This window comes from Castor canadensis, chromosome 6 (assembly GCF_047511655.1).
Source record: "Castor canadensis chromosome 6, mCasCan1.hap1v2, whole genome shotgun sequence".
Taxonomy (NCBI): Eukaryota; Metazoa; Chordata; class Mammalia; order Rodentia; family Castoridae; genus Castor; species Castor canadensis.
This window is the reverse complement of record NC_133391.1, coordinates 171,371,292-171,442,804: the sequence shown is the minus strand read 5'-3', so window position 1 is coordinate 171,442,804 and position 71,513 is coordinate 171,371,292. Positions and strand designations below refer to the sequence as shown.

General features: G+C 40.0%; 3 protein-coding genes and 1 pseudogene across 6 annotated transcripts in view; 1 reads left to right on the top strand and 3 right to left on the bottom strand.

Annotated features, from left to right (window-relative positions):
- The window catches only part of Cfap90 (cilia and flagella associated protein 90), a 19,588-nt gene extending 18,272 nt beyond the window's left edge, over positions 1-1,316 (bottom strand). For both annotated transcript variants that reach the window (XM_074077752.1, XM_074077751.1), the window contains exon 1: positions 841-1,316. In XM_074077752.1, coding sequence (XP_073933853.1) covers positions 841-1,179 — 339 coding nt within the window. In that variant the 5' untranslated portion in view covers positions 1,180-1,316. The remainder of the gene's footprint in view (positions 1-840) is intronic.
- Positions 1,317-11,893: 10,577 nt separating this feature from the next.
- Positions 11,894-20,847, bottom strand: Fastkd3 (FAST kinase domains 3). Of its 2 annotated transcripts, none has more exons than XM_020166488.2 (7): positions 20,754-20,847; positions 18,473-19,934; positions 17,726-17,811; positions 15,636-15,810; positions 14,472-14,541; positions 14,058-14,172; positions 11,894-12,419 (listed from the first exon to the last, which is right to left on the bottom strand). In XM_020166488.2, exons 2-7 carry the CDS (start codon positions 19,908-19,910, stop codon positions 12,321-12,323), a joined length of 1,983 nt encoding a protein of 660 aa, XP_020022077.2. In that variant the 5' UTR covers positions 19,911-19,934; positions 20,754-20,847; the 3' UTR covers positions 11,894-12,320. The 2 variants fall into 2 exon arrangements, with proteins under 2 accessions (XP_020022077.2, XP_020022079.2); XM_020166490.2 differs by having other exon boundaries at positions 18,473-19,931; positions 20,754-20,818.
- A 77-nt stretch (positions 20,848-20,924) lies between these two features.
- On the top strand, positions 20,925-47,427 carry Mtrr (5-methyltetrahydrofolate-homocysteine methyltransferase reductase). 2 transcript variants are annotated; one of them, XR_012449247.1, is made up of 16 exons: positions 20,925-21,005; positions 22,289-22,453; positions 24,776-24,929; positions 26,725-26,842; positions 29,411-29,789; positions 31,681-31,803; positions 33,965-34,118; positions 34,685-34,773; positions 35,873-36,053; positions 37,724-37,766; positions 38,667-38,853; positions 41,649-41,767; positions 43,082-43,174; positions 43,290-43,472; positions 44,262-44,809; positions 45,426-45,564. XR_012449247.1 is itself a non-coding variant. In XM_074077750.1 (15 exons), exons 2-15 carry the CDS (start codon positions 22,325-22,327, stop codon positions 45,568-45,570), a joined length of 2,097 nt encoding a protein of 698 aa, XP_073933851.1. In that variant the 5' UTR covers positions 20,925-21,005; positions 22,289-22,324; the 3' UTR covers positions 45,571-47,427. The 2 variants fall into 2 exon arrangements, 1 of the variants encoding a protein (XP_073933851.1); XM_074077750.1 differs by lacking the exon at positions 44,262-44,809 and having other exon boundaries at positions 45,426-47,427.
- A 6,474-nt stretch (positions 47,428-53,901) lies between these two features.
- Positions 53,902-54,802, bottom strand: LOC109674523 (high mobility group protein B1 pseudogene; annotated as a pseudogene).
- Between the last annotated feature and the right edge of the window lie 16,711 nt (positions 54,803-71,513).

Below are 71,513 nucleotides of genomic sequence, written 5' to 3'. Positions count from 1 at the left end.
TCTCTCTGCAGGGTCACAAAGTCCTCATTGTTTGCTTTGTTTTGCTGTCAGGCAGGGAGTTTCCCCTGCCCTGGACCATCAAAGACACTGGGTGAGGGCGTATTTCCACTGCAACCCCTGGGCCTGCAGCAGGCAAATCCCAAAGGGAACTTCGCCCTGCCGACAGGGCAACCCAGGCACTCCAGAACCCTCCACCAGATCCTATGCAGAAGGGCTCCTAGTGGGTACTGTGCTTCTTTCGGTGCAAATGCCTTGGGGTTCCACCTCCCTTTCCGGAAGATCACCCCTCCTAATTCACCCGGAATGGCTCAGAACGCCAGATGCCATTTCCCCATTCTCCAGCACCCTGCCCCATAGATCCTGACCCTGCTGAGCTAAAACCCACAAGCACCAGGCTCAGCCCCGCCCATCCCCTTCACGAGGGCCTTCACTTGAGATGGTAGTCATAGTAGCCATATTTAGGGGGTTCACGCTGCCGAGAAGACCACCCCACTTCGTCTACCAGCGGACCCCATAGCCTCACCCCTCCCGTGCAGCCCCGCCTCTCGGACTCCAACCCCACTACTGCTGATCCCCAACACCACCACCCCACCACCACCCCCAGGGCCTCAGGGCCAGCTGTGAGCCCCTCTCCATTCCTCTCCTGCAAACCCACCAGACCCAGTCCTCAGCGCGGTGCTGTTTGACCCCAACACCACCCCAAAGCCGCGCAGCCTCAACCCTCGCCTCGCCGTGCGACACTGCACCCAGGGCCATCTCCGCGGCGGTGACCCTGTCCCTAAGGACCCTCCCCTGCAGTGGCGCCCCGCCCCGCCCCGCCCCGCCCCTCGTGCTGCTCACCTTGCTGGCGCGGTAGTAGTAGCTGTGCTCCTTGGGGTCTTGTCGCCGCGGAGGGATGTAGCTGAAGGCGGATTGCGCCGAGATGGGCAGCGGCCGGGGCTTGCCCCTCAGCATGGCGGCGGTTATCTCCTCTTCCTCCAAGTCGCTCTGGTCCATCGCCCGCGCCGCAGCCATGGTGGGTCTCGCCCACCCAGGGGCCCAGTCCCAGTCCTCTGTTGCCTGGCGTCCGCGTTCGCTGTTGCCAGGAAACTGCGGCTTGGCAACACAGCGAGCGGGTGGGCCGCTCGAGGGGTGGAGTGACCCTTCCCACCTCCCCCCGGCTCCTCTGGCCACACCCATCTGTCCCTGGTCCCTGAGTGGGAGACTTGGGACCTACCCTCTAGCCTTTTCCAACCTGCTTCCCTTTTCCCCTTGTCTAACTCACAAGTCATTTGTCCTGTGGCAGGTAATGGCCAAGCATTGCTATTATGGGCACCTGGAGCTGCAGAGACAGCCCCTATTCACAGGGAGCTTACGGTCTGGAGATGGACACAGATGAAAAAAGTGACAGCGCTTGCACAAGTCTAGGGCAGAGCGTCCAATAGAAACATGAGAGCTGTCCATGTACCTCAACATTTGCTAAATAACTATACTGAAAGGTATAAAGGCACAAATAAAAGCAGCTGCCCATTTATTTAAGTCCGTGTGTCCTAGCATTGTCATTTCAGCAAGTGGCACTAGCCACATTTCGAGTGTGGCCGAGTGGCCAGTGTTAGTCTTTGCAGATGTACAGTTTGGTGAATTGAATCACTGAAACTCAGAATCTGGCAAAACTTTGCTGTGCTGGGTGGGACTCCAGCCGCCCTCTGCCAATGAGGTTATATCGGCTCAGAATTCATTGTGCTGAAAATTTACGATTTCTGTGTGGTTTTTTTTTTCCTTTTCTTTTTTAAGACAACATGATAACCAGTGCTTGAGAAGTGTTGCTCTAACACTGGTTCAGAAAAGATTGGCCTCTCTGAGAAGACCCAGAAACGAAAAATGAGGAGCCAGACTTGTGAGAGCCTAGAAAGGGAAATCTCTTTCCAAGCAGAGAGTGACAGTGGACACATGAGGCAGCGCAGGCGGTGAGGTGTTGGAAGGAAGCAGGAAGGGGTCCCAAGCTGCAGGAGACTGCACTGCGAGTGCAGGCAGACAGGTGGGCAGGGACAGACTGAGAGGTCTGGACACTAGAAAGAGCAGAATCCTGCTTCTCTACCTGGGAAGGAACCCCAGCAGCAATTCCTTGTTGCAGGCTGTGGCTTAATATGTCCCTTTCTGCCCAAAGCACTTGGTGGTATCTCCTTGCCCGGACTCCTGGGCAGGATTTAAGACAGCCTTGTGCCATTCCTCACCCTCCAGGTTTATGGGCTCCTGAAGGACCCCACTGGCTCCTTTGTCCTAACACATCTCTGCTCCACTGGCAGAACTCCTGAGTTGAAGGTCAGAGACTTGCCCACCATGTCCCCAAGCCTTGTGAGTGTGTGGGGGGCACATCAGCTTCCTTGGGAAGCTCAAAGACATGGTGATATCCCTGGTGTCTGGAGACAGAATACCTTTCTTGTAGGTGAAAGAAAAGGGGGTTCTCATGCTTCTCCCATGGGCAGAAGATATGAAAGCATGGCTCGTGATTTTTTTGCCTCATCAAAACATTTTATAATTAAAAAAGGCACACTTTGTGTATAAATATTTTTAATAAAAATATTTTAAAAGTATAAAAAAATTAGCAAATACAAAACAAAAACAAATACCAGACAAAACAAATCTCTTCTCTCAACCTCTCCAACTTCTCTCATCCTTTCCAAAGATGGCACATGAGAGTTCAGCAAAGCCTTGCCTAGGTGATCTGATATCATGCTTTGGAAAGTGGAAGTAGTTGATACCAATTATTTTGAGACCTCAGCTAAAATTTAGCTAGAGATCATGTCACTGTAAAATCCTTATACATAGCTGTACAGATGTGACTGTTAGCTTCATTCTCAGTAGGTGACGTTTTGTTTTACCAAAGAACTTATTCAATGACACTTGTTAAGCACAGTAAGGGAGAATTCATTCACAGCTGTCACTACGGGTATAAGAACCACTGTAATGGGGTCTTTCAGTGGGGGAGAGATAAACTTCAAATACAACACCAGCAAGTGAGAAATTACAGTCAAGGAACAGAGCCGGCAGGGGCAGGGGCAGGGGCAGGGATTGTGGAAAAGAAGAGGAAACATCAGGGATCAAGGGAATTCTGTCTAAGCTTACAGAATAAGATTTCTGTTGAAGGCAGACCAGGGTGATAAGATATCTTATCAGAAGAATCTGGTAAGATACAAAGTGTGATCAGATATGTTGGATGAGGGGTTGCTAAACTGATTTTATCATGGGTATTTTGCTAAAACTCAGTTTTATAAGGACATGCACAAATGGGCCTATGAGAAGATTAAAAAGCTCGACTTGGCCAAGCAGAGTCTTTGTCATTGTCCACTAGCCTGAGAGCTCTTTGGGGAACACTACTTAAATCTTTCAGATCTTGGATGGCTCAGCAGGTACTCAGCAAATATTTGGTGATGAATGTGCATAGTTGGTACAGCTTGGGTTTCCTATAAAAGATGAAACTAGATAACAGCTTGGATGCTGTTTATTTGGGAGGTGATTCCAGTGAGTGGGAGTGAGAACTCAGTAGAAGTGAGAAGTCTTCAGGATGCCCCACCCTGGTCACTCCTGAAGACAAACAGAGCTCAATAATATCCAGAACTTCTGAGACACCCAGAGGACATCTGTTTCCCTAGACTGACCCTGAAGCATGTTTTCTCTTTCACTCCCATCTTCCTTGGTTGAGGCTTACCCTTTGTTCACTCCTGAAATTGACCTCTGCTCCAGTACCTCACTAGCTCCCCTGGGTCTCCATCTCCTTGGTGTTAGAGAAGCCCTGGAGCTTACAAAGAAAAACAGAGAGAATTTAACCAAGGTGAGACACTGTTTTCTCAAGGTGTGTCACTGCCTCATGAAATGGTCCAGAGCACCGGAGGTAGAAATCCCATGGGAGGCTGAGAGGATGCAAGGCAGAGTACCAGCAATGTATGGAACAATGGGTAAGACAAACTTTGGCAGTTCCTTCTCTAAAAAAATTTCCAAAGTGATCCTATTATGTATTCAAGTATGTGACTGAATATAAGATTAAAAAAAATAATGTGTTTAGTTTCTCACATCTGTAATTTGTACTTGCAAACTTCCATTTGGGAAGGGAAGAATAAAAGAAGGAAACACTCCTTCTGTATTAAAATAATACAGAAAGTTAATATGATTAAATTATGACATACAAGTGTGTGAACACCAAGCTGAATCTACCTCATCAATATACACTTAAAAAAATCAAAAGACAGGAAGGCAAAACAGGTCCTATGTAGGGGTGGGTGACAGTGGGAGGGGGTAAGGTAAATGGAGAGAGTGAAAATGGTCGATGAACTTTGTATACTTGTATGAAAATAGAACAATGAAACCTGAGGGAACTGTTCTAAGAAGAGAAGGGAGGGAGCATGAGGGAGAATGATGGATGGGGTGAATTTAAGATACAGTGTAAGCATATGTGTAAATGTCACAATGAAACCCTCCTCTGCAACTAATATATGTAGTAACATTTGTACTGAAAGAAAGGAAAGAGAGAGAGAGGAGAGAGAGAGGGGGAGGGAGAGAGAGGGGGAGGGAGAGAGAGAGAGAGAGAGAGAGACAGAGAGACAAAGACAGAGAAAAGAAAAGAAAAGGAAGAAAAGAAAAGCAAATTATAGGCAAGGGAAGAAAAGAAAAGCAAATTATAGGCAAGGGATGAACTAGGTATGTGTAAGTATTGTGCAAGTCTGCAGGGGATCAGGTCAGCCACAGTGTTTCAAATGGCCTGGGTACTATGGACGCACAACTTCCAGATCCCATTCCAGCCTCATGGACTTCACACTCAGAGCTGTGAGCTGTGTCTCCTTTTGCTTGCTCAGGGCTGGCCTTTTGTGCCTCCTTTCACATTGCTCTGGCCCAGGCAGACCAAGTGCTCACTAATGGCTGTTTGTGTAGAGCTGAGCTGCTCATTGACCAAAACCACTGTGTCCACATGTCCCCAAAGGGAGATGTGAGCCAGTAAGTTGCAAGGGTGTCATGAGTTCAAGGAAATGGGCATTCAGGAGGTACAGAGTCCACGCTGCAGCTGGAAGCCTGTGCTATTTTTCCTGACATCTGAACAAAGTGGAAGCTCTTGAGAGACTTAGCTAGAAACATTTCTTTTAATTTGAGGCAAGGAAAGAGAAACCAAAGGTGGCAGCTGTCAAGCCACATTAGCTGTGGCTTCAACACATTTTGTGTGGCATATATGCTATGTCTATCCTGAGTTCTTATGTCAAGCTAGGAAGACCCATCTAGTCCACTCAGATGTGGGGAGGCTGAATGACTTGGCACAAGCAACTTGCCTAATGGCTGCTGCCCTGGAAGATGTACAGAAACACCTGGAGAGAGATGGCTGGTAAGGGGATGCGGTTTTCTTCTCAAGGCTGTCAGACCACCCAGAGGCAGGCTGTGGTCCAGACAGCATGCTTCACTCAGCAATTCTCAATTTTCAGAAGCACTTGTGGGCAGCTGGGAAACCCACCAGCCTCTTCACTCCACCATGTAAAATGGTTAATTGAGGTGGAGAAAGAAGGGAAGTAGCTGGTACATTAGTTAAAACAATTCTCCCTTTCTTCTCACTCTTTCAATAATCTATTGGAAATGCTAAGGCTTTAAAACAAGGTTAACATCTACATTTTAAATTTAAAAGCTTTTGCAATTATTGCTATTAAACTCTACTATAAACTCATTTGAATGGCCCAAATATAACTGGACTGTCATTCGCAGGTCTTTACATTAACTGGAGTAAGTACTCTCTACACTTGGTACATTTTCTGATGGTCCAGTGTAAGAGGTATGGACCTACAAACATTCATTCTTCTTCTGGTTAGATAGGAGGCTGCCTAGAAAAATTTAAAGGACCTCATTAACTTAAGGGCACAGGCCCAAGTCACTTGCACACACTGATTTCCAAATCTGTGTCAGTGCTATTGAATGAAGCCATTGTCCATCCTCCTAGACCATCTTAACTGGATTGTGGACGTAGGCAGTGGTCTGTGGTGGGGTTGAACAGCTTACCTTATTTTCTGCCCTCTCCCTGGTAAGAAAACATAAATATTGTCAATAATGTAAAAAGCATGATTACCATCAGTTCATCAGCTTCCAGGAAGCTGACTCACCCAACTGATGAAATCTTTATGGTTAGTAACTTTAAGACTCAAACATAAGAATTAAAACTTTTAAATGAAAATTTAATTTTGGTTTGTTTACCTTATTGATTTCAAAATAAAAATAGATGGATTTTATATGATACCTAAAATGAAAAACTCAAACTGATGACATCTTTAGCAATAAGTACATTTCCTACCATCCTGCAGGGACCAGGGTTCCACAGAGAGAGGTTTCACCCCAGGTCTGAGATGGAAAATGGTAAAGCAGCTAGGGATATCCCTTTCTGCAAAGGAAATTTAAAAAACTAACAGGACAAGGTCAAAAGGACAAAGGGACCAACCAGAAGGACACCAGACTGGTTCAAATTGGGATAATTTAAGCATTAAAAAAAGAAAGGAAATGCAAAGGATGGAATACATCAAATAAATAACAGATCATGAACTTATAAACACCCTAAAACAACCAACTCACTGGTCCACTAACCCTTATTATTGACAAAAGGAAAGAAAAATTTTTTTCTGTATAAACTTTGAGGTACAGAGTAGTTTATGGGAGGAATTTCTTCTCTGTAAATGAGTACACGCTAATTAAAAGTAGATGGAATGACAGGGTTAGGAAATCGTTTTGGATTGAGCTTTTCTTTGCAGCACCTAGTGCAATGATGAATCCACAATCAGCAGGTACTGTAGTCCTAGGGAAAGGCTGATGAGTAATCCACCGTAGATGGATGAGGACTATGATAGGAGAACTTGCTTATCAGTCTTAATGAGTATCACTAAAAAGGAGACAATCTAGGTATGAAAAGGACATATATAGCACACCTCGGAAGCCTTTTTGCCTAACAGATTCAAGCTAAGCCAGGCACGGCAGTGCACACCTGGAATCTCAGCCCTTAGGAGGCTGAGGCAGGAGCCTGTCTCAAAGGAAAAAAAAAAAAAAAAAAAGAAAAGCAAGGTGAAGGTGAATTTAAGCAAGCTCTCTGGATGGAACTTTCAGCTCCACAGGAAATATAGCAGATACAAAAACAAGTTAGACAAACAGCAAATCAACAATGTGGGACACGCTACAGAGCAACTAATGTAATTTCCCCTATAGTTTAGTGACATGAAAACTAGGTGAGGAACAGTGGTTTAATAGCTAAAAGTAATATATGAACTGTGCATCCTGATTGAGAACACAAAGGAAACTTAGAATAGAGGCTACATATTAAATGGCAAGTAATACTTATTAATTTTGTTAGCAGCAATAATGACTGGTTAGAAAAAAATTTACTGGTTATAAATGCACACTGAAGTATCTAGGATAAAATGATACAGTAGCATAGGTTTCTTTAGAAACATTTCAGAATAATAAAAGAAAAAGGGAGAGAATAGATGAAACATGATTGGGAAATTATAGTAACTTTTCATGTCAAATAGAAGGACCCAAGGAGATCCATCATATAGTTTTTTCAACTCTGTGTGCTCAAAATTTTCCATAATAAAAGTTAAAAACAGTAGGATTATTAAGAGATACTGTTTTTTGCAAACATCAGAGCCCAAAATATCAGTGCAACCCACAAATAGCGTTATATGCCAGAACTGTGGGAATCATTAGGGAGATGGAATTTTTTTTTGAGATGTGATAAGTATATAAAAGCCAAGTGTCTTTTGATGCAGCCCAACAGCCAAAGAACATCAATGTAACTTTAGGTTTTCGGGTGGCACAGCAGGAGAGACTGAACACCAGAGGAGCCCAGTTAGCAGGCAAAAGAAAGGGACAGCCAGAGTATTTGTAGGATTTGGGGAAGGGCGGAGGTAAAGTACTCTGAAGCGCAGCAAGCCTCCTTGTGCTGAGCTGTGAACCGAGGCTCCTGGAAGGCACCGTCAGCGTGAAATGTTTGTCCTACCTCCCTGTGTGAACTTGTTATCAAGCTGGCAACTGAGGCTACTTCTCTGTATGCAAACGTCCCTGTGGCTCAGATCCTGTTAAGCAATAGAGGGCTGTCCCATTTTACTGATTTGATTTCAAACAGCACAGGTTTCCTGGCAATGTCCTTGACGTTAATCATGGAGGCAGCTGTGAGGCAGCCCACAGTGGTACCCCTGGATGTGCTAAGCAGCAAGTGAGCTGTTTCTCCTCACAGCCCACTCCTGTTTGTGAACTTTCCCATGAGTTGTATAAAGCTTAATTGAGAATGAAAGATGACACATGTACCAGTAACAGTAACTGCACCCAACGTTCAGTGTGTATTTACCGCTTTCCAGGTACTGAGATGAACAGCTTACAAGTTGTATCTCATCTCACTATCTCACAGTAGGTATTTTGACCTAATGGATCTTGTATTTTCAGTTTGGGGAAATCTCAGCCTTTGGAGGCTACTTTGCCTAGTTCACTGCATTTGTGCTTCTTTCTATTTTTTCTTCTATCTGAGGGGTATTTACCAAGTTTTCACAGCCCCCCAAGTGAACCAAGGTTTGGAAGAATCTATGTCTTCAAAGAACTCCCATCTAGCAGGCATCTCTTCATCCCAGGATAGCATTCCCTCTCCTGTCTAGGCTGGCTCAAGCAAAAGGAATGTAAGGGAAATTACCTGTTTCATCACTGTACCCTTCCACAGCTCCTGCCCCTATGCAACACACACACACACTGCCATGCATGCACGCCAGTGCACACACAGGATCCACTATCCTACAGCAGTCAAGTGTGTAAACTGCAGCAGCCTAATCAATGCTGTAAACTTTGCTGCCCCCTGGTGACAGACCCGAAGAATAACATTGTTGCTTCAAGGGTTATGCTACCAGAATGGATGTGTCTAGCACAAGCACAGATGTTAAATTTAGAGACATGAAGATTCACTGTATAAAGACTTGGCTTTCTAATTGGACAGTGTCAAATTCACTTCTATTGTTGAAACCAGCAACCCTGAATCTGTTAGCCTAAATTATTTTCGTAACACACATATGTACATTTTAAGGATTAAAATTAATTTTAGACAGTGCCAGAGTTAGGTCTAGCTATGACCACTGTGCCCAGAGACACTCCTCTTCCTTCTAAAACCCAGTTTACAGATCACTCCAAGCTTTCTCTGACTGTCTCTGCACCCTGTCTTACATGTGCTTTAAGGATGCTGACTGGCCCGCCCCCCTCATCACCTGCTCACTGACCTATTTATACCACTGACTCCTTGTCCCTCCAGGAAGGGGCTCTTTCCTATATGGCCCTGGAACCCCTAGCACTGAGTTCAGTGCCTACTCAGAGTCACCAGCGCTCTCTATAGTGTGTAGTCACTGAGTAAGTGAAGTGGGTGGGGAAGTCAGACGAGACAAAGGCTCAACAGAGATTGTAATTATAAATGCCTATAATCCCAGCTACTCAGAAGGAGATCAGGAAGATCATGGTTACAGGCAAGTCCAGGTGAAAAGTTAGCAAGACCCCATCTCAATCAATAAGCTGGTTATGGTGGCATGTGCCTGCCATTCCAGCTACACTGGAGGCATAAATAGGAGGGTCATGGTCTAGACCAGTCCAGGCAAAAAGGAGAAATGCTATCAGAAAAATAACTAAAAGCAAAATGGACGGGGTATGAGTCAAGTGGGAGAGGACCACGCTAGAAAGCAAAAAGCCCTGAGTTCAAATCCCAGACTCACAAAACAAATGCAGAGGTGAGATATTTGATTCTGTTGAAAACAACCAGGAAAAAGGATCACAAATGATGAGCACTACGTAAACAGAATATGTACATAAAAAGCATTCCAGGAAGCATCTTTTCTTCACAGCATTTGTAACAGATTGTCATTACTTGCTGGGTTAGTCTCTTTCTCTACCATGGGCTGTTAAACTCCACCAGGCTTCAGGGCTGAGTGTCACGCCAAGGATGAGCTGACCAAGGGAGGGTTAAGTAATGCAATGAGGGCAGACCAAGGGCTTGGGCCCAGGGACCTGGAAAGAGAATCAGCTCACAGAAGACAGAAAATGGCATGGGGTTTCATCAGCAAGGAAGTATGAAAGGGTTTTCTGAGGCTTGATGTGATCCAGAGAATCTTTGGCTCAAAGTCACAAAAATCTAATTGCTGTGAAAAAGTACAAACCAGCTAAGTAAAATGTGAGAATCAAGCCAGACCCTGAGTGAACTTGGGAACATGGTGACCACCTTTCCTTTTTCAGTGTCCATTTACTTCCAAGACCTCTTTCATTCTCTGCAATCAAGGTATACTGTTACAAGTGATCTCAGAGCTTGTCTAGTCTCCATTCCCCAAAGATAAAGAATCAGAGCCAAAGTTAAAGTGATGCACTGCACTATGGGATGGAATTTCAAATGCTAGCTAACATGTACTGTGCTCATCCTATGCAAGGTACTTTTCTCTCTTCCAAAAGGAGATACGTTAAAGTCCTAGGTCCTGATATGGGTGGATGTGATTTGACTTGGTCACTTGGTCTTTGCAATTTAATCAACTTGAGTTTCTGAGAGTGAAACTTAATCCAACATAGTGTCTTTGAAGAAGAAAATGCAGGCACAGCTACATAAGAACAGCATGTGAAGAAGAAGTGACACACCAACACCAAGGGATAAAGGCCACGGGAAGATGGAGGCAAGTCAGTTATGCTGCCACAAACTAAAGCACCTGGAGCCACCAGAAATGGAAAGCAGCAGGAAAGGGAGATGTTCAAGAGCCTTTACAGGGAGCACAACCCTGCAGCCACCTTGACTGTGGCCTTTTAGCCTCCCACCTATGAAAAAATAAACTTCTTCTGTAAGCCACCCTCTCTGTGCTACTTTGTTACAGCAGCTCTAGGGTCCTGAGACACAGCCCACACTACCATGTGATCTCTCCAGGACACTGAGACACAAGGACATAGGTCACAAGTGCCAAAGCTGAGACAAACCCAGGCTTCGAGATTCCTGAGTACAGACTCTTGGCTACGGTGCCGCTGCTTCTCAGATTCAAATTACACACTCATCACTAGTGATGAGGTAAACACGGGCAGGATATGCATCCTCTCTGAGCCAGCCCACTAATCTGTAAATGGATCAATACCTAAATCAGAAAGCAGGGGAGACACACACAAACATTAAGACAAAGACCTCTGCGAGGGCTCACCACAGCACAACTGAAAGGTCAACAGCAACTTGTCCTTAACCAAAGTCACAGCACCAGCTGGTGGTAGACCTGGGTTTCCAGCTCCAAAGCTCTTTCTACTACACCCTCTGTTTCAAGTTCTTGTCCCTGAAACTTTAACCTGACAAAATGGAAAAAGATGCATCTACAATGCACTAATTCAGTCTTGACTTCAAATACAGGAGATTCTCTCTCCAAACACTTTCTAAAACTTCAAAACCCCAATCTAAATTAACTTGTTTTTTCACTTTTTATACCTTTATTTAAAAAAAATACTTAGTATCTTATCAACTAAAGGGGTATTTCTACATAACTCTAGAAATGTAGATGTTCACATGCAAAGTGCTATAGAATCTAGTTTTCATTACTCCTCCTTATAAGTCACTTCCACCAACAAAATTTAATAGAATGAAAAGGAAGATGAACTTTTTCCTTACATTAGTTGGAAGACAAAATGCAGGTCACTAGAGAGCATTGTATTTACAGTTAGAAAATACTATTACAAACAAAAGGCTTAAAAATTAGCATTTACTCATTATATTCTTTAACTGTACTTGATCATTTTTATATGTAAAAAAGTATATATGACACTTGTATTAAATTAATTTAAAATTTACCTCCAGTAAATGTATACATGATATAAGAAAAACCACAGACCCTTTTCAGGTCACCAATGTCTAAACAGAATTCTGAAAAAAAAAAAAAAAGCAAAAATGGCTAAATCACAAATTAAATTATGTCATTTAAAAACACAGGTTCTTAAGGCTGGGCACAAGAGCTCATGCCTGTAATCCCACCTACTTGGGAGGAGAGAGGTAGAGATAAGAGGACTGTGGTTCAAAGCCAGCCCCAACAAAAAGTTGGTGTGACATTATTCCAAATAAGCTGGTGTGGCGTCATACACCTATAACTGGGAGGCAGAGGTAAGAGGATCACTGTCCAAGACTGGCCCTGGGCAAAAAAGGACTGGAGACCTGGCTTAAGTTATACAGTACTTGTTTAGCAAGTGCCAGACCATGAGTTCAAAGCCTAGTACCACAAAAACAAACAAGAAAATGAAACCTTCCCCACCCACACGTTCTTTCATCATCTGAGTCCTGAAACCATAATTCCTTCTTTTTACCAATGAACAGCAGAGTTTTGAGGAAATAGCTTTCTTTGTAAATATTCCACCAATTCGAGTCTGGATTTTAGCATCTCAATCTCATGATAGGGGACCTATGAAGGGAGGAAAATAAAACCATCACAACCATCCACAATTTCAGGTGATTCTGGTATCCTTTTACCTTGTTTCTCATACCCTCCCCAACAGCAGAAGGTGACCTAAAGAGTGCAGAGGACACACCTGGTCTCTGAATCCCAAGTCCTATTTCCTACAGCAGGAGCCCAGTAAATATTTGCCAGCAAATATCTAAGTAAGGACCAACAGGTGCCTCCTTTTCCAGATCAGACATCAGGTGGGAAGTCACAACACAATAAATATAAAGTCAGTAGTAGACTAGTGATCTCCCACTGAGTGGGGTCAGCATTTAGAAGGGGGCAAGAGAACTATGTGAAGAATCTTTACATGCCAGAGAACAACCTGGGGTCAGAAGCAGCAAGGGCAGGGACTGGAGAGAATGGGAAGGGGGAGAGTGGAGAGGGATGAGGAGGGGAAGAATGGAGAGGGATGGGGAGAGGGAGAGTGGAGAAGGAAGGGAAGGAGAGGGAACTGAGGGAATGAGAAGGAGATGAAGCAGAGGGGCTGGCCAACTGGCCATGTGCCTGGAGGGTCTGCCTGCATGCAGACTATAAACTGTGCGCGCTAAGACTTTGAGGAGTTTTTGCTTTATGCTGTAAGCAGTAAAGAAACAATGGTTTTTGCACACACATTGGCACAATTCATTATATGAAAATTAATCTGAAGATGAGCAAGGTTCCATGACTGAATGTCAGTAGACAGGAAACCAGAGAGCAGCTAGTATAAATAGCTTAGAGAATTAGGGAACTATCATTTATATTAACTGCTGTCCCCTTCCATAAGACCTTATGTAATATACAAGGAAAGCACAAACAAGGCCTTAAGCATTAAGGGTGGATGAAGGTCCTGGACTTAATGGGTCACCTAGTCCATTTTTATTCATTTGATCAAAGGGAAATTAAAGTAAAAAAATTCTAATAACTTAATAATCCCAAAAGCAGAGTTAAACATGTTTGTAAAGAATTTAGGCATTTTGAAAAGCTCAAGCTTTGAAAAATTTTGTATTTCAAGATATAACTCAAGATTTAAGCCTAATTTACAAACTTGTAAGATTTAAACTAGAGATAAATTCTTGGTCCATTGTACTATCAGAGCAGTGGCTGCTGCAAAATAATTTAAAATGGACATTGGGCCTGAAAACATGCCTGAAAATACCAGTTAAAAAGCAGGAATACCAGTTATGGCTCCAAAAATAACCTTAATCTTGCTTAAATTGCAAATGTAAGCCACATCTAACTTGGGCCTTTTCATGTTGTCCATGTAACAAAGAAAACAGAATTTAAACTCAACCAATTGGCAACACTTCACAAATTTATAACTGTGTAACTAGGGCCTGCTCAACCAGACAGATCAATTAAGGCAACTGTACACTGTATCGAGTCAAGTATTTTCTTTGTTTCATTGTGTTCCCTCTACAAAAGCCCCTCATTTGTATTCACTTGGGGACCTTCAAACCTCTTCAGGTTTGGCATTGTCTGATTCATGAATCACTAGTTAAGTAAACTCTTTAAATTTTTATTGTACTTTAGAGTACTTACTGATACCCTAGAAAAGCAAATTTGAACTAAGAACTGCTTTTGGGGAGAAAAAAAAAAGAAAGGTGACAGCATACATACCTGAACAACTTGGTAACCGAGTAATCGAAGGTGTCTTTGTTTAATAGATTCTTTTCCTAGTAAGTGTTTGCTATCAGAACAAAATCTTTCTGGACCATCAATGCACAATGCTACCCTAAGAAAAATCAAAACCGAGAAACTATATATTTTTAGTTGCTAGAATTTTAGATTTGACTATTCCTATGTCCCAATATTATTTTAAAACAACGATTTAATAGGTTGTCCTTTAATCTGTTAAAAAAAAGCATTTAATTCTATTGTTTATAAAATATTACAAGGGCTTTTCAAAACTGATATGCTGAGAAGTAGTATTCTAATTTCCAGAATCACATCTATTTTCTCACCTTCTTAAGAAAAGTATCAATTTATTAACCTTGACAAGTCTTACAACATTACAAACCACATCTTCTTTACCTTTTATGGACATCTTCTTGCACTGTAAATGGCAATACAAGTCCTTCTTCATCTAGTTTAATTTCAACATCTGGTGAGAGAAGAAAGAAAAAATTCCTGGTGTGCTACCCTCATAAACACTACCTCTCTGCATTCCTTTGTCCTATTTTGGTTTCTTCTACACTGCATATATCAGTGGGCTGAAGGCTGCAAAGTAACCACCACAACTAAACACTGCTAAGGATCTTAGTTAATTGGTTCCATGAGCCACCAAATCAGCCTTAAAGTAAGAAGTCTCAACTGAAACAAGGAGTGGGGTCTCTAGCAAGAAGAGCCCGAGACCCTTTAATTCAGAGTGAACCAAATCTTGTACGTTAAACACTTAGGGAACTGTAAACTCTCAGCTTGAGCTTGCAGTCCCCCCACAGTGAGTAAAGCATCCTGAGCTGAATATGTGGTCCATAAGCAAGGACATACTCCCCCTTCCTGGCTCTCTCATATACTGCGACTCCTTTTGTAGTCTGGTAAAGGAGAGGAGTGAGATGTGACATTTGGAGCCTATAAACTGCTGCCCTCTATGAAATGAGTTTCTTTTACTCAATCATTTAAAAGAACAGTAAGGGCAGAAGGACTTGGGACTCCCCAGTCACCACTGACCAAAAGAACTTTTTAGAGTAGGGAAATGTTTATTCCAGTGCTGTCTGATCTGGCAGCCATGAGCCACTATGACGAGTAAACACTTGAAATGTGGCTAGTGTGGCCAAGTAACCAGATTGTGATTTTTAACTTCACATTTAAGTAGCCACATAAACTAATGGCTGCTGTACTTGGGACAACACAGGCCTAAATTGCGATAGGAGCTAACTGCTGAGCACTCACTGGGTTTCATTTAGTTATTTAGCAAGTCTCTGAGGTCACTGTTTCTCTCATTTTACAGATGAGGAAGCAAGGAGGACAAGGTTTAATACTTTGCCCAGGACAGCCTCTGCAATGTGGCTCATGAGTGAGACTCAAACCCAGAGTCTAGCCTCTCCAACCCTGTGGTTAATCTTACTGCTTGCACTTGTCTTTAGGAAAGAGAAGATTCCATTTTGTACTTCCAGGGAACTATGGCTTCTAACTGCTACCTCTCTAAGAAAAGACAGGAACTGCTGATCAAAACAACAAAACTCCCTACACACTTACCTATGGTATAACAATAGGGCGTCAACACTTTGGAAGCAAAATACGATCTTGCTCCTAAAAGGTCAATCAGTCCAGTCATTACAGATTTATAAAGATGGTAATCCATAGGGGTCTCCAGGGAGCAGCAGGGCGTAAAAAATGATTTCACTTGATATTTAGGAAGAAGTTTTGGACCCTAAAATTCATACATGCAAACATTAGAAGGAAAAATATGATAAAAACAGAGAATAAATTAAAGGTTACCTGGGTAAAGTCTGATATAGAATTATTTCATGATATTTTCCCGGGATTTAGGGCACATATCTTTCTCAAAAGACAATGCATGAGATTATTGTTATGGTTCAAAAATTCCTTTTAAATGTGTTTAAAAAGGAGCCATTGGTCGCTATAAACAGAAAGGGAAGAAACTTAACAACGATCACAGTCGAAAATATCTTTAGAACTCTTAGAATGGCTACAAGGCCCTAATTGTTGTCAACTATTTTTAACAGTAGAAAATGTGATAAAGATGACAATTCAACTTGGAAAGAAAAGGATAGTGATGTAATGTATCATACTAGCAAACTGGTTACCCATCTGGCAGGCACCCAGTTAATTTCAGGTAGTATATGATGATGCATCCTATTCTTGAAAATTGGTCAAGAGTAGATTTTAAGTGTATTCACCATAACAAAGGAAAAAAACTGTGAGGTATGTTAATATGATAACACACACTATAGAAATATATATATATGTATATTTAGTTAATTAAAATACATATATAAAAATACATAGAAATAACAAAAATAAATTCCAGATAGACATGCAAGTATGTTTCGATAGCATTGCTGAGACAAAAGTTTGAAAAACCTGAAAATGCTTTAATATTGGAACGGCAGAATAAATACCATGCCTTTCTTGAAGAACACATTTGATCGGTCGATCTATACCTATCTATCTATCTGACTCTAGGAATGTCCATGATATGCTGGATATAAAAGCAAATTGTACTTTGTTTAGCTAGTCACGTCTCATTAAAAGAGAAAAACTAGACAGTTTTTATATGTATTTGTGTGCATAGAATCTGCTGTTAATACTGTTCCTTCAAAGATGGAAAGAGGTTACTTATCTCTATGTATAGTAGGCTGTCTAAGCCGTTTTAAAGAAAACAGTAATGTTTCCTATTCTTCTAAGACCCTATTCCAAAAATCAGATACTCCTTTTCTTTTTTTTGGTGGCACTAGGAGGTTTGAACTCAGGGCTTCTTGGTTGCCAGGCAGGTGCTCTACCTTTTGAGTCATGCCCCCACGCCTTTTTGCTCTGGTTATTTTATATATAGGGGTCTTGCTTGATCCTGTTTATGTCTCTCACTTAGCTGGGATGAGGTACACGTCACCACATCCAACTTTTTATTTGTGGAGATGTGGTCTCACACAGACTTTTTGCACAGGCTGGCCTAGAACTGTGATCCTCCTCGTTGCCACCTCCCAAGAAGTTAGGATTACAGTTTGAGTCACCATGCCCGCCAAACAATCAGATAACTATGTTGAGAGTATAGAAGACCAGGCTGCGGATGGCCAAACCTGGTGATGCTATTTCTGACCCACACACCTTGGGTAAAAGGTGTGTGGTGGTTGTGAGGATGGGCCTTTATGGTACTATACAGGAAGAGCACACTCCCTGTAAACGAAGCTCACCAAGATATGAGTGAAATTTCTGGCTTGGCTTAAAAATATACCCAGAAATAATTTAGGATTTGTTCAGTCTAGAGATTTCCACTTTGATAAACACCAACAGAAAGTGCTAAACCCCTTTGAAACCCTCAGAGAGAATCTGGGAGCACCCTAAGTCACAAGCGTGCAGTACAAGATGAAATCTTCTAAGGAATCATACACAGCAGGAAATTGGTGTTTCCAGGGCAAGAACACAGAATCAGGACCAATTTATTAAACAAAGGTTATATGGTGGCAACTAACTCCAAGTAAGTGAAAGCTCTGCTTTCTAATGAGATTACAAGATAGACCAAAGTATAGGAAATTAAATATTTCAAAGAGGATAAAAGAGAACTGGCCTCATGGGGAATAAAGCCACACGATTCATGTTCATGTTACCTTATAGAAAGGGCATTCTAGGATTGAAGTTAGGAAGAGTTGGGTCAGTTGTGCCAGACTCAATCTGTCCAAATCTGACTCTTCACCTGAAATAAAAAACACTTGTCATGGTTCAGCTTGAATTTAGTATGCAAAAGGAAAGAGGGAGCGTCATGACTGAACAATTTATTCACTGCAGAAATATGCACTTTTAAATGGCATTAGGAAATGAACCCACTAGAACTATGGGATCTGTTGCCACCAGTGAAACTGACTTCCAAGAACCCAAGCTCCTAGCAACAGAATATATTAAAAGAGGTAAAATGTGTGGAGAACTAGTGGAAATTTAACGAGAATGCAGAAGTTTGCCGCATTTGGGAGGCTTTGAATTGAATGAACCATACCATTCTCTTAAAAAAAAAAAAAAAAAAAAAAAAAAGGTACAGTTGCTCATGTTCAAAAGCTCTCCAATTTTACAGGAGCTCCTACCACCACCTCCATCACCTCATCCCACAGGAAGGCTACCTATCTCAGTTAGGGATCCCGTCTGTTTTTCTAAGTTTTTCTCCCTCTACACAATATCTTACCATTCTGAGCTCTGTTTATACTAGCACCTGTAACTTTTGATTTCATCTTCAAATCATCACAGAGGAAAAACTAAATGCAGAGCATTGCCTTTGAATAGTATCTAAAATATCATTAGATAGTGTCTAAAAATATCAGAGTTCAAAGGTTTTTTTCAACTGTCAAAAGTCATAACCAACTCACCTTGTAGCTTTTGAAGAAAAAAAGGGCTGAATATTTTGGTCATAAAGTTGACTGGGTGGCATTCTATAAGTGAACATGAATGGAGAAGTCTCAATAGTGTTTTGGGTGGAAAAGAATTGAAATGAGTAAAGAGCACATTTTCTAGTTTCCTAAATAAAACAGGGGCATTTGGTGGCAAATAATTAAGTTTTCCAAGTGGTTCAATTATTTCAGAAATCTGACAAGGTGAAAATTTTTCTGGTTGGCAAACAAAAGTTTCTGCTGCTGCATTGAGAATGGGTTCTGAAAGAATCTGTTTTCTACTGCAGTACTCCATCATTTTGCTGATAACTTCAGGATCCAAGGTGAGACAGAGCGGAGCTATGTGTTGCTCTAGGGCTTTTGTAAAAAACCTGTCATTGTGTCCAAAATACATGAATGCCTCCAAGACTCTCTTGAGCTCTTCATTAGTGAAGTGAGGAATGTATTTCACAGCATATTTGCCCAATTTTATAACCAGAGGAAGTGCATGAGTTTGATCAAGAATCACTAGAGCAGCGAGCACCTGGCTAATCAATTTAGGGCTCAGGTAGGAAACTAATGAAAGGGAAATGTTGTTTATTCTGTTTAAAAAGGTTTGGTATTGGTCTACTTTTTCAGGACATGCCTGCAGTATTCTATAAATGGCCACAATATCATCTGGGGTAAATGTTTCCAGCTTTTGACCTTGCAGTTGCTCTAGAATCAAGTCTAGCATCACAGGAGCTGCACTGTGCAGTCGAATCAGACATTCCCCAACAATACAAAGATTATGGACTTCCAGGCTGCCTCTTTTGAGGCGATTCTGGCATTCTGCTACGAGGCTCGGTATCAGGCTACTTTGAGGATCCACATGTGATAGAGTAAGAGCCTGCAGAATAGTCACAAAACCAGTGTTTGACAGATGTGAGAGTTCTTGCTCAAACCTAAAGCATAAAGCTTGGAAGACATCGTTCTCTAGTATTTCTTCTGGCAGCCCTTTATTGCCATCTCTTTTACTCACTTCACAAATCCGCTGCAAAGCTCCTGCTGCCAGAGAGACAGGCAGAGTTTCCAGAGTGCTTATAAAACTTAGCAGTTCTTCTGAGGAGGTGAAGTTGTTCAGTCTCCTGTAAAATACCTTCTCATTCTCTTTTTGAAGATTTTGCTCAAGTCTGTCCCAGTCATGTGCTTGAGACACCACAGGCTCACCAACTGGATGCAGGTCATTTCTATTTTCTGAATGGAACTTTTTACAACAGGCATGATGGAACCTGACCCTGAAAGGCTCAGGTTGTAGGGGACAGAACCAAAGGTGCAGAGGCTCCTTGACTATCCTGTGAACATGATTTGTGGGGTGATTTTTCAAAGCAGCTACAGCTCCAGGTATCCAAAGTTCAGACAAATGGCAGAAGTTCCGTCTCAAGGTGATTAAAGCCATGCCATCATCAGATTCTCAATGCTTCTTGATACATAAATAAAAGAGTAAGAAAAGGTCAGATACACTGAGAACATGCCTCACTCAACCTCAAGTTCGCAAACATCAGTTTATGAACTGAGGACATATACCCCAAAACAGGGATTAATAAAAATCTCCACACTAAAATATAGCATCAGAAAAGCAGGGTTTCTATATCCTAAAGTTCAGAAAAATGGCTTGCGGCTAATGGCTATTACTTACCAGGCATTGTCCTATGTGCCTTATGTGCATTAACGAACACAAAATAAGCACTTCTGTGGTCATTCTGCAGTTGAGGAAGGAGCAGGAGCACAGAGGTGACCCCGCGCAGTTCAGGCAGAGCCCGATTCAAACTCCGCCATCCAGCTCTCAACCCCGCCTCTCCCGTGTGGATGGAAGGAAGGAACTGAGCTCGGTTAAAAGCAAATGTATTTTTTAAAATAAGTGATGGGCAAAATTCGGACACATAGGGAAGGCCGATTAGGGGAGAGTAAGGAAAACCTCACCTTTAAAAAAAAAAAGTAACCCGGGAAGGTCAATGACGCGGGAGGTAGGGCCGCCGGTCCAGAGCTACACAGCTCCTGGGACTTGGGAACATGCGTGTGCAGGACAGAGGGGCCGCGCCTTCCCACGAATGAAAAAACCCCACGGGCCCAGAGCTCCGGCCCCGGGGACCTGCGCTCACACGCCGCAGGGTCCCGCACGAGAAGGCCGGCAGGTGCGGGTGTAGGAGCGGGTGCAGGGGCGTGTGCAGGGGCGGGTACAGATATAGGTACGGGAGAGGGTCCCAGCGCGTGCCGGCGGGAAGCCCCCGTGAGCACTTACCGAGCCGCAACCGCACGGCGTGCCGACCTCCGGGGCCCCGGTGAGAACCCAGGGGCGGGGCCCGTCCAACCAGACGCATGCGCGGTGCGGAGACCCTCCCAGGTACCGCCCACAACCGGAGCTCTGTGATTGGCCTGCGGCCCTCTGGAGCTTCTTATTGGTCGTGAGTACCGAGCATGCGCGCTCGCCGTGCTCGTGGGTGGGGCTGTCCGCGTTCCGGTGGATCCCGAGTCCCCGGCCTGCGTCACGGTGGTAAGGGCTGGGCGGCAGCGGGTTCCCGGGGTTGAGACTTTGCCCATCACAGGTCGGGAGTCGTGGGGGTAGCGGCCTCACGCACGTGGTCCCTTCGCCCCTTGAGCGCCGGCGGCGGGGTGACCCGGGAGCGCGGTCCGGGTCCTCGGAATTGGCCGAGGCCCGCGGGGCGGTTCTAGGCTCTTTCGAGAAAAGCAGCTGGGTCCGCCGGCCCGATCCGCCCGCCCGATCCGCCCGCCCCGGGCCCGGGTGCGCGGAACCCGCTGAGAGCCCGAGGCGAGCCTGCTTCGCCCGGTGGCCAGGGCGAGGGTTTTGGGGTCATGCTCCGTGGCACGGGTGGCGGTGGGATGTGAGGGGGACAGTCCTGGCAGGTGACAGCATCACCAGGTTTCCACAGTTCTAAGCCGGTCCTAAATGGATATTCACTTATCCATTCCTTCGGCTGAGCTACTGAGCACCTTGTATGCCAGGTGTTGACGTGCTCCCTAAGAGTACTTCAGGATTAACGTGTAGTTAGACCAGAAGAGCCTATAACTGTAGGTGATTCGATCGCCAGAAGTCAACATTTTAGTTTGGATTGCGATTTAAATTTGTCTCTAAAAATTGAAAATCTTCCGGGGTTATCTACTGGATGAATATGAAAAAAAAAAAAGTGCCCTTTATTTTATTCTTGGTTATCTCTTCAGGAAAACAAAACGTTTGCCTTGGAAATTATTTCCCTGTGCACATATTTGCACATTTGGTGCTAATTTGTGCAACAATGTGCACTGTGATTTATTTTAGTACTGTGATTAGTTTTTTTATTAGCATTGGGATATAATAGAAACAAATAAACCCTACAACTTAGCGGGACTTTTTACCGTTTTTAAAAAGAGGAAACAAAAGGCTGTCTAAGACTTACAAGTGATATTGTCATAAGCTTTACTCAGGTGCTTTTCATTTGTCACATTCTTTGTCAGGAAGGTATTCTGATCCTAACTTTAAAGACAAGGGAGCTGAGATACAGATTAGGGGAGTGTTTTCCATTGTCAAGCCTCAGAAGTAGTTTGAAATCATAATTGGATTTCCAGACAATGGAATTAGAGTTTCATTCTTTTACACTTCCCAACTTGATGAATTCTCTCTTACTTAGGTTCATTTAAAATTAGTGCTATGAAACAAAGTTAGAGTAGGCTATTTCACATCATGTGTGGTTGTGGTTATCACTGTATTCTTTTTTTAAAAATTGTGGTAGAATTGATAACTTGTAGGTTGTTATTCCTTTTTCTATTTCTGGCTTTCAGTGTCACTGTTAGAGGTACAGCACATGTCTGGAGGTGATGAGGAGGTTTTTGTTATTGTATGCTACACAGAAAGGACAAGCAAAGGCCATAGCAGAAGAAATATGTGAACAAGCTGTGACTCATGGGTTTTCTGCCGATCTTCACTGTATCAGTGAGTCAGATAAGGTAAGAGCTGTCACTCCTGTAGATTTTACTGTGCTTTACACTTTGAAATAATTTGGTTGGAAAGTGGTGTTTCATAACAAAGTAAGACGTGAAATAAAATACTCAGAAGTTTATTTTATCAACTGTATTGTAAGATTTTACCAGTTTTTTTTAAGTAGAAATACACATTTGAATTAGACTAAAGTGTCTCAGAGACTGAAATAAGCAATCCTACAATTTTAGTGCAATTGTAGTAGTGTAGGCCTCATTTATCTTGCAGATTGACTGTGAGAACAAATGAGATGTGTGCATTTGTGTGGATGTTTATCATGAATCTCAGCATCCCATTTGGATTCCCTAAAAGAAAGGCCCAGCCATTCACGTTCAAGTTCTTCCAAATAAAAGACCACTTAGATTCTGTTATAAAATGGAGATTTAGGTAGTGGTGTGAGGATCTGGAGAAGACTCGCTGCTTAAGGTCGGGGACTACTTATTTGTATATTCAGCATTTCTGTGCAGAAATTCCTACCTTTAAGGGATTATAAGACCTTGTTTTTCTTTTAGTTAGTCTGAGACCTCCAGATTATACTGTTTTAGATAGTTACGTGATAACTGTTAGCAGGGGCTTTATACAACCCAATGATGTGCTAGCCACTGAGCAGTCAAACTCTCGTCAGTGAATTTCACTAGTGCCCCTTCACTCATGTTCAGTCTCCCCTGGCCCGTCACAAACTCAAATTCAAAAAAAGACTAGGCTGTCAGCTGTACAGGTGAATTAGAAACCTAGCTTACAGAGGGAAACTGACTTGGTTCCTTTATGCAGCACTGCCAGTGTGACTACAGATGTAGTCCTAGAAAGCACACTCTTCCATAACACCACCAATTGGAAGGCCCTGTCATTCAATAGTAACTTAAAATAAGCTTACACTGCAATGCCACATGGTGGACTAAACCTGAATCTTACTGCAAATAAATAGTATTATGAAACTAGCTCTGAGGTTTCATGATATTAGGTTGACCTCACTAGTGGGTCAGCAGCCATTTGACAGAAAAATGAATGGTAAATTTGCTTAACACCATTTTGGTCATGCTGGTTGCTGTACTTGGCTGAATGGTTTCTCTAGTTGGATAGCTCTCTGCTTCTTAGTTCACAATAGTCCTTTTCTGCATAAGAGTTTGACACACTGTGTTGCAAGTATTCAGTGGCCTGTTAAAAAATTGCCTCCAGTTCTTCATGTAGGCATGAAAAATAAAGTGAGGATTGGGAATGCAGCACAGTGATGGTGAGTACAGCTTGTTTAAGTGTGCTCAAGACCCTGGATTCAATCCCCGGCATCACAGAAAGTAAAATAAAAGTGAATTGTTTGGACCCAAATTAAGTCATGTCAATGAGCAGTGGTGTTCATAGAGTCATAAGAAGAGACAGTGACCTGTTGTATTAAAAGTGTTTAAATTTACATGAGAATTTAAAGAAAGATACTTGACTTATAAGAATTGGGAACATGGATGATCTCAGTTTACTTCTGATAGATTTTTCAGCTTCCTGGAACCTTGAGGAAAAGTTCTTGATAGCAGCTGATACCTGAGGCAGCACTTTTAATTTCTCACTTTAAAATGCCCTGCGTGCCCCTTCTCTGCCTTTTTAAGTAGTATGGATGACTGTGTTTAAAGTTGCTGAAGATTTCAGAGCTGTTGTGTTTTCATGGCTGTTCTGTGCTCACAGGAGTATTCTATTTGTTCTGTCATTTAATCCTAGGTACTTACATCTCTGCTTTTTATTTCTGAATCTTACCCTCCTCTTTTAAAAGCCCTTTTACTTCCTTTTTTTTTTTTTCTTTCATTTAACTGCCATTTTACTGCATTTCTTCTTGGCATCTCATCAGGGTACCTTGGGTTGTCACCTTGATTCTTAGCTGGGCCTATTTGCCTTGCAGATCAGATCTCATCTATAACACTGGGCACGAGGCACAGTGGCACAGAGTCCCTTACCCTCTGACTTTCCTAAAATGAAAAATTGGACTAGGTAGACACCTGGGATGACAGGTCACATCTGTGGTGAACCACATGTAGGGAAGAACATGTTAATCTCTCCTAACCTCTTTATGAGCATCAGCAAAACAAATGTGTTTAGACTGAGTTATATCCTACATTGCATAGCTTGACAGGGGGCACCTTGTTACTGGCCTGGCCACCCTGGTATACAGCTCTTATAACTTGGCAAGGAGGAAAACTGAAAGGAAATATAAGGCAGAGGAAACTAAACTGATCGCCTTGCCACACTGATATGTTAAATCACTAACATGTGTAGTATTAAGTCCATGATTTGTTACCATTGTTTCGTAGTATGATCTAAAAACCGAAACCGCTCCTCTGGTGGTTGTTGTTTCTACCACTGGCACTGGAGACCCCCCTGACACAGCCCGCAAGTTTGTTAAAGAAATACATGACAAGACGCTGCCAGCTGATGTCTTTGGTCACCTGCGGTATGGATTATTGGGTAATGATCTATATTTCCTGCTCTTACTATGTGCTGTTATTACTGCTGATCACTTTGTTATCTGAATACATCTTTCAAAACCACAAAATGCAATTATATGGGACATTTGGTTTTTTACATAGACATTACATACATGCAAAACATAAAAATGTAAATGCTTCCTCAGTCTTTACCCCACAACACACTCTGCAAAAACACTTACCCTCCCCCCAGAGTTGGAATGCAGGAGCTTGTTAGGCAAGTGCTCTACCACTGAGATATGTCCCTAGTCCTCTATAGAACCTCTTGAGTAGCTTTACTAGTCAGGTAGGCACAACAGAGTCAGTTGTGAAACATTTTTAGAATATTGATGACTGGGCCTCATCTTAAACCTATTAACCAGAGTCTTTGAAGGAGCAGCCTCTCATGCTGCTTTATCATTTAAAACAACAGCAAACCATAAAAATTCCCAAGTGATTCTGTATGTCTATAGATTGGTTTGCACATTTAGGGTAGCTTGGGGTGTTCTAATAATTCTGTTACTTGGGCCTACCACCAGTATTTCTGACATTCAGAAGTAGGGCTCTGACATGGATATTTTTCAAAGCTCTTAGGTGATTCTAGTGTGCATCCCTAATTAGCAAAACTGGTATAGGGCTGTGAAGCATAGTTTAAATAGACAGAGGGTCAGAAGGACCAGCATAGCAAAATATGACACTAGAGACAGGGAGCAGAGGATGCGTATTTCTCTCATGATCTGTATTGTTTATCTTTGGAGGTTTTTTGCAAGAGAGTGGGGGAGAGTATCTAGCAAGGATGGGTTGTGCTTTAATAAACATTTGCTTGGAAATTGAGAGTGTAACCCTGGCCATGACTTGGTACATATCACATGTTCAAGAGAGTGTTGTATTGTGTTTATAGTTTTCTTAAACTGAAGTTTTTCCACCTTCTGTGTTTTCAAGAGTGAATGTCTATTGCTTTGAAAAACCCTCAAAAAGTGTTATAAAGAAAAACCTGAAGCCTATCCAGCTTTTCTAGTCAATTCTGGGTACATACATGAACCCATCTTATTTTTACTCAGTTTTTGGGAGAGAACATGAGGATAAATAAACTGAAAAAAATTTAAGCTTTCAATTTTAAAATTTCAAACAAGTGTGAAATATTAGTGAGTTTTCTTACCATGAAAAGTAGACGCAATTCTTTAAAACTTATCCAAGACTAGTATCAGCTGGTTATGCTGCTGACATGCCTCTGTGCTGTGTGTCAGGAGTTGTAAGTACTATAATAGACTAGATAGTAGGTATTTTAGGTTTTGCAGGCCGTGTGGTCTCTATCACACTGCTAGACTTGGCTGGTGTAGTTTCAAAGTCACCATAAACAATATGTGAACAATATGTTCCAATGAAACTTTATTTACAAAAATTATGTGTGTAGGATTTGGCTCAGAGACCGTGGTTGACAGACTGTTATTCGGGATCAGAAAAGTGCACCAATACATATATCTTGATTTTTTTTTTAACCTGTCTGATCCTTAATTTAAAATTTCTTATGTTTTTATACAGATTCTTGAAAACAAAAATGTGAGATATGTATATTTCTTGCCAATAAGTATTTGTTTTGTTGGTAGTGCCAGTATACTTGGCACTTTCGTGTTGTAAAAAAGAGCACTGTCTGCTTAATTAGTATTACTTAAGAAAAATAAGAAAATGTGGAACTACACGTTATTTTTGTGGAATAGTATTGTTTTAGATACTTATGTTTTAGTATCCTTAAATTTAAACCTCAGTGTATATAATTTTCTATTTGTACTCTTCAGGTTTGGGAGATTCAGAATATACGTACTTCTGTAATGGAGGGAAAGTCATTGATAAACGACTTCAGGAGCTTGGAGCTCAACATTTCTATGACACCGGACATGCAGATGACTGTGTAGGGTAAGAGCAACGTACTTCCCTTTTTTTGCCAGTAAACCCTTATGTTTACACAGTGAAAGGAACTTTATAAAACATGTTAGCAATGGGTTTAGCATGACAGTTTCAGCTTGAGAGTAATATTGTAGTTTTAAGATTTTGAGCTCTAGGATCCTAAAAGATCAACCAGAGCTTGATTTATTTTTTCTGCTGATGTTTGTCTCTTCCTTCGTGGTATGTGTTAATGAACAAAATTAGGAAAGGTGCTCCAGTACAGTTACCCTTTATCTTGAAGTGTGCAGGTATTTGTGTAAGAATCACCATTTTCATTAGGGTAGTGAGTAGGACTCTTCTCTGCTGTGTACACAGGGAGTCACTGGATGAGTTCAGTTGTGAGCGCCTCATGTGGACAGAGCCATCAGGCCGAGCACCATTGATAGGAGACCTCAGTGGGCCTTCACCCCAGACCGCGTGTCATTTTGTCACTTTGTCTCTCACCATCTTAATTGCTATTTGCTGCCATGCTGGTCTTTCTTTTTTCATTTCTTTTATTCTTATTTTTACAAGTCAGTAGTTTACCCTGTGCACAAACTTTCAGATAAATCCTAACATGTTTATTCAAAGGTCTTCCAGCTTTTACATAATTTATTCTACCATTTGGCCTTGAAATATTTTTATTTTAGCCAGATAACAGCACACACACATATTTTTAGTAGATGCATATATTAAATAAATTTTTATTCACTGCACTAATGAATAATTTTTGTTTATGAAAAATGAGAAATTCAGCAAACACCTTGCTTCTCTGCATGTTAGCGCCATTCATATGTGTAGTGGTGAATCTTCTCATATTTCGCCTTATCTCACCCTTCGTGCCCACTCCTTCCATCATTTTCTGCAGCTCTGATGCTGTAGGTTTTTCCTTATCTCCAGTGTACACGTTCTTCCTCATTGTGACAAATCTCTGTGACCTTTTCTTGCATATTACCTTTTACTTTTTTCTTTTTAATTTGATCCTCCTTTTTTTCCAGAACCAAGTTGACATTAGACATTCAGTCTTATGTGGGCTATGTTTAATCAATAATATAATGCTTATATATCATAGAATAGGCTCATTTTTTCTCGTTCCATATTTCACATCTCTTTAAACACTTTTGTCTTCTCTGCCCATTTGTTGGATCAAGTATTAAAATTCTCAAATGTATTTCAGTAGTCTTGTCCCTTTTAATACTTTACTTGAATTTTTCCCTTTTCTAAAATTAAGGTGTTTTTCAGAAGATGCCCTTGCTTAAGGCCCACCACACTTAAAGAATTAGGAATGCAGAATCCAAATGGCTGGTTTCAAATCCTTGATTCACCACTACTGACTGAAACCTTGTTTGCTTAAACTAACAGCTAATGGTATTTACTTTGTAAGATTGTGGATATGTTTGAAAAAATCAGTACAAGTTTCCCTCTTAGAACTATGCTATCATTTAGTAGGCACAATCTCTTTATGATTATAGACACCAGCACCTTCATATTTCTGAGTTCTAAGACTAATTGTAATAGTTAAATGTAACTGTTATTAAGCCCGTATTTTATGAACTTGCTTTCAGTAAGGCTGCTTGGGGTAAATACAACGTATAAGCAAATTTGAGCTATGGACCACATGAACCCCTAATTAGCACAGCGAAATTGTAGTCTGAGTCATAATAAGACAAAATTCTGAAATGTGTCTTTTCATAGTCATTTATCTTAATGAGTTAGAGTTTAATTGATACCGCCTTTGAATTCAGGTGGAAAGTGATAAAAATGTTATTTCTAGTGCTCTGACAAGTCTCTCTTACTTATGCTCTCTATTTAACCTCAGTTCAGTCAGGCAGTGTTGGGAAAGTTATTGTTGAGTTATACTTTGTTAGTATTAACTGGAGTTCTGCATTTTTTACAATGTACTTATGATTAATTTAGATTTCATAAAGAATGACCCCTTTCCTTTCCTGAGGTTAGCTTCCTGGAAATTCTACCCCGTAAAATTATTCAGAACTGATAGAAAGGTTTGAACTTTTTAGTTAGTTAAAAAAAACTTGGCATCAATCCATAGTGGTTTCTTGGTGATATTTTACTTTCTAGACAAAAGATAAGTAAATCTGTTAGGCAAAAAAGATGAGGCATTTGATTGATGTGACAAATATTTGCATCATTAGAGTAGCCTTGGAATTTGGCTGAGTTCTCTTAGCCTCATGAGAATTTAGCATGCCTGTTTAATTATAACTAAAAGTAAAGATTACCTAGTATTTTAGGAAATTAAGAGTGATTTTATTTCTATTATTAATATATTTTCATGTCCCATTTTATTTCTTTGACCTGTACATGTGCTTATATTTTTACAGCGACAGTGCTAACAAAAACATATTAATGTTCTGCTCTTTAAAACTTAATCTTTGATGAATATTTTTTTAATTCTGAGTAATCTTTATCCGACTATATTTTATACAATTGCATATAGTATTCTGTCAGATGGAAGGACTCTGCCTTTATCACATTACTCTGTTAAAATGGACAACTTAGGCATTTGTATTTTTTTCTCTCCTTTTTTTAATTATATGCCAGCTTAGAACTTGTGGTTGAGCCATGGATTGCTGGACTCTGGGCTGCCCTCACAAAGCATTTTAAGTCAAGTAGAGGACAAGTGGAGATCAGTGGAACTCTTCAAAGGGCATCGAATACCTCCTTGAGGACTCATCCTGTAAAGCCAGAGTTTTTACACATTGAATCACAAGTGGAGCTTCTGAAATTAGATGATTCAGGAAGGAAGGATTCTGAGGTTTTGGAACAAAATGAAACAAACAGGAGTCTTTCAAGTGCTCTGATAGAAGACTTTGAATCCTCACTTGTCCGTTCAGTACCCCCACTTTCACAAGCCTCTTTAAGTATTCCTGTGTTACCCCCAGAATATTTGCAGGTGCATCTGCGGGAGTCTCTTGACCAGGTGAGCAATTTACTGTATGCCCTATGCTTAGTGATGTTATTTGACCATGGGTGTTTCCTTTTTATTATTATTACATTAGAATAGAGGTCCACAAACTACAGCTCCACTGCCAAAAGTGAATGTGACCCATTGCCTCTCTTTTGTAAATGAATGTTACTGACACGCAGCCACACCTGTTTTTCAACACTGTGTCTATGGCTGCTTTTGAGCTGCAATAGCAAAGTTGAATGGTTACCACAGAGGTCTGCAAAGCTGAAGGCATTCACTGTTAAGCCCTTCCGGAAGTTTGGCCACCCACGTATTATGGAAGGGCTTGCATTATAGATCAAACATCCCTACCATAGAATGCTCTGAAATTAAAACCTTTCTGAGTATTGACACGATACCACAATTGGGAAATTATACACCTTACCTCTTACGGGTTTGAATCAAAATGCAGTGCATTAAAAGTATTGCATAAAATTACCTTCAGACTGTGAACAGGTGTTTGTGAAACATAAATGAGTTTTCTGTTTAGATGTGGATCACCACAATGCCTCGCTATGGAGCTATGGGTGCAGCCCAGTGGTAGGACTTGCCTAGCATGGGCAAGGCCCTGTGTTCAATTCCCGGCACCACAGAATAGTAAATGGAGTTGTTTATTTAAAAAAAAAACTTCATTATGTATATGCACACATTCCAAATCCAAAATACTTGTCCTAAGCACTTTGGGTAAGAGATACTCAATCTTTAAAGAAGTAAATGGTTTATTTTGCAGAGGTCTCTGCACAGTCTTAATGTATCCAGGGAATTTTTGCCCTTAATGGGAACATGTGAACATTTCTGCAGACTCACAGGATTCAAGGATATCTGGGGATTAAGGATTTTCTTCCCTAATCAGAGGTAGTCCTTAGCTTTCTTGGCCCTCAAAGTCATGGCTACGGGAGATGAGGGATACTTTGTAACCTACTGAGGGTATTCTCTGTTTCTCATACTTAGCTTTTAATTTTTGGCGAATCATTCCCACTTTTTGGATTTTTTCCATGTGTGAGTTAAGCTTAGCAAAGGCCTCTGCCAGTCCCATAGGGTTTTCTCAAAATTGATCAGCTCTTTAGAGTTGTCCTGAGTTGGGGCAGTGGGGCTGGGCTTTTATAGCCATTGAATAGTTACTAGATATGGGCTGCTTCTGAAAGAAGGTGTGGCTGCATCACGGTGTGACCTGAGCGTGCTTGGGTGATTCTTCCCAGCCCTATCCTGACTCCCAGCTTCCCCATAGCAACATAACAATTAATTGACTGGCACTTGTTAAATTGTTTCCTGTTTTCAACTTAGTGATATCAAGTTAAAAACAGAAATGAGGGACAATACAAAGAATTGTTTTCTTTGAACTTTCCCAAGACCTGTGATGTCCAGCCATGTATAGCTGCTTCCATTAATGAACAATAGTTACAATTAAGAATTAAGTTACAGTACCCATTTTTCAAGGGGTGGGCACCTGCATGACCAGCACTGCCCAACACCAGAGGGCCCAGTGACCATCAGTATAGAAGCATTCTTATCTTGAGTGGTCCTTTCCTTTAAAATCTCCTCCCTGAAATTCTGACATGTGTACTGTTTCTCTTTATATATTTTGTTAGGAATACCACTAGACCATTACATGAAAATGCTAGTATTAATATTTTTGTTTGTTTTACAGAAATTCTAATGTCTAATAGACAAGGAGTTTTAAATATACATGAGCTGCTTTTCTGAAAAATGAGATCTATATGTCTGTACCCATTTTCCTTATAAATGAACACTCAGTAGCCAACGAATTTTGTAAGATCCTCTAGATCTTTCAAGATCATTAAGTGAGGGAAGAGTATAATTGAAAATTATGTTTAGTTATACTTTATCGCTTTTGTTTTTCAAGGAGGAAAGCCAAGTATCTATGACGTCAGTGGGTCCAATTTTTCAAGTTCCAGTTTCAAAAGCAGTTCAACTTACTACCAATGATGCCATAAAAACCACTCTCCTGCTAGAATTGGACATTTCAGTAAGTTACGGATTTGTTTCTTGGCAATTACATTCTCAAGATACATGGATCCTTGTGTGGTGCTTAGTTACATACACTTGGGAGAAGGAGAGGTCTGACAGGACACCTGGCCATTTTGTTCTTGATCCATCATGTTTTCTCCTTGAGTTGCCCTCTTTTCTTTCCATTTCAGGGAAGGGATAAGTGAGGAATGACTTTGCAGGTAAACGGATGGAACTGGAGAACATCATCTTAAGTGGACTTAGTGAGGCTCAGAAGGCCAGAAGCCACATGTTCTCCCTCATAAGGATTGTAGACCGAAAACAAATGCAGCAATGTCATGGGACACTAGTCACACATGGGAGGGATTGGGCAAGGGGAAGGAAACTAAGAACTTGAAGGAGATTGATGTGCTCTCTGTACAGAAATGAATATAAAAATCTTAAACTGGCTGGAGCCAATATGGGAAGTGAACGAGGGAGTAGTGAAGAGGACTGGAAGAGGTGAATCAGTTGGGGCTGTAATACACATATGCATGCGAACAACACAAGGAAACTCCCTGTGTAGCCATCTTTACGTCAAACTAGCAAGAATGTCATGTTTCTCATTTCACCTTTTATCTATTTTCTTCTACAAAATTGGAGAACAGGAGGGCAGAATAGGTCGTACAGAGGGCAGAGAGGCAGAGAGTGGTGGAAGGGAGGGGGAAAGGAAGTAGGAGGGTGAATACAGTGCAAATAACGTGTGCACATGTATGTAAATGCAAAAATGACACATATTAAAACTGTTCCAGGAACGGGATGGAGATAAAAGAGAGCAGTGGAGGGGGTGCACTCAAGTAAGATATATTTTATATTACAAGAATATTTGTAAATGCCACAATGTACCCCACCCAGCACATCAACAAAGGAAAAAAAACAAAAACAAAAACATGAGGAATGACTAAAGGTGATTCAGCAGAGTAGACTTGCTGACTTACAAGCCACAAAAGAATCATGGACTCAAAACAGCATTTTGATAGGAGAGGCCCTTTGAAAGGAAGCTGTTCACCTAAGATCAGCCAGCTAGTTAAAATAAAACTCAAGACTAGCCAATCAAGTAAGGGTTAACTTTTCAGAGTAGTGGTTCTGATTCCTGGGAGAATCTGGAAGAAATTATGAACTCTGTCCAGAAAAATGATTGTACAGAAACACTTGCAAACAGTTTCAGGGGGTTATGCACTATTTCTCTGTGCACAGTCCATGAGCCCCTCCTCCTGCTGCTGCAATCCGTGGACCTCAGGGTAAGAAACTGAGTCCTGGAACTTCAGTGCTCCAGGACCTCGTCACAGTCATTTAGCAAACTGGGTGTTTTGATGAAGGTCCTGAGACATTAAGCAGGTTGCTTTTAGAAAAATAAAATCACTTTAAGTTTGTCTGTGTAGATCTCATTAAGCTGCGTAATAGAAAAAAGATACAGGAAAGGCATCAAAACTACATTGTTTCGATACTATTGAATGTGTTGGTAATCTATATTATTAAGTATTTTTGCTTTATACACCAAAGCATTTTAATTTTTATTCTGATATTCCACTTTTTTGTCGTATAAAAAAGCAAGGGTTAGCCAGTTGCTAAGTCAAGCCTGTCTCCTTTGCAGGCCGGGAATGTGAGCAGTTCTCTCCTACCCCAAAGAAAGGAGCAAAGTAAAACCACCGCAGATGGTCTTAGTTTCATTTAGTGAGAATGTGTATGCATGTGTGCGTGTGCATGTATGTTTTTAGAAGAGGAATTTTTACATAGATTATGGTACCTTTGTAGAAAGTGAGGGAGGTCTGATTTGCATTCGGCAAGTATGCAGTAATAGAAAGCAAAACATTGCATAATTACCAAATTTCTTTTTAAGGTAACAGCTAATAAAAATATGTTCATTTGATTAATTGAGCTTATTTCTTAGTTTCTTTTTGGGATTGGAATTCTTTACTATCCATGTTCCTCTATTATTTTCTTTTTTGTGTTTATTAATTGTACATAATAAGGGTTTCGTTTTGACGTTTCCACACCTGCATACAATGAACTTTGCTCCTGTTCGCCCTCTATTGCTTTCTCTCATAAAACGGTCATATAATGAAAACTCCGTGTTACCTCACAATGTAAGCTCCTTCACTCATGAAGATTTTTCTCCTTTCATTTTGGTTCTTCTCTAGGAAACTTCTTTTTCTTATCAGCCTGGAGATGCTTTCAGTGTGCTCTGTCCAAACAGTGATTTCGAGGTGCAGAGCCTACTCCAAAGACTGCAGCTTGCTGATAAGCAAGAGCACCTGGTCCTTGTGAAAATCAAGGCACACACAAAGAAGAAAGGTATGGCTGACGCTGGACATGCTGGGGGTCAGTGGCTAGCAGCCTGGAACTGACCAGCAACAAAGCCACCATGGCACCGGGGCTCAGACACATGTTAGGGGCAGAGGGAGAATGTGCACATGTTGAGGGGTGCACATGTTGACACATGCAATTGTGTTGTCAGTTTCTCAGTGCTCCCCTTAATTACACGGAATAGGATGGGTTTTGTGCCTATTGGACACTTGTGGACACAGAAAGGAAATGTCTCATAGCATGTCACTGCTTTTTTCTATAATCAAAGGAAGTTGTTTATTTTAAATTGTCAATATTGTTTGTCCTAAAATTGTTATTGGTAATACATAGTTCTGATGGAGCACTGCCATCTTTTACCTTTCGATTCTATAATTTTAGATAATTTTCCCTTTAATTGGTATATCTTGAGCTTATAATTATTTTTTAAGGTGATGTTTTTCTGCTGTATTTATTTGGGGGAATTTTTTTGGCTGATTAAAACATTTTGACAGCACTAACGTAAAGCACTGCAGTTAACTGTCATGAACCTCGTCTCTTGTCTTTTCCTGGAAAAGGAGCTGCCTTACCCCAGCACATCCCCGAGAGGTGTTCTCTCCGCTTCATTCTTACCTGGTGTCTTGAAATACGAGCAGTTCCTAAAAAGGTATTTCAGTCTTCTGTGGGTAACTATTTTTAAATGTGCTTAGCTCTGCTTAAGATTTGTTAAGTACACCTGTTGTCTACCTTTTGAAGGCTTAACAAATATAGTCTTCACAGCACGTTTTTAAAATTAGTTCCCAATGGTATGTGATATCTGTATGATTTTCATAACAAAGTATTTTTGTCATATTTATATTCATATTTTTGTGCTTTATACTATGAGATTCATAAAGTAGCTCTTGTTTTCAGCCTTATTTTTACTAGGGATGGACTTCATATAGCACCGTACACAGTGGTGATGCCTGTGTTATCCAGGTGCACGTGCCACCTTTCCTCTCATCGATGACAGGAGGCTTGTGAGAGTTCAGGGTCCCCCCTTTCCACCTCCTAAGTTATTCGATCTCTTTTATGTAATTCTACATAATTGCTGATGAATCAGAATTCTTTTGGAAAAATCATAAGTCTTTGGTATGTTTATGTTGGTGTTTAGATGAATGTGGAAATAGAACAGTCCACTAGAGGGCAGTATTACACCAGGAACTGTTTTAAAATTAATTGTAACTATTTTTCTAAACATTTCCCTCAAATGGATGCTGATGGATAAGGTTTTTCTAAGTTGTATCTTGACAAACTTGAATTGTCACTGAGCATAAAGAGTGATGTTATTAGGGTGCCATCTGGTCCCTTAGTGCTGAGCTTATAAAAAAACACTTCATAATTGTCAAATAGATGTTGCGGTCTCTAATGTAATTATCTGTCATGACAAAAGCTATGTATTCTGAAATAAAGTCTTGAATTGTGAGATTTGGGGATCATACTCTGAGGCACCTGATGTGTTCGTGAGACCAGTTGATTAGATTGCTTAGAACAGAGGAAGTGGTCATAATCCCAGGTAAGTTCTAACTGAATATTCAGAGTCTGCAGGGTTTTTTTTGTGTGTGCGTTACACTGTTTCTTCCTTTCAGTGCTAAGTATTGAACTCAAGGCCTCTTGTATTCTGGACAAGTGTTCTATCACTGAGCTACCTCTGACCCCCACAAGTGACTATTCTTATAGCCTTAACTTAAAGCAGGCCATAATTGATATTGGCTTCCTTTTCTTAGGCATTTCTGCGAGCCCTTGTGGAATGTACCAGCGATGGTGCTGAGAAGCGGAGACTGCAAGAACTATGCAGCAAACAAGGAGCTGCAGATTACAACTGTTTCATACGAGATGCCTGTGCCTGCTTATTGGACCTCCTCCTGGCTTTCCCATCCTGTCAGCCACCACTCAGTCTCTTGCTTGGTGAGTAGTCTCTTTCAGGTCCACGATAGTTTTTGATGCACTGCGCTGTAAGCATCTTTATAATACAGGAAACTTGCTGCTCATGTCTAACGCTGAATTCTATGCAGATGTATTGGGAGCATGTCTGAATGAATGGTGATTGGTAAGTAAACATGTGTAGGTTCATGTTGCAGAGACAACTGAGCTGCCTTCTAGGAGCCAAACACGCCTTTGGATTTCCTCATTATTATTCTATCTATGTCGCTATCACTTTCTCTGTTAACATAGGAAGTCTTAATTTTTTTTCCTTAAAATTCAGCATCTTTTCTAGTTTGTTTTTTTCAGAGAGGTTATTTGGCTATATTTTATCTAAAAATGGTCTTTCTAAGAAGAAAATGGGTCTCTGTCAAAGATAAGCAACATCAGATTTAATTAACAGTAGCTAATGAAGCATGACCTCTGTGTGTAGAATGTAGATGTGCTCCCACTAAGGCAAGTCTAGATTTAGGGTCTTTCAAGAGCAGAAGGGACTTCTTATGTCATGCTAGTATAAGTTGACATTCTTTGGGTACTTGGAGCATATCCTCTGATTTCCTCAAGTGGTTCTTAGCCAGATCTCAACATTTACGTGTGTCTGTAGTGACACGGAAACCTGTAATGTCCTTCTTAGTGTTAGACCAGCAAGGACTCTCTTGATGTTTGTTAGTTTTCTTTTCTCTTTCTTCTTCCCCACAATGGTTAAAGCATTACTGAGGATGTTGTTCTTCAAGTAGGTGCTCTGATGCTTTTCAGTTCAGTATTTTAGAGCTTGTAGGGCATTGAAGTCTGTCAGAATACAGGTCCAGAAGCATGGGAAGTCTTGGAAGTTTGTCTACCATACATGAACGTGTTTCATATTTTTCCTTTCTTGTGTACTTCCTGTTACCCTTTTAATTATTTATAAAAATACTACATTTTATGTAATTATGTAACATATTAATAAAACTATCTAAAATTAGCAATTAGAACCTATAAAACTTAAATTTTCTTTAATTTTAAGAAATTCAGTTTTTTTAAGAACAGTTGATAAATCTAAAGTTTAATGCTAACACGGGCCCTTTACTAAATCTTATTTTCCAGTATGTAGGAAAATTTCAAGATGTTTTGCATAGATTGAATATTTTAAATATATTAAGTATATTTACTTATAATATTTGTTAGCATAGAGTTCAGATATCAATAATGTAAATTGCTTTACAAGAGTATTTATGTTTTGAAACCACTGGGTTTCTGGATAATTTAGTTTAAAAATTCCTACCACCACATAAAAATCTTTTCATTTTACAAATACAAGAAGGAAAAGTATGATATGTCCCTAAATATTTCCTGTAATCCTTAAAACAGTAGCTTTTAATTTTTTTGAGATTGCGACTTTATTTTGAACAGAAAACCAGACACTTTCCCTGGAAAGTGTCACATGAAAGTTTAATGACTCTGAAGCCTACTTCTGTTAACTCTGGCTTATGAGACCAGCATTTCGGGAGAAACAGTGATTTCAGAGCTCAGGCAATGCATATCTAACTAGAACATTACTTTGAATACTCTAAATAAGAGCAAATGGAAATTTAGGCTTCGAGTTGTTTTGACTTTTGGAGCTGAGGCTATTTTTAGCAGCAGTGATTAATAATTGCTTCTTTTATTTTTTTTTCTAGAACATCTTCCTAAACTCCAGCCTAGACTATATTCATGTGCAAGGTATTAATATTTATTAACATAACTATATCATCTTTCCCCAAGTCTTATGAAACCCAGTCTTCCAAATCCTTAGCGACTACTAATTCATTCAGTGGTAACTTCCCTGATTTGTGGAAGACAAGGGTGATGAAGAGCCACAGGACTCCTGTCCTCCAGGAGCTCACAGAGTTCAAGATCCTGAGTGGCTCTGTGTCATTCATTATGGTTCTTCTACCTACGGCAGTAGGCCTTAAGGGCTTCCACCTTCCCTGGGCAGTGGAGGAGGGCAGATAGGGAGAGAAGTTCAAATGTGGAACATCCCATGAGTGCTGGCTTAGAGGTTCAGGCCTGACTCCTCACTCTAGCCTTCCTTCCATTGCTCAGCCTCTGTCCCTTTCCCATTGGGGATCCTCCCATGCCTATCCACAGTGGCAGTGCAAGAAGGCACACTTGAGGGAATGAGAGCTAGCCCTGCACTGCGGAGCATCTAATATGAAGTGAAAAGAAGTGTGGTTTTGTGGAAGTGTCATTTAAAAATGATTTTGAACTTTTATTTTTCTTCAGTCACTTCTGAATTTTGTCACCTTAATAAATGACGTGGGATATTTTCAGGATTTATTCCTATTCATTCAAATGGTGAGTCTTTTACATGAAGAGCCTTAGGGCATCTCAGTTTTTATAAGTCTTAGCTAGTATTGAAGAGGAACAAATGGAACTGGAAACTTTCCTGAATGATATCCCAAGAGGGAGGCAGCGGTTAATTGAATAAGATTGCTTTCCTCTCTAAGTAGTGGCAAGGTAGAGTAGAGCCCATTAGGAACTATTCTTCCACTGCAATCTAAAAAAAAGAAAAGATTAATTTAGCCCTCATATGTAGTATTCCTAATGCAAAATTTGAAACTTACCTGTGTGTCTTTGCAGTTCAAGTTTACTTTATCCAGACAAGCTTCACTTTGTTTTTAACATTGTGGAGTTTTCATCTGACACATCAGCGGTGGTTCTGCGGAGGGGTGTTTGCACAGGCTGGCTGGCCAAGTTAGTGGCCCCAATTCTTCAGCCAAACACACAAGCATCCCATGCAGACAGCGGAAAATACCTGGCTCCAAAGGTACTAAAGTAGTGTGCAATTGAGCTCTATTAAAGTGTTCTTTGCCTGACTCGAAAAGCAATGGAAGTCCCCTACATTGCCCATCACTGCTATTTATTCCAAAGGAAATGTATACTGTACTTGAATTTTAAAATCTCTATTAGAAGGACAAACATTATTTACCTTCACTTACAATCTTTTTCCAGAATTTGTAAAGCATTAATTGTCTTGATCAGTCTGTTCTCGGTTATACTATTCATAGAAAAGACAACCTTTTTTGTGAATATTCTTGGTAGACTGGTCTAGGGAAGGGTGGAGAAGGGTCCAGGAAGGATTGAAGGATGGTGGTGGATAGTTGTATTTATGTCCAGGCTGAACCCCATATTCCAAATAAGTAATTGTATATTCTCTAATTTGGAGCAGTAGGATTTCTTCCCATCCCTATTTCTCCCCTTTTGTCATAGTACTGGTATGTGTTTGAGTGTGTGCTATTAATGGGGAAATTACCTAAGAGAAAAAGGTGTTGTGATTTTCTGAATGAGCCATGGATACATTCACCCTGCATTCAGTGGCATCTTTTCCATGTCAGCAGCAGCACACTTGTCACCACATGCATAGGGAACAATTGAAAGTTGTCCCTCCTTGCACGTAAGCATGGTTGAAATCAAAATAACACAATCTCAGGCTTTAATCATGAAATGTTCTTTCTTCATAGAAGTGATGAAGTTAGTCTGTCATTTGTAGTGCCATGTCAGGTTTGGCTTCTTTAATTTACTGGAGTTAAAAAAGTGTGATGACCTTGAGAATTCTAAAGGGAAGACAGAGTACAAAATTGCCTTTTACCTGGATATTTCCCCATGTCCTCCCCAGGACAGAGGTGCTTTACATATTCATTAAACATGACATTGATTATACAGCAACAAAATGTTAGGAAATTAGAAATGTTCCTTTCGCAAAAGGAAGTGTTATAATGCTGATATAAAAGTTCTGTCACTTTGTGACTGCATAAAAAGAGCAGATGATCTCCAGAAAGATAAAAGTCCATAATGTACAACAAACACTAAGCATGGATGCCTGATACATCCTCTTCCCTTCTTCCCTCATCTCCTTTCTGCTCTGTTTTAACAAATTTTTACTGACTAACCAATATGTAGGCACTAGAGGTGCAGCTGAGTACTGCCATTTTTCTCAGAGTGCAGAAAATGTTGGCCTTTGATCTGCTACACATTCTCCCCGAGCTGTGGCAGCTTGTACAGCTGTTCACAGAATCACGTCCTTTCCCCAGTTCTGTCCAAGAGAGGAGCAGACTCTCCCACCCCTGCCTGTGAGCAGTGGCATATGCAGATGAGTGCCAGGACTCTGGGTGGCATGGCCGCTTGCTTCCCTTGATCTTCTCTGCCTTAAGAACAGGTGTGATCCATGGCAGGAGTGCAGCCCACCTGCTGTCCCTGCTGTGCTGTCCCTGCTGTCCTAGGACAGGGAAAGCTTTGGCTCTTGTGCTTCTCTGCCAGGACTCAGCTCCACTGTGGCTGACATGCACTTGATGCGGGCCTCTGTCAAAGGCCCCCAGAGGTCGAGGCTGTCTCTAGCATTTGTGTCTGAATTGGCAGCTCCCTGCTGTGGCCATCCTTTCTTCATTCTGTTTAATCTTGCTTAATAAGATTTGCATCACCCACATCCTATGGATATCTGTTCGTTTATTATGCCTCCTCCTACTGGAATGTAAGTTCCTTCAAAATAGTGACTGCTTTGTTCGTTTCTCTATTCCTAGTGCCTATCACAATGAAGTTCTCTCAGTAAAACTGTTAAGTGACTAATCAAGTGAGTCTGGCTACTGTCATAATAATTACAGCTTCATCCCCAAAGAAGAAGAGTTATTAGACATAGCTCTGCCAGTCTTCCATTTAGAAGGTGTGCTGTCCAAGCTATTCCAGATCTTCCTATAATTTTCCTCAAATTAAAAGTTAGAATGTAAACCATATGTGGAGTACCTACCTATAGTCCTAATACTGGGCCAACTGAGGCAGAGAGATCAAGAGTCCAAGGCCAGCTTGGGCTATGTTGTAAAACCCAATCTCAAAAAAAAGTTGAAATGTGTGACATTATTCTACCATGCAAGATAGAACAGAGTCCTGTCATTCCTATTCGTACTGTCACTCAGTGTGACCTGCACATGTGATGAAGTGAAGCTGAAATGGAAACATTTTCACAAACCAGTTCCTTTGTAAGTGTCCTTGGCACATGAGTTGAAAGAAAAGTCTTTTGAAATGTTAAGACTTCTGACTTTATACAAACAAATGATTTCGGGTAATATTGGACCCAGAATAACAAATATGTCACAATTGTTTAGAATCTTTGGAGCAGCTTCTTAATTTCTATTTTGGGTTGCCTTATATTCATTTAAAACTTTCTAAACCCATCTTGATATTTATCTCTACTGCCATACATATGTAGACATGAAGAACTGTGTCTTCAGTTTTTGATGTATTTCTCTATAATATATGTTGTTTATTGCCTACTAGAAAGCAAGTCTTATCTATGGGCCTAGAATAACTTTATTTCTATTCAGTGTTCTCGAAAACACCATGCTTCATTTTTGATATGGGTAGAAAAGAAAGTTTTCAACACAAACTTCCTTATTTATCTGTAATGTCACTTGTGCACCTGGTTTTATAAGATCTAGTGCTGCTGTTTACTTAAACATGCTTCGCGGAAGGGAATTTACACTTTCTGACTTCCTTAGCAAAGATCAGCTGGGTTATATGCTCTTGCCTGGTTTTTCTTTCACACTCACCACAGCTGGTCTAATATTCCAGATATCCATCTCTCCTCGAGCAACAAATTCTTTCCACTTACCAAATGACCCATCGGCACCCATCATAATGGTGGGTCCAGGAACTGGCATAGCTCCCTTCATTGGTTTCCTGCAACACAGGTATGAGCTTGTTTTGGCTATTGGGGAAGTGTACCCTTTGTCATCCCGAGTGAATACATAATAACCTTTCTTGCTTTAGTAGTTTTTAGAATAATTGAACTTCATTTAGAATATTTTTATTTTAAGAATTATCAAATGTGTGATAGCATAATAATTTGTCACCATGGGAAAAATGAACACGGTATAGTTTGGGGATTGTTTTATGCTGAAGCGTTCTGTTTGGCTGTGGTACTGTTACTTTTCATTTTACTTTTTTAACTGTTCTGTGGTTTGTAGCTTATGCAGTTGGGAGTGAATTTCAGGCACACCTTTATGCTGTATTGAGGTACAGCAGATCCATCTATTTGTTAACTGGATAAAAGTGACAGTAACAGATTCAAGTACACCAAAATGTCCAAAGCTAAACCTCAGATATCAGCAATTTGAATGCTATTAATAGATATCAGTATCAGAACAGAGTATCTTATATAAAGTAAATTTATTGTACTTTCTTCCATGTTTGTAAAGCAGTGAACATATCTTACATACTGTTCCCCAGGCAGTGGAGTCATGTCCTTTAGACAATCATTTTGTTGTTTCAGTTTTTTTTCTTAAGAAAGCAAATCACATTGTCAGATGTACTCTGTGTCTCATAGAAATTACTCTAGGTTTCACAATGTGATGTTTTGAATTATTCTTTATAGGTATGTCATGTATAACTTGGGGATGTAAACAGCTCCTAGGTGCATGTTTTCTTATTATAGTGTCTGATGAGTGACCACGATAGCCTATACAACAATAATAGAATGTTATACAAGTCAACTTTCTGTCACTATAATGAAATACCTGAGGTAATCAACTTATAAGCAGAAAAGGGTTATTTTGGCTCACAGTTTTAGAGATTCCAAATTGATTGGCCCCTATTATTTTGGACTTGTGACAAGATCACACATCATGCTGAGAGTACACAGCAAAGCAAAACCACCCTCCTCGTGGCTAGGAAGTGAAGGAGAAGAGGAACGGACTAGGGTCCCTTTGGAAGCATATCCACAATCACATTCAGTATCCAAGCCCAGGGCTGTGGTGTAGATCAGTGGTAGAGCACAGGTGGCTTAGCACGTTCAAGGTCTCAGGTTCAATCCCTAGGCATGGTAGCAAAAAACAAAACCAAAGAAAATTCAAACCATCATTTGTTACTATATTAATTAAATGAATGAACTTTCAACAACTGTGAAAATGGATTTTACAAACTTCCATTTGGAGGTGGTGTTTTCTGATGAAAATTTCTTTTACACATTCTTTGTATCAGACATCTAAACTTTCTTTTTCTGTTAGAGAGAAACTCCAAGAACAACACCCAGCTGGGAATTTTGGAGCAATGTGGTTGTTTTTCGGCTGCAGACATAAGGACAGGGATTATTTATTCAGGTACTATATAGTTGTATTGTAGTGATGTTCAGTCATTCAGTGTACAGTTGTAAAGGTCAACTTTTTCATGTTTAAAGTACAGCCTTCCAGTGGCCTGTGATGTGTTCTGTTTCAGAGAGGAGCTCAGGCATTTCCTGAAGCGTGGGACCTTGACTCACCTGAAAGTCTCCTTCTCCAGAGATGCTCCTTCAGAGGAGGAGGACGTTCCAGCAAAATATGTGCAAGACAACCTCAAGGTCCACGGCCAGCAGGTGGCCAGGGTCCTCCTTCAGGAGAACGGCTGCATCTATGTGTGTGGGTGAGTGGGCAGCATATTTCAGCACCAGCTAGGAGGATGTGGCTGATGGGGTGATGGACACAAAGCACAGAGAGGCCAGCGATGTGGGTGTACAGGAGTAGAGAATCAGGCTCCAGATAACTTTAACACATTTAATAGCCAAGGTACCATTCTCCGAGACGTAATGGTGAAAGTTAATTCTTGCATTGGGGAGTACTTTGTACCATTTCAGATCCGTGTTTTTAGGCTTTAGGAGTTATATTTATCTTAAGGCCTTACCCATTTAACTTGAAATCTCAGGATTGATTTTGTGGTGTAGAAGAGTTTGTGATATGAACTATTGAACTAGCTTAGAGGGAAAAAGCATTATTTTGATTCTAAGAACATGGCTCAGACTAGGATCCTTTATTTTTAAGGCAAAAATGTATCATGCTAAAGTTAGCAGAAGACAGGAGTCATTCCTTTGTTACTAAGTCTGATCTCATTCTGTGGCAAAATCTGTTACAGAAACCCAGAATTGCCATGGAAAATAAAAATTTAAAAACTTAACCTGCTTCTTTTCATGAAATACAAACAATTCTGCTAATACAAGAAGTTTTGAAGTTCTGCTTTATGCCAAGCACTGACATGTGCTTAGTCAGGCTCTTCCTTTCTTTTCTGGTGCTGTGATGTAGAGGCTGAAACACTGAGACAGTGCTCCAGAATACTTAAAATTTATCTGAAACAGGTTTGATGAAATGAGACTTATTTTTTCTGTTTTGATGTTACATTCTGATAATTTCCTTTCTATTTTTTTTAATTTTACTACAGAATTAAAAAAACAAGCGGACTTTGGCAACAAACTTGATGTTTTAAACTCTTAACAGATTTTGACTCTCAGTTGAAAAACACTACAGAAATTGTGGACATTGTGTTGATTTACGTTTTCATTTAGCTTTTTGTGAAGTAATTGACCTTCACTTTGTGTATGGGGCAGGTGCCAACAGTGCTCAAACACAGGCTGAAGTTTTAAACGTACTGCTAAGAAGCAGAAACAGTTCATTATACCAATGTGCAAAACTGGTAATTGAGAACTCAGTGTCATTCATGTCCAAACTCTTGAAATATGTCCCCACAAATAGCTCATCCCCATCACTGGCTGGTCACTATATGCCTATAAAATGGACTTGAAAACATTCATGGTAGTGTTCAGAAAGAAGGGTTCAGAGTGAACCCTATATAACTTACCACTGACAAGTGGATCAGGGACACAGGAGCATTGGAGACTGAGGGGACTCAGCCACTGAGGAAGGATCAAACTTGTTCCCAAGCCCAGGACACCCTTCCCAGGGAGAAGGCACATGCTGCATATGGGTCAGGTGAGATGACAGGTGGGAGCTATTGATTTGACAGCATGGTGGCCAGTGGTGGATAGGGCCGCGGGGATAGCAGTTCTGGAGTGAGTGGCCACTGTTCTAGCGTTGAGCAATTATGGGGAGAGATCACATATACTCCCTGCCTTCAGTCAGCCTTCCCTGATGGGACAGTCCAGAAGCAATGTTTGACCTAAGTGCTCCATAAGGGACAGAGGGCTTGCAGGGGCTAGAACTATGACCCATGACAGTCCTTTGAGAAATCCTCAGTGAAAGTGTCTGTTGCTGAAAGTGGATCTGAAGGCTTTGGGGTAAAAAGAGCTGAGAGAGGAGGGAAGTGGCTGGGTGAGGTGAGCCCTTGACCTTACACATGGTAAAGCTTCAGTTTCTCAGAATGTAGAAGCCTGTGGCAGGTTTTAAGCTGCGAAACCCAGTGCTCAGCTCTGTATTTTCACATGTCACCTTGGGTGAAGGCCTGGCCTGGGATGAGTGAGGCTGGGAGACATGTGGGTAGGAAAACAAGGGAAGAACTAAGATGGAGGAGTCACAGGCACCAAAATATGTGGACTAGGACTTGGTAAAAATTCCTGTTTATAAAGGATGCCATCGTCTTCTCTTCTAGAGATGCTAAGAACATGGCCAAGAATGTAAACGAAGCCCTTGTGGAAATAATAAGTAAGGAGGTTGGAGTGGACAAACTAGAAGCAATGAAAACACTGGCCACTTTAAAAGAAGAAAAACGGTATCTTCAGGACATTTGGTCATGAAACTGGCAACTAAAGGGAGAGAATTAAGATATTTTGGCTGAAAATACTAAAAGGCAATTTTGCTGAAGCTGAGATTTAAGTCTTTTTAAAAAATTTTTAAATGTTTCTTGGAGGAGGTTGGATGGGAAGCAGATCTTTATTTTTTTCCCAGTGGTTTTGAGGTTTGAACTCAGGACTGCAGCTTGTCAAGCAGGCACTCTCATCCCTGGGGCCACAGCCCTAGTCCTTTTTGCCTTGTTACTTTTCAGATAGCATCTCATGTTTTTGTTCAGGTTGGCCTGGACCAGGATCATCCTGCATCGCTTGGCTGGGATTATAGAAGCACACCACCATGCCAGCTTTTTTTGTTGAGATTGGGGTCTCTTTAACTTTTTGCCCAGGCTGGCATCAAACCACAGTCCTCCCAAACTCTGCCTCCAGAGTAGCTGGGATTGCAGGTGTGTACTACTCCTTTTGCCTGGAGCAGATCTCTTAACAGTGTAGCAAAATTTTTGATGCAGTCGTGTGTGCCTCCCACCCACTTCCTCCCTGAACCTGTGTCCCCCACGTGGTATGCTGTTGCATGTAGGCTCTGAGAGCACAGGGACTGTCCTCACTAGCTCACCTGTGCACTTGCACATTGTGGAGAGCTTTTGAGACCTTGACCAGCCACAGGAGCTCTGTGAGTACGTGCCAAGGCTCCCCTGTACCAGGCGAGGGCATTAGAACTGACTGAGCTCATAACTCGTGTGAACTTAGGTTGCAATGTTTGTTAAGTAATGTGAAAGTGATTTGTCATGTTTATATGAAATGTGATCATAAAGAATATTCATATTAACGTATTTAAATCACATATCTGTTGCATCTTCACATAATTATGAAATGGTGTTCATTACACAAACTGCATTTCTGATAAAACAATTTTATTTTTAAGGTAATCCCTATAAAATGGGCTTTTATGGTTCTAAAAATATGAAAGGTATTTTGAAGTTGTACTCTGTCATATATTTATCACAATTATTTTTAATGTCACAATTTCAGAATTTAGAGACACTTGTATTCAGTTTACAAATGACAGTATGTATGTATTTTGTAATGTTATAACCAGTTATCTTACTTAATAGTTTGGCATTTTAAAAACAAACCTCTACTTCTCAAAAGCTTCTGCTCAGTTTTTTTTATGTGCAATCCTTGAGACTGAACCCAGGCCTAGTGTTTGCTAGGCAGGTGCTCTGCCACTTGAGCCCTGCCCCCAGCCCTTTCTGTTTTAGTTTTGTTTTTGAGATAACTTTGTCCAGACTGCTTGGGAACCCAGTCTTTGTGCCTTCTCTTCTAAGTAGCTTGGAAGCTGGAATTAGAGCCTTCACTTTTGAGATATGAAGGTCTGAAAAAATACTGCATGATATTTAAGATTTGGTAAGGCCTGGTGGCTTTTTATATTATCTAATCTTGTTACTGCATATAGAATATCCAATACCAACCTAAAAAATAAAGATTATGACAACATAGCAAACAAATACTGTTACTGTTAGCTAATATCTCTGTATAGATTCTGTACATCAGCCAAGATAGACTTGAGGCAATATATTAAAAGGGTCAAAGAACAGTATTTCTTATTAATCAGTATAATAAGCCAGGTACAGCAGCTCATGCCTGAATTCCTAGCTACTTGGGAGGTAGAGATCACAAGGATTGCTGTTTAAAAGCCAGCCCAGGCAAATAGTTGACCAGATCATATCTTGAAAAAACCCATCACACAAAAGAGCTGGCAGAGTAGTTCGAGTGGTAAAGCACCTGCCTAGCAAGTGTGAGATCCTGAGTTCAAACCCCAGTACTGCCACAAAAAAAATAAATAAATCAAGAACTTGTGTTCACTTACCAGCGTTGTTATAAATATGTCTAGAAACTGACAAATAGTCATGATTGGTGTTGGAAAGTGACCCAAGCCAGTTTCCTCATACAGAACACCCACGTTACTTAGATGTGGAATTTGAGGTGGTATTGATCAGCTGCTCCCCACACATTACCAGCTGCTGATGGTGAAAATAGATTTCAGTTGAAATGCTACCCACAGAGAAAGGTAATCATTAAACAAAACACACAAGTAGTCGGGCATCAAGCAGTTTCAAGGACCTGTCGTGTAAACTTGATGAAACTTCAGCCATGCCTCTAGGTGATCAAGATGCAGCTTGCATGGAAGTTTATTCAAGTCTGTTATTCTAGGGGCGAGGTTATTCCTCTTCACTGTCCAGTGTCTGCATAGTGCTAATTTTAGGTAAGCTTCAGGTACCACCCCAGCCTTGCTAGATAAAACTTGTGACCTTGTTTAGGTAATGATGGGGAGAGGGAGTACTCTATTCTATCCACTTTCCTTATCTTTTGTCATTAGCATATTGTACGTGTCCAGGGGGTACATTGTGACTTTTGCCTAAGTGCTTACAATGTATCTTAATTAGATTCACCTCTCCATGTTTCTTCTTTATCCCTTTCTTAGGAAAATTTCAACAGGTTTCATTGTTCTGTTTTCATACATGAATACAAAATACTCCCATCATATTCACCCTCTTTCTTCCTTTCCTTAAGCCCTTCCCATACACTGGTACCCAACAGGACCTCTTTTATTGTCCTGTCCTTCATCATTAAAAAAGAAAATTGTGTTTATGATAGTTACACAGGGGTTTTGTTGTGACATTTCCATATATATATGTGTGTGTGTGTATGTGTGTATATATATATATATATATATACACATATATATATATACATATATATGTGTGTATTGTACCCTGAATTGGTTCACCCTTTCATTATTGTCCCTCCTACCCCACTCCCCTTCTTCTTCTTCTTTTTTTTTTTTTTTGCAGTACTGGGGTTTGAATTCAAGGCCTACACCTTCAGCTACTCCACCAGCCCTTTTTTGTGAAGGGTGTTTTTGAAGACAGGGTCTTACAGACCATTTTGCCCAGGCTGACTTCAAACCACGATCCTCCTGATCTCTGCCACCTGAGTAGCTAGGATTACAGGTGTGAGCCACTGGTGTCTGGCTCCCCATTCCTCTTCTTATGGTGACTTCATCAGGTTTCAGTGTTCTTAAAATGCCATTAGTGTTAGCAGTGAGGAGCTTTTCTAGCTCTTTGTTCTCATAAACCCCTATGGCACTCATTATCTTCAGTTGCATTCATAGGATGTTTGGTGACAGAATTAGCAGAGGAACTTTTCCTATCCACCCCTTCTGTGTGGTTTTCCTGATTAATATGTTCCCTGCATCTAGAGGTTGTCTTCTGTGGCAGAGACATGCAGTGCCTGTGAAGTATTTCTGTCATTAAAAACAAGAATTTGGATTTAATCATGAGCAAACTAGATGCATATGCTGCATCTGCACATCGAGCACCCTGTTGATCTTACACATGCTTGAACCTTTTTTAAAAATGATCATGAACTAGGCCATAAAGGCATTCAACAATTGTGTAAAATGAGGTATTGTTCACTGATCCTAATAACATAACTACAGAAAATCCACAAAGGCCAACATGAAGAGTTTTAAACAGATGCAGATGATTTGTGGCTTCCAGTACTAAACTTAAATATGGAGCAGGCAAAAGAATACCTAGGGGGATAATTAATTAATCTGTTGCATAAATATTTGAGTGCCTACTTTGCAGAAACTGCTCAAAATACTGTGGATCCAGCCATGATTAAAATAGTTAACTCACCGCAGACTGTTTACACTGTTATATTGAGGAGAGACATAAAATAATGTTTAAATATAAATTATGTGCTCTCTGAGAAGGTGATAAGAGCTATGGAAAAGACATGGCAAAGGGATGTGTGATACAGGGATGGAGGGGTTGGGCAGATTTGTAGTTTCAGTAGATAAAAACTTGAAAGACCAAAGAGCCACCCATTGTGGATGTCTCCAACCAGAGGAAGAAGTCAGAAGAAAAGGCTCTGAGGTAGGACTGCCTGCTGAATTGTAGAACAACAAGGAAGACACACACTGGGTATGGGACACAGAGACAGTGAGTAAGAATACTAAACAATGAGGACAGAAAAGAAATGGAGAGGTCTGATAGTACCTCACCTACGAGGATGTTGTGGGCTTTTGGCTTTTATTGTCAGTGAGATCCGTGACTGACTGGAGAAGCATGATACCTTTTATGCCAAAAGACTTATGTGGCTATTGTAGTTCAGACTAAATAGAAGGGGCCAAGGATTAAGCAGGGAAACCACATAGAAAACTTAGGTAATAAGATCATCAAATCAAATTTCCAAGAACCAGATGTCTTAACCATTATCAAGCTTGACTGGTAATATCAAGGGTGCAGGTTATTTCATAATGTAAGGGGACAAATGTGAGGGGAAATAAAATGGCAGAAAGGTCCCTAGGAACAAATAACAGAAATAACCCTGGGAATATAAAGGGATGGATGGCAGAAGTAACTTTGTTTTAGATAAAGGAGATAGAAAGGCATACTTAAAAGATAAACATTTAGGGAGACTGAGAAACTAGCTTCACATACAGGTGTGGAGGCACAGCAGATTTTCTGCCTAGATAAGGGAAACAAGATAAAACATTCCTACAGGCAGACATCTAAAGGGATAAGATGCAGATTTCTAAAGAAGAATAACAGCAAACTTTCCCAAGATAAACAAAGAAAGGGGTCTAACCAGAGTAATGAGCAGTAGTCATAAAATGTAGATGATAAACCTTAAGGACAGGATTGACTAATGAGACCCTCTTGGAATATCCAGCCTGATAAGCATGGAGGGGGGGCAACTAGATGAATGGGCTTGACCAGAAGTTAATTAGATAATTTTAGCCACAGTCAAAAGTAGAGTGGGGAGGGGTGGCTAAGTTGGCCTCTATATAATGTCATGAACTTCAGTCATCCTTTGGCTTAGCTCTTTCACTTAGTCTCATCCATCAGGGCGCTTTGATACCCTTTCAACAAACTTTGTGCTTGCTTTATGCTTAACTTCTGGTCTGTGGTGTGGACTTATTTTAACTTCTAACTGCTTGTCTGGTGCCTTCAGTCATCAACTGCCAGGACATGGACCCCGGGAACAACAGTCCAGTCTGATATCAACAGGACTCTCTACACCACTCCTTGGGTACTTGCTGCATTTGATCCTGCTTAAGATTTAATATTTGTGTATGTTATATATGGAACATCACTTATATAAAAATTAATTAGGTTTTAAAATATCTGTTTTGTACCAAATTTTGACTGCAAGCCAGAAATTACATAGCTAATACAACATTTTCTGAAGAGCCATGCCTCACTAAACTCTAAAGAGGATACAGAATTTCACTTGAATTACCCGTGTTGGTATTTAGGGCCAGTGGTGAAGTGGCAGGGAGTGTGTAGTAGAGCAAAACCAGCACACTTCATGCTTGAGAAGTGAAAAGAGAAAAACCAGTGTCCCACAGTCACCTTCAGGGCCTGTCCCCCCAGTGACATGAACACTAAGTTAACCTATTAAAGTTTCCACCACTTCCCATTAGCACCGTGGCTTAGGAACCAACCTGTTAACACAGGACTCTGGGAGACATTCCAGATCCAAACTATAGTTCCTGTTCCTAATTAAAAGTTGAATCTCTGATTAAAAATCTTCTTGAAGGAAGACTATTCCAAAGAGAGGAAAAGCAGCAGGGATCATGATAAAGGTGACAATGAAATGGGAGTTTTGGACCTGAGACCCAAATTCCTGGGCTTCCACATGTCAAGTCTGGCTACTTGCCCCTATATACCAAATAAGGAGACATAGTGAAGAACAGAGAAAGATTTATTACCTGACCCAGGACATGTTGTGGAAAGAGACAAAGTAAGCATTCAGCCCATCTTCAGCAGTCTCTGGTGTACAGACATGAGCTTTACCTTTAACTAGAGAAAGAATTAGTACAGGGGGTAAAAGGTATGCATAGTTTAAAAAGTTCCAGTGACAGGTGTGTTTCAGTGGGTCATTATCTCAATCCTTCTTTGGAGGGGTTTCAGAGAAGTTGTTATCACTGGTCAGGATAAAGGAAGTCATTGTTGCCTGGTGAGTGGTCTGTCTTTTGGGTCTCTGCTGTTTCTTAGGGGTAGTTTCAGTCCCTCATCATAAAGATGCTATTGATCAGTTCTGTTCTCCCTGGAACCCAAAGTAATTGCAAAGTGACTGCAGAGAGAATGACTTAGAGCAAAGCAGATACAAAATGAAGGAAGCGATGCCAAGCTTTTCTCCTGTGTTTAGTTAATTTCTGGGCCTAAGGAAGGAGGCAGTGCTTTTTAGCAAAAGTAATTTGAGCACCTCTTACAACAAGACAGCTGAAAAGCCATGGAGAAACAGAAAGGCCACTCACAGAAAAGTAGGAAACAACCCAAAGCACTTACCATGGCACCCCTGGGGTAGTGACAAAGTCACAACCACAAGGTAAGTCAGGTGGCCCTGGTGATGGATTGTCAGTCCTAGTCTCAGGACAAGTTGACAGTTCTTGCAAGTCTTAAATCTAGCATGTGGATTTGGTACAACAGTGACTTCTGCATGACAAGTCAGCATTGGGGAAGAAATCCATTTTGTCCCTCATATCTGAGAGCTATAGTAAGGTACCATTTTGAGATGGGGCCTTTTCCTCTGAGACTGAGCTACTTGTGAGACCTGAGAGCCATAAGCAATCACAATTCAGAGATCCTAAGGAAACCCATCCCCACAGTGTGTGAGTGAGACACAATCAGAAGAGGCAGTTGTGGGTAGAGTGAGAATTGGACTTGAACACACCAAGAAGTCTGGACAGTGGGGATCTTGGCTGTGAAGTGTGTAGGGATTGGTGGCTTTGCCCTCTGTGCTGAGGAGTGTGCCCCATCACCTGTGTATTACTGAAGACACAGAGCTTCAAGCCCAAGTCCATGGCCAAAGGACTGCCCAGCATCCAGAGCTGTCTTTCTATTGAGTGTGGTTGCTGCTGGACAGGACCAAGAGCTCTGAACCCAGGTCCAGTGGACTGCTCTATTTCCCCAGGTTCTGTGGTCTCACCCACTTACTGCTGAGTAGGATCTGAAAACTCTGAGACCAGTATCAGAGAAGTCTGGGTAGTGGGGAGCTGAATAGTGCAGTGGTTGGTGGCTCTGCCTTCTGTGATGAGGAGCAAGACCTGTCACTTGTTTATCACCACAGATACTAAGAGATCCAGGCCTGAGGCTATTGCCAGATGATTGTTCAGTGGGTAAACTTACCTCTCTGCTGAGCCCAGGTCCAGTAGAATGCACTATTTTCTCAGCTTCCACAGGGTAATTAATTACTGGGAAGGATCTGAGAACTCTGAGGTCTGTAGGAAGATGGGTTTAGCATGTTCCCCATCAGTGCAGATCTCAGGGCTCTGTTTTGCTCCCCCAACTAGAAACACAAGAAATATGAAAAAGCAAGGCAATATAAATACTCCAAAGGCTCATAACTCCTCAAGAACCAAATTGAAAGATATTGATGTGACTGAAATGACAAAGAATTCAAATTTATATTTCTAAAAATGATTAATGACCTCAAAAAGTATTCAAACAGCTGATTATGAAGGAAGGAGCTTGGTTCAAGATCTGAATGAGAAAGTCAGCAATATGAATGACAAATTCAGCAAGGATAATGAAACTTTGAAAAGAAACATAAATGTTGGACTGAACAATTCAACAAAACAAATAAAAAACACGGCAGAAAGCATCGCCAATAGACTAGACTAAGAAGATGAATGAATATCAGTGACTGAAGACAAAATCAGAAAACATATTCAAACAGAAATAAAAAAATTAACAAGCATGGAAAGAACTCTGTAACATAATAAAGAAACCAAACCTAAGAATCAATGGGATAGAAAAAGGAGCTTAAATACAAACTGAAGGCATAGAAAATCTTTTCGTGGAAATTATAGCAGAAAATTTCCCAAATCTAAGGAAAGACGTAATCATGCAGTATAGAAGTGTGTAGAAGCCCAAATAGACATGACCAGAAAAGAAACTCTACCTTATATTCATAATGTAAGACTACAGAACAAAGAAAGAATATTGAAAGCTGCAAAAGAAAATGCCAACTTACAAAGGCAAACCTGTCAAGAATTCTGTCAGCCCTCTCAGCAGAAACCCTAAAAGCCAGGAAAGTGTGGAATGATATATTTCAAGCTCTGAAAGTAAATACTTGACAACCAAGATTATTTTTTAATGAAAAAAATTGCATTTACTTAGAAGCATTCAAATGTCAACAAAACAGCTGCAACTTTTTTTTTGCAATTACAGAATGGTATTCAGTTAACAGAACAATAATTATTTCATATAAACTGCATCAGAGACAAACAACTGAAGAAGAAAAAACTACCGCCCCCACATATAACTAAATTTGTGCTGTGCACCAACAAGAACCTGCTTTAAATTTCCATGCCAATTTACAACCCCCATACTGTACCAGGCAAGGTTAGTGGCTATTGAAAATACCACCAGGACAGGGCTATCTAAAGACACATTCGGTAGTGTGTTAACTATACAAAAAAAAGACACTGTACAGTTTAAAAACAAATCTTACACAGCCTTACATTTCAACTTTTTTTCTTTAAAAGGAGTGAGTTGTGCACAGGGGGTTAAATGCTTTATAGACAAGAAAAAACTGCACTAGAACAACTTACTCATCATCATCATCTTCATCTTCGTCCTCATCCTCATCCTCTTCGTCCTCCTCATCCTTCTTTTTCTTGCTCTTTTCAGCCTTGACAACTCCCTTTTTTCTCTGCATCAGGTTTTCCTTTAGCTCGATAAGCAGCAATATCCTTTTCATACTTTTCCTTCAGCTTGGCCACCTTCTTTTCATAAGGCTGCTTGTCATCTGCAGCAGTGTTGTTTCATATCTCTCCCAACTTCTTTGCAACATCACCCGTGGACAGGCCAGGATGCTCACCTTTGATTTTGGGGCAATACTCAGAACAGAATAAAGGAGAAAGCCGAAGGAGGCCACTTGGGTGCATTGGGATCTTTTAGCTTCTTTTTCGTCTTCCCTTTAGGAGGAATATAAGTTTTCATTTCTTTTTCATAATGACCCTTGTCCACTTTTGCCATGTCTTCAGATTCCCTTTCTCTTTAGCAGACATGGTCTTCCACCTCTCTGAGCACTTCTTAGGAAACTCTGAGAAGTTGACTGAAACATTGGGGTGCTTCTTCTTGTGCTCATCCCGGCAAATTTACATGAAGAATGCACATGATGACATCTTGCCTCTTGGCTTCTTAGGATCTCCTTTGCCCATCTTCAGTTTTTTTCCTCAGAGAGGCACAGAGTTGCCCAGTGCCCGTCCAGCTCTCAGTTGCCCCAGTGCTATCTCTGTGGAGCTCAATGTACTGCAGTCCAACCAAGATTATTATATCCAGCAAAGTTATCCTTTAAAATCAATGGAGAAATAAAAACCTTCCAAACTTAAGTAATTGATTATCAATAAGCAAGCACTGCAGAAGATACTTAAAGAAGTCCTATGAGGAAGAAAGTCATAAACTAGAGGGGTCAGGAAAGAATAAATTTCAGGAGAGAAATAGATAAACAAAAAGAAAGGAAGAATAAAACATGCTCAATTCAGCAAACCAGTAAACTCCTAAGAGGAGCAAGGGAGAAAAACAACAACAATCAATACTCGAGTCAACCAGCAGAAAAATCCAACAAAATTATGGTAATCAGCAAACACCTCTCAAAAAATAATCCCAAATATAAATGATCTTGCCTCTTCAACTAAAAGATGCAGACTGGCTGAATAAATTGAAAATCAAAATACAACTATTTGTTTTCTACAAGAGACATGCCTCTCTGGCAATGACACACACAGACTAAAAGTAAAAGGATGGAAAACATTGCACCAAGCAAGTAGAGAGTGAAAGCAAACAGGAGTAGCTATACTCATATCTGACAAAGTAAACTTCAGCATAACACTGTATGTTAATAAAAGGAGCAATCCTTCAAAGAGATACAACAATTGTAAATTTATATGCACCAAATGTTGGTGCTTCCAGTCACACACAAGACAAACATTATTGAACATAAAGGGACATATAGGTCCAGCTACAAAGGTAGTGGGAGATTTTAATACCCCACTATCATCAATAGATAGATTATCCAAATAAAAAAATCTACAAAGAAACTTCAAAGACTTAAACTACAGAGAATTAAAATGCAACACACAGGAAAAACGGATTTAACAACATGTACAGAATATTCCATCTATCTGCTGCACCCATGGAACTGTCTCCAAAATAAATCACATTTTAGGCTTTAAAACAAATCGTAGCAAATATGAGAAAATTGAAAGCATTTCCTGTATCTTATCAGATTATAGTGGAATAAAATTAAGAGAAACAATAGAAAGTACATGAACACATGGAGATTTTGGATGATAAGTGGGTCATCTGAGGAATCAGTGAGGAAATTTTAAAAATTAAAGAATCAAATGAAAATCAATATACTACATACCAATGGGATACAGCAAAGATCTAAGAGGAAAATTTTTAGCTATGAGTCCTACATTAAAAAATCAGACCTCAAATAAATGCCCTAAAGCACTTAGGAAAACAAGGACAAGCCAAACCCAAAATGAGTAGATGGAAAGAGATAATAAAAATCAGGAAAAACTAAAGCAATGGAGACTGAAAGAAAAATACAAAGAATCAAACAAGGAGTTTAAAAAAAAAAACCAAGATTAACAAACCCTCAGCTCAACTACCAAAAAGGAAGAGGGAGAAGACCCAAATAAAGTTAGACATGAGAAAGGGGGTATTACAGAGATACCAAAGAAATTCAGAGGCTCATCAGGGAATATTTTAAAAGCAATTACAATAAATTGGAGAATCTAGAAAAGGATAAATTTCTAGACAAATATGCCCTAACAAAATTGAATGAAGAGGACATAAACAACTTAAACATATCTGTAATGAAGAAGATATTGGAGTAGTAATAAAGAGTCTCCCAACAAAGAGGCCCTGGATAGATTCACTGATGATTGTGTGTGTGTGTGTGTGTGTGTGTGTGTGTGTGTGTGGTGCTGGGTATTGCTAGGCAAGTGCTCTACCACTTGAGATTGTCCCCCAACCCTTTTTGTTTGCTTGTTTGTTTGTGAGGCAGAGACTCCCTACTTTTGCACAGGATGGCCTCAAACTCATGATCATCCTACCTCTGCCTCCCAAGTTACTGGAATTACAAGCATGCACCACCATGCCCAGTATCCACTGCTGAAGTCTACCTGAATTTATATAAGAACTAATACATTGCTTCTTAAACTACTCCATAAACTAGAAAAGAAAGGAACACTACCAAAGTCATTCCACTAAGACAGTGTTACCCTGATACTAAAATTTAAGAAAGACAAAACCAGCAACAACAACAAAAACTATAGGCCAATTTCCTTGATGACCATAGATGTAAAATTTCTCAATACAACACTTGGAAACTGAATTCAACAACAGATTAAAAATATCATACCCCATGATAAAATTTGTTTCACTACAGGGATGCAAGGATGGTTTCACATATGCAAATCAATAAACAGAATCAAGGTTTAAAAAAATCACATAATTATGTCAATATATCCAGAAAAAGCCTTTGACAAAAATTCAACATCTCCTCACAGTAAAAGCTCCAAGCAAACTGAGGCCAGGAGCATTATACCTCATATAATAAAGGCTAGATACAATACACCCACGGCCAACATTGTACACTGGAAAAAACACGAGACATTGCCTCCAAAATCAGAAATCACACGAGGGTGTCCGCTCTCTCTCTCTGACTCAATATAATGCTTTAATTCTTAGCTAGACCAATAAGGAAGAGAAAGGAAATACATACAAATAAGAAAGTAAGCATTTAAGTTATCCCTATTTGCATATGATATGGTCCTGAATGTAAAAGACCTAAAAGGTTCCATCAGAAAAGTCTTAGATCTGACAGACACTTTCAGCAAGTTAGCAAGATACAAAAATCAACATAAAAAAATCAGTAGCACTTCTATATACCAATAACAAGCATGCTGAGAGAGAAATCAGGAAAATTATCCTATTCACAACAGCCTAAAAAATACCTATGAATAAAGTTAACTAAGGAGGTGAAAGACCATGCCAATGGTCTATAATGTGCTGAAGAAAGGAATTTGAGAAAACACTAGATGAAAAGACCTCCCATGTTTTGCTCAGCAGAATTAACATTGTGAAAATAGCTGTATTACAGAGACCGATCTATAGATTCAATGTAGTCCCCATTAAAATTCCAACCCCATTCTTCACAGAGATAGAAAAATCAGTCCTAAAGTTCACATGGAAGCACAAAAAGGCCTTGAATAGTCCAAACAACTCTAAGCAAAAGAAGCAAAATGGAGGTGTCACAATACCTGACTTCAAACTACACTACAGAACCACAGTGATAAAACCAGCATGGTACCGGCACAAAAACAAACACATAGACCAGTGGAATAGAATAGAGGATCCAGAAATAAGAGATGCAGCTTAAGTCATTTGATTCTTGGCAAAGGCACCAAAATATACGTTGGAGAAAAGGTAGCCTCTTGAATAAGTGATGCTGGGAAAACTGCATATCCACATATATAAGACTGAAACTAGATTCCCATCTCTCAACCTGTACAAAAATCAATTCAAGGTGGACAAATGACCTTAATGTAAGACTTGAAATTACTATAGGAAAACCTGTGGCTCTCACTTCAAGATCAAGCATAGAGGAAGATTTCCTGTATAGGACTCAATAGCTCAGGAAATAAAAGAAAGGCTGGCCAATTCCATCATATTAAAAAGCTTCTGCACATGACAGGGTACAATTAGCAGAGTAAAGACACATCCTACAGAATGGGAGAGAATCTTTGCCAGCTATTCATCTGACTAGGTATTAGTATCCAGAAATTTAAAAAGCTCAAGAAATTAAACACCAAAGGAACAAATAATCCAGTTAGTGAATGGGCAAATGAATTAAACAGTTTCCAAAAGAAGTGGAAGTGGCCAATGTATTTGTGACCATGTTTTCAACAGCCTTAGCCATATATGGAGGAAAAGTAAATCAGAGCACCATTAAGATTCCATGTTGCTCCAGTCAGAGTGGCTATCATCAAACAAAACCAACCAACTAGACAACAAATTCTGATGAGGGATAGAGGGGGGTGAATTTGAATGCATGTGTGGAAATATCAGAGTGAAATCCCTTTACACAACTAATATGTGGTAATAAAATGTTTTTAAAAACCCTAAAATTTGCAAGCCTTAAAAAATGCCATGGGAGTATTATTCAACCACAAAGAAAAAGGAAATTATGTCATTTGCAAGAAAATGGATGGAACTGAAGATCATCACGTTAATGGAAGAAAGCCAGACCCAGAAAGACAAACCCATTATGTCTCTCTCATATAGAGTCAAGCTCTTTCAAAAAAGCACATGAATATGAAGGGGAATTCAATGGGGACCAGTAGGAATATGGGAGGGGAAAAAGTGATTGAAGTTCATTGTATGCACATTTTAAAATTTCATAATGAAACCCATTTTTAAAAATTGCCAGAAAGTTGAAAAGGAGAGGAAAGTGTGGTTGGTGTGGAGTAGTGTAATAGAGAGAATTAGTGTGATCAAAGTACAGTATGTATAGTATGTTTGCAAATATGACAATGAAACCCCTTACTTTATTCAATTAGTATGCTAATAAAAATATAAAAACCTCCCTAATAAAATTCAAGGACAGATGGTTTCACTGATGGTCTCCAAGTGTTTAGGAAAGAAAGAGTACCAGTCTTGGCAAACTTCCACAAAACACAAGAACACATTTAATGAAGCTAGCATAACCCTGATACCAAAACTTACAGATTAGGTAATAAACATTTTAGACAGCTTGATTTTTCCCACTCTGCAAAGAATAAATATTTTGAAACATGTTGTACAGCATAAATGCAGACAATTTTTCCTTGACTTTTTACAGGCCCTGCAGCCAGAGTCCCCAGAGATATCCTAAGAAAAGTCAAATACAGATCCTTTATCATCTCCCATGAACAGAGATGCAAGATTAGAGGCTCAGATCTAACCTAGATGCGAGCAAATTCTATCAAATAATATGCAAAAAGTATTATGCAAACACATCATATTTGCATCTGACAGAGTGAAGCTTTTCCTGTGGAGTGCAAGGTTGATTTAACACTCAAAAATCAAATAAAGCGATACGCATTTGCACAATCAACATGGGAACTGATACTCTAAATCAAGGGTCTGCAAACTTCCTGCAAAGGGACTGAGAGCAAATATTTTATTCTTTGCAAACCCTGTAGTCTCTGTCACAATTTAGGAACATGGCTGTAGAAAATACTTAAAGGGACATATCTCCATTTCAATAAAACCTTAATTACTAAGGGCCATAGTTTGTAGATCCTTGCCCTCAATAGATGCAGCAAAAACTGATAAAATTCAGTATCCATTCTGGATTAAAAATTGTCAGGAACTCTCTTAATCTGGCAATGGATATTCACAGAAGGTTGCAGTTTAGTGAAGGACTGCACCCTGAGTAGTGAACAAAATAAGAATATCTGCTGTTTTGGCTTCAGTCCCTGGAGTTCAGGTTCTTCTCAGAGGGATATTTCAAGAAAGAGAAAAGAAATATATTAAAATTAGAAAAGGAAAAGCATAACTGCCATCTTTTTATGTTGTTATTTGCATAATTGACTATGTAGAAAATAACAATCTGTAGACAAATTATGGCTCTTAATAGTTGAACTTAACAAGGTCAATAAGTGAATAGTGCAAGGTCAGTATACAAAACTTCAATGAGAAATTTCTATACACTAGAGACAAATAATTAGAAAAATGAAATACTACACATAATATCACTGTCAGACAGGACTCTGCAAAGAATTAGAGATTAAAGGAGGTAGGTAGATATATGATAGAGAGACAGACAGATAGATAGATGATAGATACATAGACACATAGATAGATACATAGATAGATGATAGATAGATACATACATAGATAAACAGATGGACAGACAGATAAGTAGATATATAGAGATATATTAGGAATGACTGGCTCATGCCCTTATGGAGGCTGAGAATCACTGCAATCTGTCATCTGCAAGCAGGAGGCCCAGGAAAACCAGTGATATAGTTTCAGTTTGAATCAAGGCCTAAGAACCAGGAGCACCAATATCTGATAAAAAGGGGAAGGAGAAGATGGATGTCCCAACTCAAGCAGAGAGCAATTTTGCTCTTCCTCTACCTTTTAATTTTATTTGGATTCTCAATGGATTGGAAGATACCCTCCACACTGGTAAGAGTGATCTTTGCTCAGTCTAGGGGTTTAAATGCTAATCTCTTCCAGAAACACCTTCAAAGACATAACCAAAAATAATGTTTTGCCAGCCATCTGGGTAGCCCTTAATTTAGTCAAGCTAACACATACAAACCAAAGACTCAGCTGCCCAGGACCAAATGTAATGAAAGTTGTGCATGAACTCTACATTGAAAGCTACAAAATATTAGCGAGAAGAATGAAAGAAAACTTGAGATAATCCTTGTTTATGAACTGGAAATTTCAGAATAGTTAAGAAGTCAACTCTCCCCAGAATGATCTGTATATGTAATAGAAATCCAAGCAAATCTTAGCAAGGTGTTTCTCAGAAAAATCAGCACTCATATCCTAAAATTCATATGGTAGTGACAAGGATCAGGATGGAGAACTGCGAAGGCAATCTTGTTTAATTAGAAGTTACAACACTTGCATGATCAAAGAGAATAAATGTCTTCATGTTAATTTGTTTACTTTAATATATAAAGAAAATAATGTCAAAAACCCAGGCCCAAGATAATGATAACGATCAGATGATTAAGCAGTATATTATTTCCTTCCTCCTTCCCTCCCTCTTTCTAGTAAATAATTAAAAGTAGTGTGTGCTTATTCTTACTTAGTAGGTAACTGGCAAGCTTACTCCTCTTTCCTGTACTTATTCCTTTTGTCACTACTTTTGATAATTGTGCTCTATCTATGTTATCTGAACATATCACCAGACTATAATGTCTTCTTTTTCACACATATCCAGATGCCTGGAACTGAAGGCAGTTTATGGTCAGCCTCTAGCATACTCTGTGGAGTAGCATACTCTGTGGAGAGAATGTGGTATTCTATAATCTGAGATAATTTATGTCCTGGGCAGGGGGAGTGGTTCATGTAAGTTTCAAGACAGCTAGTGGAGAAACAAAGTCAAGTCTGTGGAGGTGATGAGTGTCTAGGACTTGTAGCCAGAGTCCCCAGCAGGGCTTATGCACATGGCTGCCAAATACACAAAGGCACTTGGGGGTCAGCTGTAATGTAACAGAAAGGCAGCACAATAATGGTGCTCTGCAGGAGCCAGCAAGTGCCTAAGATGACTTCTAGGGAGAAAGTAAGACACAGATAAATGAGAGAAGCAACTCTGGAAGAGAAATCCAGAATTACCCAAGTAATCAAACTATACAGAAGGATTCTGTTCCTGGAAGTGCCACAGCCTCTCTGAATGGTGGGTTTCAGTTGTGCTTGGACTTTCGTGTGTGATTGTCAGGTGTGAAACCTTTGTAATTTATTGAATGAGAACAGTGATAGGAATATCTTTTATTTTACTATCTGGTCATTGTCCCTGCTTGGATCATGACAAAGAGCTCCTAAATCCTTCAGTTTCACTGATGAAAGAATCATCTTTTGCTTTAATGAGTTCCCTCTTGGTGGCACTTACATAGTTAGGATGAAGGCTGGTCTTCAGAAAGACCAATGTATAATTTGATGTTTGAGATTTCAACATCACCTCTCAAGTTTCTGACAGGGAAAAGGGCTGGAGCCCCTGGTCAGTGATTTCATCAGTCATGCCTATAGAATCAAACCTTCACTAAAATTAAACCCAGGCTTCAGAGAGTTTCTGGGTTGATGAACCATCCAGGTGCTGGGAAGGTAATGGTGATGAAAATAGAGAGAACATGGAGGTTCTGTGCTATACCTCACCCTATGCAGCTATTCATTCTATCTGGATGTTGCTGAATTGTATCCTTTATAGTAAAGCCAGTAATGGTGAGTAAAAAGCTTTCCTGAATTCTGTTCTAGCAGATTATCAGGCATAAAGAGGACTGGTGGGAACCTCTGATTTGTAACTGGCTGATCAGAATACAGGTGACACTCTGGTACTTGTGAATGGAGTTTGAAGTGGGGTAGCTCTTAACCTGTGGGATATGCTGAAACTCCCATCAGTGTCAGAAGCGAATTGAATTAAGACACTGAGTTGGTCTCTGGAGAACTGGAGAATTGGTTGTTGGGTGAAGGGAAAACTCCATACATTTGATGTCAAAAGCAATCTGAATAAAAACAGTTTACTTACCAATCACATAAGCAAAGGAGAAAATAAAGATATATTTCTGTACATCCGAACTGTGACTAGAAATTTAAAACTTGCTACAGAAAAAGTAGACAGCTACCTTGAATAATCCTTAAATCTGAATTTTCTGATTCAATTTCAGTGAGTTCCTCTAACCTCTCACTGCCTTCCAATAACTTGGTCAAGTATTCCTTTATCTCAAAGGACCCACCCACAGGATGGTGGTTTCCAAAGAGCTGGGCCTTCTAAGATGTTCTTAATACCTCACCTAATGCAGAATGGTATTTCTTCATTCCAGGAGCTTATTTCACTGAGGATGGCTTGGCTTTAATTGAATTAGCCTAAAATGCTCTCCCCAAATGAAATGTATTTCTGTCTTTAATCAGACAGATAAAATGAAATACTTAGAAAAATGCATGATAATAAGTTTAAGCTTTAAATTCTATAATCACAGAAATTCTTACATGTCAGTTATTTTCTCTTGATGTGTATTTTGCATGTGTGAGTTATTAATATTTTATCTATCTATCATCTATCTTATCTCTCTGTTCATCTACTTAAATTACTTAGTTTAATCCCCATCTACATAGACTTTTTTTGTGTGTGTTTTTGGTAATGAGAAGTTCTATTCTGTTTCAAGATGTGCTTGAAAAGCATTGTGGTGTAGATGAACTGAAAGCATATAGGATCTCTGAGTTGGAAAGTTGAAACTTCCGATCCTTGGAGAGGCAGAGAACACAGTACTTAAAGTCATGATACCAGGCCCAGCCATGTGTTCAACACCTACCTCCCACACCAGGTTGTGTCCTCGGACATGTCACTTAAGCATTCTGTGCCTCAGTCAGTTAAAGGGGGAAGGTGACAGTATCAAATTTGTGAGTGGTATTGTTAGTAGTAAAATGAGTTACTTTGTGAAAAGCACTTAGAATAGCTCCTGGCATTCAGTGAACCCTTTTTAAGGATAAATCACTATTATTATTGACAACTTATGGGATTTGTGTTTCCTGCACACTATATGTTTTTTTCCTATAAAATGCAGATAAAGGTATAAACTAGGATCACTTTTGGTCCCGTAAGTTTCTCGTTTTATTTTGCTTCTAAAGTTTTAGTGATAATTACTTTGAATGTTCACACATAAAACTGAGCATTCATGAATGTCAATTATTTAAACTGAACCTATCCAGAAACAGAGCTGAATGAATTAAATATGTCAGGGAGATGAGTGTTCTGGAACACATGTCAGGGTCTTGTAGAATGTCCCAAGTGGTGAAGTCTGGTCTGCTCTGAATTTCCCTGCTGTTCTGGTAGTCACAGACTTGTCCTCCCACCTCACTCAGGTGGTGTGATTTGCCTAGTGTATGTGGACATTGAAGTGAGTTATTTCCATCAAAGTCAAAAACTGAGATAATTTAAATATATTTGCAATATGTGAGTAGATACGATAAGCCTTCCCCGCTTGGAAGGGCGCATTAACTCAAAGGTTAATAAAAGTGATGTTGCTTATTCTGACACTAAATCAATTCTTCTAGACTTTATGTTTTATTTAATGCAACATTCTTCTTTTTAAATACAATTGGTTGACATTTCATAGAAATCCAAATGCTGCTTTTGACACCCATTAAATTTTCATGACTAGAGGTTCTGATGTGTTTTCTTACATTGGGACAATTTTTATTTTTAAGAGTATCCTTTTAGCGTGAAAAAAAGTGTTAGGCCAGAGTTGGTTGAAGTAGATTGAATGCATTTTGTTGTGCCTGGTCAGTTTCTCTTCAAGAATTTATTGATTATGCAGACTGTACTACTGTATGTAACCCACTGTCCTCAGGAATGGCATGGTCAAAGAAGAGGAGCCCAGTTCAGAACCAGGGGTACAGGGGCTGTCTACCACACCATGCCTCCATGAAGGGACTTGAGGGTGGTGGTCAACATCTAAGGGCTGGGCACAGTGTCTCACTGGTCATCACTCAAACTGTGATGTATAAGTTCTCATTCTTCGTTTGCAGATGAGGTAGCTTGGGCCTAGATGGTCTGTCTTCTTCCAGAATCATGGGCAATAACTGACATCACCAGGCTTCATCTTCAGGTCTATTGCTCTCTGAGTTCATGATATTATATGAAAAAAAGATTATGTTACAACATTTCATTCACAAAACACGTCATGTATAACAAATGTTATTTATGCTCAAGTTGTAAAATGAGCTCATACAAACTTACATAACCTCATTTTTCTTCCCAAAGGAGTGTCTTGGATATTTTTAGGTCTTTGTTATTCTTTGTAAGTTTGAAAATCAGTGTTTCAAGCTCATCACCCTATCCTGGTAAGATTCTTAAATTGAAATTGCCTTGAGTCCATAGATTTTGGAAGAAACGAAATCTTTGCCACACCGAGGCTTGCTGCCCACGAGAAGGCATTGCTCTGCCTTTTGTTAAATCTTTTGTAACAGCCTTCAATGAGGTTTTATAATATTAACAATACGTGGTTTGTGTGCCTTCTTTTAATTTTATTCTTAGAAGTGCTAGATAGTCTATGCTTCATAAATTACATTTTCAAAACTTTAAACAAATAAGTTTCTAGAATTTGAAATCCAATTAAAAATACGATTAGGTAAGATTAATACTAGTAACTTAGCCTATTCATCAACTGATAATAAATGACCTACTAAACCACACAATAATATTATTGTAGAATTAATTCTGATGAGTTTTTTTAAAACAATAAACTCCAGGCTTTATTCAAATTTCACTTTTTGCACTAACTTTTTTTTGTTTCTTTGTCTCAGACTCTCAACCAGGACACCATGTTGCATCTAGTCCCCTTGCTTGCTTAGACTTCTCCCATGTTTGATAGTTTATCTCGAAGCTTTGACTAGCTCTGGTCGGTTATTTTGTAGGAGGTCCCTCAGTCTGGGCTCTCTGATGTTTACTCGTGATCCCATAAGGGTTGTGGGACTTTCAGAAGGTCACACCAGTGGTGTGATGATTTTCTCTTTGCTTCATATCAGGGGGTCTGTGGTGTAACAGGATTACTCTTAGAGATCTTGAACCTGATGACAGGGCTAAGGTGGAATCTGCCGGGTTCTTCCTTGTGGAGTAGCTATGCTTCCCTTTACACACTTCACTCTTTGCACATGAGCCGCTAAACTCAGCCCGCAGTCAAGGAGAGGAAATTAGGTTCCTCCTCCTTGGGGACAAGTATCTACATATATTATTTACATTTCTTTTCAATGGAATATTTGTCTCATCCCAATTTGTGTTCTTCCAATGGTTTCTGTCTCATACACTTGTAGATAATTATTTACTACTGTGGGCTAGAATACGATATCGCAAAATTTCTTGCTCCAATTGTTTTTGGCTCCTGGGATGTCTTTCAGGTTGATTTTTATGCTATTTTGATATGTCCTATTTGTTTGGTTTGGCTTTTAAAAGTTAATATACTAAAGATGCCATTTTGCCTTTATTAAGGCTTAATTGGTAAATCAAATTGAATATCTTTATGGTGTACAATGTGATGTTCTGATGTATGTATACTTCATCTTCTTTTTTGAATACTTCCTTATTCTCTGGCACTTCAAGGTGCTCCAGAATTATTTTGTGTTTTCCCAGCCCCAGAGCTAGAGTCAACCATTTCCACAAACAGCCTTAATTCCTTTTATTAGAGAGCCTCTGACCACCCCTGAGCTCTCTTGCCTCCCTGTAGTGTGATATTATGTGAGACATAACAAATAGTTATATTACCCAGGCTGTGATATGACATGAATTATATAGCCTGTAGCCTTTTGGGTTGGATTTCTTTCACTTAGAAAACACATTTAAGATGCGTGTGTTGTTTGTATGGACTGATGGCTGGTTGCTTTGTATTGCTAACTAGTAGTATTCCATTGAAAGATATCTGAATTGCTTTCAGTTTTGGGCAACATCTGTGTGCAGATCACTGCATGAACACCAGTTTCCAATTCACCTTCTAAATACCTATGAGAGGGATTTCTGGGTCATAAGTCTATTTATGACTGTCTTTTAATTTCTGAAAAAACCTGCCCAACTGTCTTTTGAAGTAGCCATCTGAATCAGAGCTCAGGCATTTGTTTTGAGAGTGCACTTTAAAGGGTTCAGCATTGCTAGAGCTTACTTCCAGTGCACTTGTTACCCCCTCCTTCTCTGTGGTGTTGTATATTCGTGCATTTCAACAGAAGATTCAAAATTAAAAATGATGGTATAGATATTATAAACACAAAGAAATACAACTTGAGTGACTTTAAACTTGGTTTTCTGTGTGACCACTTGAAGGTTTTTCTCATGACTTTTTCTAACATTTGGGAAATAATTATATATTCCCCTTAGTCTTACTTCAGAGATTAAAAAAAAAATTGCTTCAGAATGTGGATTTAGCCATGCAGAGACTGGCACCACGAGACCATGTGCTCACTACGACGCTTGGCAGGTGCTGAAGTCACAGGGTGGAGGGCCAATCTCAGCCTGCAGGTGCAGAGAAGTCTGAAAGTTAACCAGGGCCCAGGAGCTGCTTCTCTGTTCTAGGTGATTTTTTTTTTCTTTACCTAAGCTTTTTCTCTGCTGTGAAATTTTAAGTTGAGTATATCAAGTATAAAAACATTTACAAAAAGCCAGAATCAATACTAAAAAATGATCCAGTGGAACTCAGACTTTAAAATTGTCCCTTGAAGAACAGTACACACAAATTTTGGAGAAAGCCATTAACTGTGAAAAAGGAAAATACTTGCCAATGGACATTTACACAGAAAAAAAAAAAGAGTCGGATTTCAAGGCAGAATGTCAGAGGAGAAGGACAAGAGATGTGGCCTCTCATTGCCAGAAGGAATTAGAGTGCTTGTTTGAATATGTTAATTATGCCCTTCAAACATTAGGTATTTCTTCTGGAACAGTAAAATAAATGTGCTCAATATTTGTTAGACAGAAGAAGAAAAACTAGAAGTTTTCATCTATTGCCATGACGTTTATGATGAATTTCTGGCAAAGACATTGTAGGGGAAATTCTTCAACTGCAGAGGCGTTTGAAAATCATTAGAGTCAATCCTGAAGAGAAAAAGGCATGAATGGCATTTCACTTTCTGGAACTTATTATTGCAAAATGTGTTTTTTATGAGTCTCCAACAAACTTATCCTTAGGTTTAAGATTTTTCTTAACTGTTCATATATCTGTTCCATCACGTGAAAAACTTTTTAAAAAGTGTTTTTTTTTTCAATTAAATGTGGAGATAACAAATTTTGTTCTATGTTCACTGAAGATGAATATGTAGAGATTAATTTTGACAAATATGGAGAAGTTACGAATTAAAAACATACGCTGAAAAGTAATTCATTAGGGTGTCAGGCCAATGTGCAGGTATAAATTTGTCTCCTCTTCTTACTAAAAATGCATTAGTGCAATTTCAAATATATGGCTTTTTATCTTTTAAGTTGTAATATTTACCTTACTTTTCATTTTGAAGTGGCATGAGTCTTAGATAGCTGAAATTCCTAACTGAAAATTTTCACTGCGTGTTTCTCTTCCACCATTATTATTTTCATCTGTCTCAATGCATGATTACCACCAAAACTAGTGCTGTCACTAGAGGAAGGGGGTGGTAAACTAGAATGTAATCATATGCCACATTTGTTGGGGACTCTAAGGAGGACCCAAAGCATGAGTCAGAGGGAGGAAGAGGCAGGAGATCACACAGCAAACAACAATGTCCTGAAGGAAGAGAGCTTTCTATCATGCTGGAGGAAGAATATTGTAAATAATGAGAAAAGAACAATATTTCATGACATGCTATATTTTCTCTATAGAAACTGGAAAACAGAACATTCTTCTCACTATATCCATCATTTCACAAAACTTTATATTACTTAAGAATGACAAATGATGAGGGTGAGGTTGCTGAATTGGTATTTTGTGGCTGTTATAAAATAGCATACTAACAGGAAAATAAAGGGACATCTGGTCCAGAATCATTTGTTCTCTTTGACTTGCAGTTTGGTCAAGTGAGTCACACCAGCTCTGATGGAGCAATTTGTCAGCCAGAAAATCAAAGGAGAAAATGAAATTGTTCCCAGTCACACACTCGTTTCCCGAGGTTCTGATGTAGTGGATTGGGGACTGCTTTGGGACACTGACATGATGGTGAGTGCCCTAGTGAGCGTTTATTACTACTCCATTCTCTGGTCCCTTTTTCCTTTCACTGCAAAGCAGACTGTCAATTTCTCTCTCTCTCTCTCTCTCTCTCTCTCTCTCTCTCTCTCTCTCTCTCTCTCCTATGCACACACATCAAATTAGAGAGAATATGAATGATGGTTGATGGTGCTTCTGTATGTGCTAATTACATTCTGATTTCTGAACAGTCACCTTTTTAACCTTCAGAACACATAATCTTTGTGGTAAATACTAGAATATAAGCCAAGGACAAATGCAATACTCATCCTCAGATAAGGACACTTGTCATTTCCTCTAATAGTGCATGAAGAACTTGGTCTTAAAAGGCCTGGAGACTGTGTTTCTTTATGACTTCAAATTTTACTCATAGCCCCACCCACACTAATTCTATTTTCTTCTAATTAGAATCACGGCTGTGTTTCAACCTGGATGACTTGGTAAACAATAAAAGAAGAGAAGCCTAACGATGTGCTTACCTCTCCCAGCCTGTGTCACATTACCTACCTTTTGAGGAAATTATTAAATCATTGTCACTATTGCCAATTAACATGCATAACAAGGAATTTTGACGATGGTTCATTAGAAGGTTGAGCAAATCTGACACAAAATCAGTGTTTAAAATGTGTAGAATCTATACTATGTTTCTACTATCACTGCTACCATTGCTTCTGCAACAGTTTCTGGAAAAACTCCATTTTGTTGACGACTGTGCTCTGAATTTTGGAGCAGTGTTTGATGTACAGCAAGGTCATTTTGATGCCTTTTTATTCCCCTGGCAAGTGCCCAGCCATCATATGGTTCTGGCACAGACATCTGTCTCCATGGTCCTTGATTCAACAGCAGTTAACTCAGCACCTTTCTCCAGCTTTAATTCACTTCCCAAAGGTTAACAGGTAAAAGAACAGGTTCATGTTTCTATTTTTCCAGATGGATGACTTTAACAAAAGACCATGACTCCATTGTGTATAAGAGCACTTATGTTCAGCCTTTATTTCAGAACATATCTGTAGGTTATTAAGACTTTTTTTTGCTTCAGTATTTTCAAGTGGAAGAAAAAAAGAGTTGTATTTTCTTTGGGAGAGGTTTCTCAGTAAAATTTGCAAATTACTGCCACAAGACCTACTATAGCTGAGGACTTTGTCTTCTCTCTCTCTCTCTCTCTTCACTGTTTTTCTCATTTGCATCTTTATTTAATAGCAGCTACTAATAAATAAGCTAGCATTGTAGCACACTGTCATTCACCTACACTTCCTGCTTATTGTGGTCAATGGGGATTGGTTGGGGAAGGGTTCATGTAGAGATGTACTAAAAAATCCTACAGAATGAGTATGAGTTGATGAATGTGGTCAAATTTGGTGACATATCACTGATTATCCATTATTGAGATGCTTTAAAAATTGTAGACACAGTGTCAAGTATGTATCACAATGATATAAAAGTGGTAGAATTTTAATCTAAAATTAAGGGAAAGATAGATGAGAGATACTTCTTACTTCACCTTGTCCCTAGAATATCAGATTTGCCTGCCCTTCACTTTGCAGCTAAATGAAGCATTATAACCCAGAAACCCAAAGCCATCTGTACTGAGTGGAAAATGCTCTGGTTCTCTTACAGGAAATCAGGCAACATCTTAGTAGGACTCAGTTCCTCTTTCCAATGCCCCAGATCCTACCTGAGCCAAAGTCCCAAGTCAATTCAACCTGTGTTAGACCCCTAAGTCTCCCAGCTTTCCTTTTGTGATATAGAACTAGAATGGTCTGGGAGATGCACCCTTCAGTAGAAAAAAATCAGCAGAGCACATAGACCTTTAGACAGGACATCAGAGCTTGAGCCTATCCCTAGGAGTGTCCTATCTTAGAGAAAAGGGCGAGATTCTTATTTAGCATATGTTTAGCTAAGTTGAGAATAGTTGAAGAATGTTCTTGAAAGAAAAGAGTATTTTTCTGGAGTTTATCAGCCTTTGGACAAATTAGGTTTAGCAAGTAGGGAGGGAGGATTTGGGAGGAGCAGCCAAGATATAAAGGCCATAATATAAACCATTGTGGTTTGACTGCCAAATCAAGTAACCTAAAAATGACCAGCAGATAAAGTTAGTGGAATGTCTCTGAGATGGACAGGGATCCTTTGCCATCAGGGGCCAGAGCAGCATGCAAGCATCTGGCAGATTTTACCAATGGCCTCAAGGAATCAAGTCTGGAGCCTGGGAAAGTGAGAGGGTGGAGGGACCCTGACACTCCCATGGTGCCCTTCCTTGCTCCAGTTCACAGCACTGACTTTATCTCAGCTATTACTCACAGCCTTCTTCCCATCACCAGAGGAAGGAATCCCTCTACTGGGACTGAGGGAAAGAGCAGTTTTGTGACCTTTTCTAGTTTCTCAGCATCAGCTTGGCTGGAAATTCTGGGTACTGAGAGAAGTCTCTTGAGGCTGGAGAAATTCAGGA

What these genes read in the sequence shown, in the direction of transcription:
- Fastkd3 (XM_020166488.2), bottom strand. Translation starts at nt 19,910, where the DNA reads ATGGCTTTAATCACCTTGAGACGGAACTTCTGCCATTTGTCTGAACTT. An exon ending in TAGAATGCCCTTTCTATAAG is followed by an intron (nt 15,811 to 17,725) that starts GTAACATGAACA and finishes TATGAATTTTAG; the next exon opens with GGTCCAAAACTTCTTCCTAA. An exon ending in GCCCTATTGTTATACCATAG is followed by an intron (nt 14,542 to 15,635) that starts GTAAGTGTGTAG and finishes TTCTCTCACCAG; the next exon opens with ATGTTGAAATTAAACTAGAT.
- Mtrr (XM_074077750.1), top strand. Translation starts at nt 22,325, where the DNA reads ATGAGGAGGTTTTTGTTATTGTATGCTACACAGAAAGGACAAGCAAAG. An exon ending in CATGCAGATGACTGTGTAGG is followed by an intron (nt 26,843 to 29,410) that starts GTAAGAGCAACG and finishes ATTATATGCCAG; the next exon opens with CTTAGAACTTGTGGTTGAGC. An exon ending in TGCTAGAATTGGACATTTCA is followed by an intron (nt 31,804 to 33,964) that starts GTAAGTTACGGA and finishes GTTCTTCTCTAG; the next exon opens with GAAACTTCTTTTTCTTATCA.